This window comes from Pelecanus crispus, chromosome 8 (assembly GCF_030463565.1).
Source record: "Pelecanus crispus isolate bPelCri1 chromosome 8, bPelCri1.pri, whole genome shotgun sequence".
Lineage (NCBI taxonomy): Eukaryota > Metazoa > Chordata > Aves > Pelecaniformes > Pelecanidae > Pelecanus > Pelecanus crispus.
In genome coordinates this window covers 39,494,955-39,567,043 of record NC_134650.1, presented here as the reverse complement: position 1 = coordinate 39,567,043, position 72,089 = coordinate 39,494,955, and positions in this window count along the sequence as shown.

Below are 72,089 nucleotides of genomic sequence, written 5' to 3'. Positions count from 1 at the left end.
CAAATGGCTTTATAACCTATTAAACACAAACCATATTTAATTATTAATTAATATTGCTATATTATAGTGTGCTCTGTCCACCTTCTAGCCTTTGTCATTCCTGCTCCTCCCAAGCCCAGTGGGGCTCTTTGTGGTAGTTTACAAACCCTCATCCCAATGAATAATTGACACTCACTCAATTCGATTTGTTTTTAAAGAGATGACACTGGGAATGTATATGTTGTAAATGGGAACTTCTGCATTTCTTTTCTGACCCAAGTATGGACTTACTGGTTGAATGACTGTCATCTTTCCTTTCATTCATCATCTGTACAGTACAGATGGTAATAGGCCTGTTTTTCAGAGTTGTTTCAATGGACAATTAGTTATAATCTTTTGATTGTAAGCTGCTCTGTTATTAGTCCCTGGGTAAATGCTTCACCTGCTGAATAACATACCTGGCATTCTCAGGAGTAGGTGACAGTAGCCTCAAAATACTATCTGTAAGAATTATAGTATTTTATCAATTGTCATGCCACTGAAGCTGTGCATAAATTCTTCCACAGAGGAAAATTACAGGCATATCAGTCAGTGATCCCATAAAATTGAAATGTGCTACAACTGTCAGAGGATACCCAATAAACAATGAATCACTAAAAAGTAAAACTAAAGAATTTGTAGTGTGTTTTGATAACACTTTAGAGTATTTAAGTCATCTTTCTCAAGATATGGAATGTATTCAGGCCACCTCTAGTGAGTGGAGAGGTAGTTTAGATGTGGGGTTTTTTTTTGCTATATGTGGTTTTAATATTTTTAATTTTACCTGTTCCACAAATATTCCAGTCATAGCAAGTACACTGTCTGATATCTATGACCTGGCGAGATACTATGATAATGAAGTCCAGTAGCTTAATAGTATTGTTTTACACTTTCATATTGCATCATTTGTTACATATTCACATTGCGGCTGATAAAAATATAATTGACAAAAGTTTTAACTTTGGGGCCAAGATTTTTAATATAAGTTATTTAGGTCTGGTAAATGTTGCTTGATATTCTGTACATTACTGTTGTCATTTATTACTAAGGGAAGTGGTTTATCATTCCTACATTGAACATTCATGCTAAGAAATTACAATGCCTAAAATATTCTTTTTATGACTCTCAGCTGTTGGAGGCAGAACTCTTCATCAGGCAGAGCACTGGTAGGAAATGCTGCTTTGCTCCTCTTCTTTAAAGTGAACTTGCCAAAAGCCCAGTATTTAAAATTGGTCTTGGTTAGAATACCAAGACAGTACATTAGGCTAAAATACCTTGGGAAATTCTGGGTAAAACAGAACAACTAAAAGGTTAAAAAATAAATCTCTGCCTTGTCCAAAGCATCCTGACAGAATAACATTTGTTCCAGTCCTGCTGAGCAGTCTGGCAGCTTTGGTTGGGAGAAGGGGCTGCTGAATTATACAAACTCCAAATGGTTTTCTCGGTGTCTTGAGGAATGATTCTTCCTTTCCATCCCTTTTAAAGGTTGGGTTTAGGTCTGTTCCTTGAGATACACAAGCTCTTCACTCTCCTTTGGAAGATGCATCCTCACCCCTCAAGTCATGAGAGAGAGAGAGCCTTTCTCCTTGCTTTCTAACTACAATTTTTTCCCTCAAACATATATAGTAAGTTAATAAATAAATGAAAGAAATGCTTCTCTTTCATAATAGCCTTTTAGATACACATGTAGACTGCCATCATAAACATCCCTCTTTCCTGGTCTTGATTTGGAGAGTAAGTACTTTCAGGTTTACCAAAGAATAGTATGCTATTTGGTTTTGGAGTCCTTCGTTTTTTATACAGTTTTTTTTCTATCATCTGGTTTCATGTTTTTATTTTGGATTTGATCATTCTCTAGGTTTATTGACTTCTATTGATATTTATCCACTTATTATTTATATTAAAAAGAATGTAATTGATATTATTTTTATTATTTTAATTGCTTTCCTTTCTTATTTTTGCCTTCACTTCATTGGAGCCATGGCCAAAGTTACACCTTTTTATAAGGGAAGCATTGATTTTTTGTCATCCAAATTTCCATGAATTGCCAATCATAATTCACCTTTTTTCGTGTTTATATTTCTCTCTGTTGTCAATTTTGCCTATAATTTTCCTTTGCTCTCTCTCATCAGAGGTTTCTACCATGCAGTCAGATTCAGAGTAGCTCAAATTTCTTTTGCTTACTTCTCATCTCTTATTATCTGAAATATCCAGTTTGAAATATTTGGGCTCCCTGAAGATGTGTGTTCAATCCTACCACAACAATAGCAGACAGTTATCCTTCTGAGATTAATAAATTGCATTCTATGAAGTTCACAGACTGTGTTGCAGAGAGGGTTTAGCTGAAACTTTCAAGAATCAAATCCTGTCTGCTCTGTTTAATTACTGGAAATAACATAATCTTTCTGTAGGATTTGAGATTTATTCCTGTGACTTGATTCTTTTCTCCTCAGCATACTGGAGTTTGCTATTCAATTAGTTACTGTGTACCCTTACCAATAATCACCACATTTCAGTAATGTTGTATGTAAAAGAGCAGCTTGTTTGGTGCAGTTTGTAGTAGAAATGTAAGATCATTTGAGTAATTACAAAAATAACTTTCTGATGTGTTGTCCTTAATGACAGTTTTTAATAATTCATGCTTATTGGCAATCTTATTTGTTTTTAACTTCAAATAGAACTAGCAAATTAAAAGTAATATTAGAACAGCCACTACCATTAAATTTCTGTGCTTGTTATGTTGCCTTGCATATTTGAATGTAGAGGGGTTGTATAATACAGCAGGTAATGTTTATGTGGTGCAACTGAGGTCAGTAATTAATCCTACTTTAAACTCTGTCAATATTGCAGTGGCATTTAAATTGTGCTACTAAGAAGTCTTAATAAAGGCTGCACAGAAAAATAGCACGACAGTTAAGCGTTCTAATGATACACACTAAAGCAATGCTACTGATTAGATTCTTTGCTAATTACCTTCTGCTACTTCTGTTGGTTATATTTCAAGAAAATAGACACACTTATTTACAAATAACATTGCTTTTTAAGATGCCCCTCAGTGCTAAATTCCTATAAGCTCAAGACAGAACAAAAGTTTTTGAAACATCATTTTAGACACTTCCAGAAACACAAAGCCAATCATTTTTGTAAGAATATCAGAGGATTTATAATCACTAGAAATTTCCCTTCTCTTTTTCCATAACTTGCTTATACTTTATTGCAAATAATTATACTAAAGTTATGTAAGGAGCACTGTGATATGGTATTGTTTTTACAGAAGCTTAGTAACTGCTGAACTGAAGCTCTCTGAAGGATTTTCATCCTTAAGCCTGCAGCCTGTAAACCTTGACTTATTTAATTTTAAAGTACCCCATGTTGCTTTGACTTGGATTCAGACTGCATTTAGCTTTTCTAGGAGAGAATTTGCATGTCCTTTTAACTGGGATGGAACCGTGGGTATTCTCCCAGTTGATAGAGGTTATTCTGTAGCTCAATGTGTAGGTAATACCCAAATAATTCTGGAAAACCCAGCTGAGAGCAAATCAGATTCTGTAAGAGCAGAGGCACAGGCCTACATGTATGATTATTAGTGGTATAGCTATATAATTTTTATTAGTAAAATACCAACTCTTATACTCATCTGAAAATTTAAAAGTATGAAGATTATTTTTAAAAAAAATTGCAGAGAAATTACTTACTGACAGAGCTGATGCAGTTCTAAGTCATTGAATAGATACAGAAAATCAAGAAACACTTCTCTTGCACGTGTGAGGAGAGAGATATATATTAAAATATATATATATGGTTGCCCTACTTTGCTGCTTTTATCCTCACCCAATTGCTAGGCAAATGTCTTTAACATGATGCACAGTCCTCTTTTCTTAATCTAACTCAATATGCTCCAGTCATGTCTTTCAGATTTCTTCGCTAGCAAAGGCATTGACCCAGAAATTCTCTCCCAAGAGAAAATGATGCTCATATGCTAATTCTCTCACATACTAGATCTCAGCTGGAATAGTTGGGATAGAAATGTCTCACCTGTTATAAGTGCTTCTCTCCGTGGTGTAACAAAAGTGTAGAATAATAAGCTGGTGGGAAGTAATCCAATAATTATGACCACTGGATAATTGCATAACTCATAAAAGACCAAGGAATGTCCACTTCATTAAAAAAAACCCAACAGTCCAGATTGGTAAAACACCCTTTGGGTTTACACCTGCAGGGTTTTGCTGTGTAAATATGTGTGGGAGGTTTATTACTATTTTTCCACTGAATTAGATCCTTCATCATGAATCATTCCTAGTATGATGTTTCTAATAGAACCAAACACCAAAATATAATAAAGCTTTGAACTTTACAAAAGGCACATCTCTCTTCTTTCCAGGGTTTGTTAGTCATGACTAGGAACTGAAGAAATCTCCAGTATCATCTTTCACTATTATTCTCTTCTTTTCTGAGGTTCATAGTCCTCCTACAAGTTGTACAATACTATGTTGATAAAAGATGTTTGTTCTTTAATAACTAGTGGAGTTGGAGATTTTGTGGTGGACAGACAAGATCTTTGTTCAGTAGATGACATCCTAGAAGCATTAAAAATATGATAAGAAAATATATGTCATTTTTGGCAGCTCAGTACTAGTTGTAAGTTAGAAGGGTGAAGAAATTGAAATGAAAAGAATTGCATGATTATAGAGGAGCAGCATTCTGTTCTCTATATGATTACTCTCATTATCTAGTAAAAATATGAACAGGCAAAGGACAGAAATACAAAGATGATACATACTCAGATGATATAGCTTATGGTCACTTTGAACTCAGAGTTAATTTAATCCTGAGGTCTCAGCTTTCATTACAAGTAAGGACCATAGCAGAGACTGTGATACTTTTCTGGAGATCACCACACCTATGGACAGAAAGAACTGGCTATTGGCTCTTTGAGAGTAAGCATTTTTCATGAATACTCAGAAGCTTTTATACCTCAAGACTAACTGAATCTGATTACACGCAAACTTCAAATTGATTAGTTTTTCAATTTATAGTATTACCTTATAATCTGAATTCCAGTGATCTTAATAGAAGATGAGAGAAGATTGCAGAAAACCTAGTATTCAATTTAAAAATAAATCAAAGTACAAGAAAGAGGAGAGAAAATATTTTCTCATGGAAATTCAGCATAAAATGCAATAAAATTACTGTAGTAGATAGCAGCAGAAATCTTTTTCCTTTAGAAAGTGCCCTGTTAATATTTATACATATATAAATACATAGCTATTTCCTGATATTTTAATATAGTGCACATCACATATGATTAGAAACAATATCAATATTGATTTTTTTTTAAAAAAATTTAATTCATTAATCACAAGTTTGGTTGTAAATAGTTTAATTCTCTCTTACTCCCTAGATCAGAGTTTCAAGAAGAAGGGATTAGCACTCCGTGTACTAATTAGAAGACCAGCTGTCTTCAGTACCCTTTGATTTTCCAACTGGATTGATTAGGCACTAGTTAGGCTTGTATCAGCAAATAGTAGCCTTTGCTCTGAGAGTAGAATAGTGATCTGTGTAACATGCTTTTCTAGCAGTTGTGCTGTATCTTTTGTGTTGACCTCTACAACAAGGTAAGAGTAGTGCAAATATAAATTATAAAGTAAATAAATCTAAATGAAAGTGCAGTTACCTGTGAGTTTTCAAACTGAAATTTTATCCAAATTAAAAGTATACATTATAATTTCTTTTTTTGATTTTTCATATCAGAAGTTTCCTAAAGATAGGCTTTTTTATGTCTGAGCACATCTTGAAATGTGAACAATTAAAAAAATTGAAATACTGAGGTTTTTACTAATTCAATTCTTGCATTTCCATCCCCCTGATTATGAAAATTTTCATACATTGATGCAAGAAATGTGGTTTCTTTTCTGACATTCACTTAGGTCTATTTTATTTGCTAGATTTTTGCTTTTGACATCTTGAAATTCATAGGATGACGTCAAGGTATCCTGGATATTAGGAAAAAGACAAGGAACAGGCTAGGAGAAAAGGATAAAGAAAGTATGCATCTCTGAACAAAAGGTTTTTGAATGTTACTGTAATTTTGAACACTAAAGTCATATTAGTTCCTAACTGTGTGTATGAAATGACGGGTGCTGGTATTGCATCCTTCTTTGGTTTTGCTTAGCTTGTGGATGGTGATTCTCAAGATCTCAATAATAGCAAATGTCTTTCTATTGTGACCCGTCTTGGTGGTCTGCCCAATTTCCTGGATGAGTAACAGTCGGAGGAATGTCACTGGGCTGGATCAGACTGTGGTTTTGACTGGGCTGGATCAGACTGTGGTTTTGACTGGGCTGGATCAGACAGTGGTTTTGATGGTCTCAGCATGCTTCATGATGCATCAGTTCCTCCTACTGTAAGGAAAGAGTCACCTTCCCTGCTTTCCCATATACTGAAGTCTTCCTCGAGGACTGCCTGGAGTGATATAAGCATAAGGCATTTTTCCACTTTTTTGTCCCTTCTTGAAAAGTATGGGGGACAAGGTGGACATAATATCTGTTAGTCAAGCAAAATTTTCTGTAATCTGTAGGTGGATAGAAGTGAATAGAGTGTGTGCCAGGATGCATCTTTGTATGTATTTAGTGTTCTTACAGCCTTTTCCTAAGCGCTTCTTACCAGCCACTGTTTGAAAAAGGGTATTCTGATGGAAGGACTGCTGGGCTAACCCAGTATGTTTAAGGTCACTGAAGCCTTTTTGTGAAGAAGATGGTTAAGTGTTTCGTTGAATCAGGGCCCTCTCTGAGCAAAAAAGTGTGTGAGCATTTGGCAAGCATGAGGCACACAGAATAGGTTAAAAAAAAAAAAAAAAAAGTTTCTCACCAAGCTGTCTTGAGTGTATTAATATCAAGTCTTTTATCCTCATTTTCTACACTGATATAGTCATAAACTACAAATGCTGACCTTGACCTGCACATTTGTGACTCTTCTTCTAAATAAAGCTTATGATTCCTTGGATAAATTACCAAAGAATCTAAATTTGTCCATGTGAGAACCTTTTTCCTTCTAGCTCTTTTATAGCTTAGTACAATACATGCTGAACTATAACAGTTTATCAAAGAGCAAACATGTCATGTGGTTGTATATTGATTGACAGACAGGAGTTAGGTTAATTTACTGTAACCTTCCTTGAAAAGTTTTGTTGAGTAAGTAAAAGCCATTATGACACAACTGACCTTTGCCAACAAAATATTAATCTTTCACCAACTCTGTTTTGTTAGTACATGTATATCAAACCAACTGTTCTCAGAAATGTCAGCAATCTAAAATAAGCATGCAACATGCTGCATATCAGAAACACTACCAAGTGACAAGGAGACTGTCTTATCGAAGATGCAAAGGGAACTACAGATTGAAGAAGCATACATATGCAAGCAAATTTAACAAGCATCTATAGAGGTTCCCCTCTGTACCAGCTTGTTAATTCTCAGTTATCTGGTCAATTAAATAGTTCTTACATAAAAATCAATAAGTAGTTGCCACCAAGACAGATGAGGTATTTTAAGATTAACATGAGTCATAAAGAGGGCTGGGTTTACTGAGTTCCACATTCCAGCTAAAGAAATTAAAAGGGGCGGTAAGTTATTTGTTTTGAGCAGAAAGAGTGTGTTGTTTTGTTTGTTGTTTTGGTTTTATTTCTTTTGGCTAGCATCATGGGTGGGATATTGAGCTACTTGGCTATGAGATACTTATTTCAGTATAGTTCTTCAGACTTTTCGTTTCATTCATGTGTCCTTCAGGTGCTAAAATCTCTTTGGACCATTAGAAGATATCCTTCTGCAGAGCTTAGAAACTCTGAAAGAGGATAAGTAACCCCATAAAGGTAATGAATTATTTCTTGGGATGATGGGTCTGATTTGCACATCACCTGACATTGTCTCTTTGCTAATGAAACAATGCAAATGCATTGGCTAAATGCAAAATTTGTCTTTCCATTCAAGCTTTTCTCCACTTGTCTGCCATTATATTTAAAGTTATTTTTAAATTAAACAATAAACACTTCTATGAGCCCAAGAACTGCCTGCATATTTGAAGTCCTAATGATGTAGTTTATCTGAGGATTTTGCCAGCTTTGATGTAGGTGTAGAAGGGGAAGCTAAGCAGGATCATCTTAAATCAATGTAGCAAAAATGTCGGAGCTCAATTGCTCATATTCCTCAACTGACATTTGTAACAAAGCTAAAAGTTCAGGTAACAGAAGGGAAACAGGTAAGAAGTTTTGTGTGATCAGTAGTATAGGCAACCTGAATTTTATTCTGGAGGGCAGATTTTAGTAAGAATAAATTATACTTGCATCAAACATAATCCTCAATATAGACATCTGATAATCAGAAGTTCGCATTGGATTGCCTATGGCTCTCTTCCTTAAACCCTCTGGAAAAGTCAGAGATTACTTAATTATTGAACAGAATTTTCTCTGCTAAGATATAACTAGCAGACATTATATCCTATTTGGGCCAATGAAAACCCTCAAAAGAGTATGAAATGAAGGTTATCTATTGTGAGGGAAATAATAAAGTCCCAGAATTAAATTTTTTTCTTACCAGGAAAAAAAAAATCTGCAGAACTGTAGATAGATTCTGCTCCCACACCCCCACCCCCCACCCTTCCTTTGTGTTAACAGCTAGGTTACAAACATGGTTAAGTTCCTCTGCTGTGTATATGCATATCTACTCATGTTGGCTTGTCAGGTGGGCACGACACACCACCTTGCATGATTCAGGTGGAAAGTTGGTTCTGGATGTGCATACACTGTCATAACTACTGAATCACTTCCCTCTAAAGAATGTGCACACAAACTGAAAACATTGCTGCCAGCCATGCAGGGTGGTATCTGAAAGAACATGAATCTGTTTTAAAGTCATGAAATATACAGCTATTAGGAACATCTTGACATCAAGGCCAATAGAGAGAGATCTTTTGATCCAGGATCAGCAGACCAGATTTAAAACTGCATTAAACTTTTATTATGACATATCCATATTGGAATAGATCAAATAGAATTCTCTACGAGTTACTTCATAAAAAAACAGAATATTTGAAAATGTCATGGCTTGCTATTATTTCAAAGTTACAAGAAGCTGTTCTAGAAGTGTCACTGTGCTGAACATTGTTGTTGGGGGATTTGTGGTTTGGGTTTCGTTGGGGTTTTTTTGGGGGTGGGTGGTGTTTGGTTTTTTTGTTGTTGTTCTTTGGTTTTGTATTTTTTTCCCCAGAATTGTGTTACTTCTCTTTAGAAAAAGAATGAGGTGAGGGGGAGGAGGTTGCTCCTTCTCTACAGAAGCTCTTGAGCACGCTTGCCGTAGCAAATGCTGTACAGATCACATTACAGACTTGGGACACCACCATGAGAAAACAGGGAGCTACAGAGGAGGTGAAAAGACTTTCCTGGGGACCAGAGGACAATGCACAGAGTTTGCTTTTGTTCTTAGTGTTTGAGTGGAACAAAATGAAGCCTGGAAGTGAGAGGTGTGTAAGTTCACAATGGATAGGGAGATTGGTGTATCTTCATACACCTGCTGTTATTCCTTTTGGCATTTCTGTTTGGTCTCATGTTTTTATTATAATAAAAAACTAAAGGCTTTATTTCTTAAGTGGAAGACTCAGAAATTTGAGTCTTCTTTAGTGTACTAATACTTGAAGATAGAGATAGCTTCACTACAGAACTCTGGCCAATTTGGGGTCTTGTCACAGTCACCACTGTATACAAAGACATGCTGTGCAGTGGCCACAAAGGAAGTTTTTTCTGTAAAAGTGATATCTGGAAAGTTAGAAGGAACAGTCTGAATGACTGTCGCTGATAACAAGTTTTCACCAAAAGATGAAACAGATTGGACTATTAATTAATAAGTGTAGCCTATAGGTGAAGTTTAAGAAAGTGAAAATAGTTTCAGTGTTCAAGTGTCTAGTTGCACTTTTCTCTTTCTTCCAATGAGCCACTTCTCATTGTGGTCTCTCATCATTCTCGTACTTCTGGGGTGGAAAGGATTGAAATTAAACAAGTCAACATTTGGGGAAAAAGTTCAGTAAGTATGTGTTTTAGAGTGGTTTTGAGGATTCCCAGGGAAAGAATGGCACCCATACACAGACTATCTAGCAGCACAAAAGACTTTATTAACTACACTACAAGCGTTCAGCAAAGCAATAGTCTTACCAGCCCGAGGACTGTGAGGAAGACAGTCTGTCCGTACAATCTTGTGCTGTCTTGCACTGCGAGCTCAGCCCAGTTGTCGGTAGGTGCCAGCTTTACGTGGGCGTCCCCACAGAGGCAAAGGTGACCTCGCCGTACACCTGCCCACCCCTTTTCAGGAAATCCCAGTATTTATATGGCAGAGGAAACGGGTTTCGACACACGTGGCCAGCGAGTGCCAAAAACACTCTTCGGTTACAACACAGGGAGCCTATGGCGCGTGCGCCCGCTGGCCAGGTGCGCTGCACGTGCCATAGGTATCCCGTCTGTTGGTTCATGGGCTTTGTTCACGTGCCATGTTACCATAATCCAGCAGTCACGTATCGACTATGCTCAAGCCAATAACAGGATGCTTGCAAAGCAAGCAAAATCGTGAACTGTACCTTGTATCTTCACAGCTGCACATCCTCCCTAACATTTCTCAGCTTTCTTATCTCTATGGTCAGCATTTCAAATAATAAATTATCTGCCTCCTGTGCTAACTGCATTCCTCGGCTATCTACTTCTCACTCAGTGTCCATCCACGGACTAAAATTCCTTCTTTTAACCCTTCCGTACACAGTATGTGTCAGTTAAAAATTCTCCAGCAGAATGCAAGAATGCTGACTTTCATTTTAAAAATCACTGCATGTTCTTTTCATAGGCAGTTTGGGGAGAACAGGAATGCCTGTTGTGAAGGCTGTTCTTGGTCCAGGATACATACCCCAGAAAAGCTCTTCCATAAAAACCTTAGACACAGCTACAGCAAAGACAGACATTCATTAATTTCCACAAGTACTTCCACCTGCCCATTCCTTACTTCTTATTCAAAAAAACCCAAATGAAGTGACAAAACAATGCTAAATTTGTACTAGGATTTCAACATTGAATTGGCAGTGGGCATGTATGTATATTTTTTTTTTTTTCCTCTGTGCTTTTCTGGCTGTTTAGAAAAGAGAGAGATCTGTGCAGGTGAAAAGCTATGGTTAGACCTTAAACTTTGTGATTCTACCTGGGCAACCTTAATATAACTTTCATGTGTTTTAATTTATTTTTGGAACAAAATAAGATGCTAAAAAAGACATAAATGAACAGACGGGAATCAGCTAATTTTCCTTTAGATTTAAACTAAATGAACTATGTAAGAACTGTAAAGGCAGAGTGGACCAAGTAATCTGTGTGTTTCCTCAGAAAAGCGGATTAACTCTTCTCTTTTGGTAATCCAACACTTTTTTTGTGTGTGTATGTGGGGGGTATGTGTATGTAGATATTGTAAAGCGTAAAAGAGATTTCTCTTTTTTGAGAACTCGTTTCTTCAAGTTGATCATCACAGCCATGGTTCTATTCTTAATGGAAGACTATGTGAGAACAAATAGCAGGTATCCAAGGTACATTTAATTTATTTGAGTGTAGTACATGATGGAAAATACTGCAACTGCCTGTGTTAGTATAAAGATGAAATTATTTAATGAGTTAAATTCATCTAAACATTTTGTATCCTGCTTGTTCTAACATAATTATTATGTTAATTTTTGTATGCTTTGCATATTAAGCTGAGTACATCCTAAGATGCTAATGACCGCTGTGTCAGATTTTTATTAAAAAGGAAATAAACATGCAAAATACTGCTACAGCAGGTAATTAGTTTGCTATTCATATCAAAGAAAGTGAGACTGTTTCTCTGTTTTATAATGGAATGGATTTGTATTATTTGCCAAATTGCCATTTCTTGAATAAAACAGGTGACTCAGGTTGGGGGAAAAGAGAGAGACTGCAGTTTTATTGGAAAGACTTGTGGCTTATAATATATTGTATTAATATGCAACAGTAATAATCACTAAATAAGGCATTAATATCTTGCCAATACTGGGAAATGTAGTTCAGTTTGGAAGTCTTTCTACTTTGAACTCTGGTCCTAAATCCTTCCTTGTTCCAGTTAATGGTGCTCATAATCTGACAGGTATATTCTTAAATCATGAAGGTTTTTTGGAGACACACTTTGCCCTTGTCCAGTCTTTGCACCCTGCTGTTGCCCTGAGATCACCTATCAACCCACTTACAAACCTGTGAAAGCTTTAAGCTTTATTGTCTTTTAAGCCTTGATATCCTGCAGTTCAAAATCAATTTACTGTCACGAGATAGTAAAAGCTGATAAAATACTACATTTAGCTATTGATGACATCTCATCATTATGCTGTGTGAAGTGAAAGACTGATTCACTACTGTATGTCAGATATTGCACAGAAGTTAAGTAACTGGCGGACACCCTACCTGGGTCAGAGATATTACCCTTGTCTATTTGGTTATACAGGACAGCGGCTGTAAATTAAAAACTACTCCAAAGGATGATCAGAATCAACCAGAGTACTCTAACTGATATGTGAATGATGGTCCTAAAGCTGGGGGGTGGGAGGAAGGTAATAATCTCATTTGGGTGGAAATAAGCTTACTACTATGCCAGTTTGTGATAGTCTCTGTCACAATCCTTGCCAACAAATAATCTCTGGCTGCCCACCTACAGGCTGCAGCCAGTAGACTCAACGACCCCACTCTAAACAAAGACCTTAGTCCTAAGCATCAGTCATTTTAACCTGCACCCATAACTACAAACAGTGGTAACAAGGAACAAGCAAAATCTATAGCAGAGTATAAAGAAAAAAACCTTGAAAATGTTTAGTTTCTTAAATCATATAAAACTTGAAAGGGATTCTGGTGGGAGGGAATGCAGGATGGAATGAAATAGAACTGTGGAAGAAGTTGGAGGGGAGGGTGTTTTGTAATGCAATGAAAGAAAAAGTAATTAAGAAAAGGGAAAGGCTGTAAATAATTGCAGCAGTCCATAGGGGTAAGATCAATACTGAAAGCAGTGCTTCATCCAAAAGCATTCATGATAATAACACCTGATAGCTATTGTTTTGTCCAGAAATCACAAAATCCTTAGAAGAGTGATTTAATTATGACTAGTGTATTAGAATTATGTCTATGTGCATTTTCAGCAACAGTAATGGTATGAGAATGATAAAGTTTAGGTCCCATATTTCATTATATCTATCTACATACCTACAAATAAATCCAAGCAATGTATATTTTTGTAGTTCATCTAAATTTTATTACATAGATGAACTGGTTCTTTGGTATTCAGGGCACTGGGAATCTGTGCTGCAGTTCTATTTCTATCCAGGGCTAAAAGTATTTATAATAGTAAATCTAACAGCATTCATTCATCCATCAGATTAATTTCATCAAGATCAAACAAATTTATGAGCACCATCTCTGAAAATTTTAGAATATCAAAATATGTCAGTATAAAGCATTTTTCTCTGTTTCCAAACAATAACATAAAGACAGGAATTAAATAAAATTACTCACACAACTGACATGAGAGAGTATCGCTGAGGGATATCGAACCAGACTTCTGAGAGACTGATGTCTGAAGAAAAGAATGAAAGCAACACTGAATGCACTGAACACAGCTTGATCTGTTGTTGGTTCTTAGATTGTTTACTTCTGATCATTAGATCCGATCACCAATTCATAAGTCATAGCGGAGAGGCCTTGCCTTACGTTTTGTTAAATATGGTTACTTTCTACTCCATGGTCACCAATTTTAAGGACTTTAAATGTTACCTCGTTGGACTGGAAAAGTTTAATTTTCATAGCACATTACATGCTACACATATCATCAGTTTTCACCTCCTATTAACAGCATTCACATTACTGTCTGCTTCCAGGATCATGAAATGAGTTTTGTCTTGTACAGGATTTTCTTTCAGAATTTCTTTCTCATCCTTATTAACTAATGAAAATCAGAAAAACAAACAAAAAAATACCTATTTGTTTCAATGCTTTTTGTTCTTATTTTTCTTATCATATGTTCTTAGTATGTGATTATATTTATTAAAATCTCTGTTGAGCATAACAGTTATTTAACCACACAGTAGCCTAAATGGAATTTAGGCTACTAAATTATTCCTGGATTTTGTCTTAGTGAGCCTGTATTATCAGGACAAATAGCTACATCCATTAGTTCACAGGTCCCAAAAGACAAGCTGGTGTCTGAAAATGTGGCTCGGTAAATACAAGGTTTCTCTGCCATCAGCCACTAGAAAATAATCCTCAAGGGAATAGATGTTAACTAACATTTTCCAGTGGATCTTTGCAGCTCATTGAGATGGATGACAGAGACTGTCCTTTGGGGAAGGCGGGGGGAGAGGGATCAAAAAAAGACGAAGAGAAGAAAAATGGAATGATTATTCAGTCTTGCTAAATGCTGTATATAAAATAATCTTTATGATTATTCTGTTTCCATGGCCCGTTCAAAGTCATCATGTACAGTTAAATTAAGTAAAATATTGCATTGTCATAGACTCAAACTGATTAAGAAAGAATATGCTTGTTGAGGTTAAAACCTGACCCATGTTGTGATTATGAGAATAACATGATAGTGATATAATAGAAAATTAGTAAGTTTTACAGTCTCAGTCTTGTAAGATCTGGAGCTGTGCCCTGTACCACAACCTCCTGCTGTTAATTCTTTCCTTCCTTTCATCACCAATCCCCATTGGAGCCATAGGCCAATTAGTGGGAGCACTAACAGATATATGAATTTTTTACTGTATTGGATACTCCAAATTAAAAAAACAAAACAAAACAGTGTGGTAGAAGTATACATAAAAGGCTATGAAGCAATATTAGAGTAAATGTATAAAGATTACATTGTATATTAAGTGCACAATGAAAATGCCTAGCAACTCAGAAGGTTAATAGCTTCTTTATTTAGATATGCCATCCTTTATGCTTGGATAGTGCTGAGGAATTTCTCAGTGGAATCATTGGGAATTTTTCCATTGACATTCATAGGAGGTCAATGGGGTCAGTATTATTTAGTGGCCACTACTGGAATCAAATGCTTAACAAATATATTCTTTAGTAAAATACCAGTTTATGAGCTGGGATTTTGCAGGCATAAATAATCACGGAACAAAGTACTGCTCCTGGGACATAAATGCAATGACCTCATCAGCATTCTGTGCCCTTCACTAGGTCTAGGTAACTGCATTCAGCAAAAGGGACTGTGATTCTTTTTCTTTCTCTCTCTCTTTTTTTTTTTTTTTTTTTTTTTAAACTATTCTGGTCTAACCCCCCTTTTTTTTTTTCCTGTGTTCTTTTCAGTGACATTCTACAGATGTTTCACAGAGAGGTATGAATAATATTTGTTCACCTACTTCACAATGTGAGAAAGGTTAGCTTAAAACACCATTTTAGCATGCATACATATGTCTCAGTTGTTCTTCAGCAGGATTGTGAAAGGAACATCAGTTAAGTCAGAGGAAAATTGAGTTTAAATATTCTGTTGTGTGCCATGATTTACAATATACAGCATAAGTGAACTAACTAGTATCTGACAGCCTTCTCAATTTTTATGTTGCTTTCTTGTGTTCCCTGCCTTTTTACAAAAAGCTGCACAGACATTTACAGCTCTGAAGCTAAGTACCTCTTAGAAAGATTTAACAGTTTTATTATAGGCTCATTATTTATTTAAATCATTACTAATGCTTTGTGTAAATATTTTTATTATTGCTTTTTATTTTGCAAATATACTTTGATTTTTTTGTGCGTAAAATCTGAATTCAAGCACATATGCAGATTTTGCAAAGATGTGCAGTAGAACATAGACAATTTTAATGAGGGGTGCATGCTAACATACTGGAGAAACTCTTGTTGCTCACTGTAGATGCTGCTCACTGACACAAATGCATAAGTTTTTCTTCTTGCATTTTCAATTGCTGAAATGAATAGTAAAGTGAAATATTTGCACTACATGCAGCTCTGGCCAAGATTGAGGGATCGGATCCATATTGATAAGTGCTTGAGCATGAGTGAAGACCTGCTGAAATCAGTAACAGCTCTTTGGGATCCACCCACTATAGTAAGTGATTGCCAAATCCAACACTGAAAACGGAAACAAAAAAAGATTTGAAGGTGGAGCTTTCCTACAGGCTTTTACTTATTTAGTTATGACATCACAGGGAGAAATTGCCTTTTTGTGTGTGATGTGTTCAGATCAACTGAATTATGAGTAACATTTTTACATTTTAGACCAATTTATTTTGTGGCTCAGCAGGATCTGTCCAGACCAGGAGCCGGACTCATAAATTAGTTGTTCTAAACATATCGTACAAAAAATAAATAATTTTTTTTCTAACAGAGAAAACCGGGAAAATAGGAGTGGTTATCTATTTATATTTACAGTATGTGGTTGTTTACCTACTTCAACAATTAGAGGTGGGGTTTTTTTTCATTTTATTTCTTGGTTTTCTCAATTTAAAGTAGCAACATAATCCAAAAGCTGTCTGGGATTTTTCTACCACAACCTTATGTTCTCTCTCAGATAGAATTCAGAGGTTTTTTCCCCAGCATTTTATTTTTTAATACTTTTATGCTAAACATAAAATGAAGGGCAATAATTAGTAGTGGGTATGATCAAGGTAGCTATTGCAGTAGATAATTTACAAAGAACTCATTAACTTAAGTAGAACTTGGCCCCAGACCCAATTTTAAAAAGAGCTGAGACACTCAACAAATCACAAGAGTTTTTGGCATCTTTCTGGACACACATTCTAGCAAGAAAAGACACGAAGAAAACCTATCTGGGCTTAGATTTTTTTTTTTTTTTTTCTCCTGTCAGCCAGGTTACCATTCTGGCACTCAATTCTGCTGGTCCCCTCCTCATGTCATTGCAAAGAACAAGAATTAAGTCCCCTAGTAGTATATACATCATGGCCAGCAATGATAGATTGGTAGACACTCAGTCTTAGTTACTGAGGTGATCATAAAGATGTGGGTTTGGTTTTGGTTTGGTTTTTGTTTTTCTTGACAAGTGCTGAATTCATCTAATGGATGTGAGTGACACTTATCTGGGTGATTTTTGCATGGTTAGTAAATCTAAAATCAAAATTTGAAAAAATACCAGTTGGATATTTCCAGCTGACAAGGAAGGAAGTGTAGAAGACAGACTTTCAAAACTCTAAAGAGTGAGAAGCTAAATATGTTTAGCTAGACCTCGCTTATTTAGAAGCAAAGCCTCTCTTATTTAGAGGTTTCTGAAAACTTGGACTCAACCTTGCAAAGCACTCTAATACATCCTGAATATAATGCACACAGTGCTGTAAATGCCATATTTAATTTTCCTTTCCTAGATTGGAGCTAGAGTGGTTAGAATTAGGAAAGCTGAAGCCTTCTTGTTATGTCCTCCACTCCCCTTAGCTCTCTTTCTGTATTTGGGGGTGGTGGGTGGGGAATGCTTCTAATTTTTTATTAGCTTTAGAATAAAGCTAATAATGGATTTAGAAAAAAAGAATCAAAATAAAAACTCACTGTAGAGGAATCAGAAATGTTTTTAGGCTGCATCCTCACCTGGAGTAAGTATTTGTAAGTAACAGCAGTAGGAAGTCTGAGCTGTTAGAATATCTGCATCCTTCATCTTTGCTTAAGGTTAGCCTGTTACATTTACTATTCTGTAATATGCCAAATATAAAACTTTTTATTATACTTTATTGAAATTTCTGGATGTCCTCATAAAAGTCTAAATGTTAAAGGAACAATATTAATAAGTCATCTAGTTCTTTCTGCATTCACACATATTTCTTGGCAGTAAAAGAATATTACATTGCACCAGCTGTGCAGAACAGAATTTTCATTCTTGTTCTGGGTCAGTTAAAATGTGCATATAACAAAATTTCAGTATGGCATATGATGCTGGATCTTAAGTCATCTTATATGCTGTATAGACTTGGGAAGGGTTGTTGTTGGGGATTTTTTTGTTGGTGTGGTTTGGGTTTGGTTTGTTTGGGGTTTGTTTTTTTTTTTTTTAAATCTGTGCCCCTCATTTAGCAAACATAGGATGACTTCAGATAAAAAACTGGTCATATATTCCAATGAGCTTATTTTATATAGCTAATGTTAGTACTATAAAACTTGGTTTCAGCTATATTCTTATAAATACGTGTCCTGGTTTCGGCTGGGATAGAGTTAATTTTCTTCCTAGTAGCTGGCATAGTGCTGTGTTTTGGATTTAGTAGGAGAAGAATGTTGATAACATGCTGAAGTTTTTAGTTGTTGCTGAGTACTGCTTATGCTAGTCAAGGACTTTTTCAGCTTCCCATGCTCTGCCAGGCGCACAAGAAACTGGGAGGGGGCACAGCCAGAATAGTTGATCCAACCTGGCCAAAGGGCTATTCCATACCATATGGCATCATGCTCAGTATAGAAACTGGGGGGGGTTGGCCAGGGAGCAGCGATTGCTGCTCGGGAACTGTCTGGGTATCGGTCGGTGGGTGGTGAGCAATTGCATTGTGCATCACTTGCTTTGTATATTATTACTAGTTATTATTATTATATTGTTATTATTACTACTACTATTTTACTTTATTTCAATTATTAAACTGTTCTTATCTCAACCCAGGAGTGTTTCTCACTCTTACGCCTCCGATTCTCTCCCCCATCCCATCGGGGTAGGGGGAGTGAGCGAGCAGCTGCGTGGTGCTGAGTTGCTGGCTGGGGCTAAACCACGACAATACGTTATATTGTTAAGATAAGTGACGTTTGATAAATAGGTAGTTTGAAATCTTTAGTACTTACTTCACTCACAGACAGAACAAATACTGTCCAGTTTTACAGCACTGCTTAACATTCCATCATCTTCAGTAGTAAACATTTTCAGTGTTATGCAGATACTTATTATAAAATGATTCATAATTTTAATGGTCTTTTGAAACCACATTCAGAAATATTCTCTACATGTATGTGTTTTGTACATTGTTCTCAGGCAGACTGATTCCAGTGTGGATAGATCAGAGGGATTTTCTTTCCTTCTTGAATCAGAACAGAATCGCACTAGTATGTAGGTACACCATACAGATTTGTTTATCTGACACCAGTTTGGTTCATAAACCATCTAATTGCAATAGCAGGAATCAATGTAATGGGAGTGAGGATGAAAAAACCTTCTGTTCTTTGCTTCCAGCTTCCCATACCTTTGATAATTTCATCAAGGTTACAAGTTTTGCTAATTATTAAGGAGAAATGTATTTATGAAAGATCCAACAAAGTAAACACAGGCTCATTTTCAGTGCTGCAAAATCTAACCCCGATGTGGTTGGTCACCAGAGTTTTAAAAATTCGTAAATGGAACTGAGTTTGAACACAGGAACTGAGTTATTAAAGAACTGCAACTTTAATAGTATAGGATGATAATATTTTAAAAATTCTAGTTTTTTGAAATCGGTATTTTCTTCAGTGGTGAGCTTGCTATTGCTTTTTGAGATGTTTCATTGTGGATTCTTGTCTAATCTAAATGCTTATCTGGCCTTATATCCATATTATTCTCTGATATCCTTTAATCTGTTTTGCTTTTCAGACTTCCACTTCACATTGGTTTTTCATCATGCATAGTAAATACTTGATTGATAAGGTGTGGGTCCCTTTTACCAACCTTAAGATGAAACTCTATTTTAAGTGTGTATCCTTTACAGGGGAAGTTTCCTATCAGTGAAACTTCCCTTTACTAAGTTTCATCATTTCAAGAAGACTGTGTCCAAACTGCTGTGTCTGAATTTCCTGATACAACAAAGCAGGTATGAGCAATCCCGCGTCTACTCAGAAAACATTTAGGCATGTACTTCAGCACATTGAAGGCAATGTTGGTCTTCTCTGCTTAACTGCTTTGTTAAATCAGAGTTGTAACATCTTAAAGTTGCTCAAATTCTTGTTGTCTATGAATGTGAATTCTCTGAATCTAGAATACAACTTTGTTTTTCCACATCAAGTGTTCATACTTAAAATCAATTCATGTGCTTAATGCATGGAATGATCTTCCAGATTCTGTTTTAAGGGTGTCATTGTCATCCAATCTGTCACGCTTTCCCAGTATTAAATACATTAAACTCATTATTTTAAATAATTGCTATTAAAAGCAGGTAAGAGACTTAACCATTCAAATGGTCTTAAATTTAGTATGTTCGTATCTTAACAAGGGCATTCTTATAATGTAGCAATCAAAACATTTTTCACAAGCAAATGGATATGAAATTTTTTTTCTCACTTGTGGGAGGCAAGCACATCTTATCTTTCAATTTAATATTTTAATTATTTCACTTGTCTTGATTTTCCATAGGCCTACTCTTAATAAACCGAAAACTACATTCTTTATTCATTTGGGTAAATTTGATCCTACTGTGCTTTTTTTCCTCATACCTTCTTGTTTGTCTTGCCAAATTCCTACATTTACAATAACTATACATTCATTTTTAAAGGTTATGTTACATGTCTAAAATACCAACAACTTTTATGTGTATTTACTCATAAACCACTTCTGAAAAAAGTAAGTTTTAGACAGGTGTGATTTTGGGTGTTTAAAAACTCTTGAAAATCATATTGGTTATCTTCATCTTTAGGCATGTAAATAACTTGGTAATTTTGCCTGTAGGGGATTTGCACGGACAGAACTGAGCAGAGCTGCTGGAGTCCTCCGGGAGCACCTTTACAACTAAACTCCCGTCCCACAGTTGAATTATTATATTGGTAAAAATGCCAGAAGTCATTACTTTCTCTCGGTGAGAGTGTAGGATTTGGGAACATTGTATGGAGTTTGCCTGGTAAGGTGTTGGTGGCAGGGGGAGCTGCAGGGTGGGCTCTGTGAGGAGAGACCAGACGCTGCCCTGTGCCGGACACGGCCAGTTCCGGCCAGTTCCAGCCGGCTCCGGCCAGTTCCAGCCAGTTCCAGCCGGCTCCGGCCAGTTCCAGCCAGTTCCAGCCGGCTCCACAGTGGAGCCACCGCAGGACACAGCTGAGCCTGTCAGCCAAGCTGATAGCTCCCCTGTGAAAACATTTAAGAAAGGGCAAAATGCTGCACAGGCAGTGAGGAGTGAGAAGAAAGGAAGGTGTGAGAAACAACCCTGTGAGCACCAAGGCCAGAGGGAGAGAGAGGAGGTGCTCCAGGTGCTGGAGCAGACATTCCTCTGGAGACATCACGCCAGAGTGGATATCCGGGCCCCACGCGAGAGCAGGTGGATATTTCCTGAAGGAACTGTGGCCTGTGGAGACCCCATGAGGGAGCAGGGGAAAAATGTGAGGAGGAAGGAGTGCAAGAGAGGAACAGTTATGAACTGACCACACCCCCCCCCCCCCCACACACCCCCTGCCTCCCAGTCCCCATCCCCCTTGGGCTGCTCAGCGGGAGAGGAATTGGGAGTGAAGGAATGAATTTGAGTCTGGGGAAAAGGGGCAGGGAATGTTCATTGACACACACATAAACTGCCTACTATTCCAGGTAGCCTAGAACTACAGAATTTTTTGGATTTCTGAAACACTAAAAGTTGTTTTGGTCTTTTGATTAATGACAGTTGTTATTCCAAGACCATAAATCCTTTTACAATAAGAAATGTTGGGTTCCTTGAAAGAGTATTTCAGAACAGTTTCAACCTTGGACTAGATATGGTACATCAGAGATGTCTTCTTTAAATTCACTGCATAAAAAATATTTTTTGTAATGTCACCTCTTTCCACATGACAGATCCTTTGCTGACCTTTGGTTTTGTCACTAGAACCCAGTGCAACTCTTGAGGGATCTGAGGCTCTTTAACAGTATTTAAATAAATGCTTCGATAAAAATGGTTAAATTCTGATTTATCATCTGGATAATCTACCATCAATAGATCAGCAAGTGTGATAAATCTAGATCAGTGGATAATAAGTGACCAAATGTCTCATACAAGAACAACTAATCATAAATTTATCTTATTGTAGATAAATACCTTTTCTAATTAATGTCAAGGCTGTGATTCTTAATCCCTTCTTGAGTCCAGAAGTTCAAGTGGTGGATTTTACTGGTTTGTGGTTTGTTGTTTGTTTGGTTGTTTTTTTTATGAAGTAAGTAATTTCCATTCATGTCATGAAGTTGTCCCACCTTTTGGAGAACAGGAGGGAAATGCTGGAGGAGGATTAGACTCTTCAGTAGCTGTGCCTGTCACGAATGCAGATTTATGAATCCTGCTGATTATGTTAATTTATCATGAATGAGTGACTTTACACAGTTTGATTTAGTAACAGTTTAGAATTTACTTGTGGCGAATCGCAGGATTTGATTGTGATATTTTAATAGCACTCAATCATCAGTGATTAACAAAGTGCTTAGACAAAATTGATCACAACAGTGACTTAGTTACAGATTCAAAGATGGCAAGGTTCACTCTATTACTACATGGAAGGGCATAAAGGGAAATTAAGTTACACTGAGTTGGAATGATTCACAGAGAGATCATGTGTGCAGGGGATCAGGGGGACCCTCCCGTTGAGTCACGAGGTTCCAAACAGACCCCCTTGCTTTCTAAACTCCTTTTCAGAGAGGACTCTAGGTGCGGCTGGGTCCTGTCTTAGTCTCAGACCTGGTCAACGGTTTATGCGAATAAGGATAATGCAGCAGTATAAAACTCACTTTGTAATTAAATCACACATCTACAGACTACTTAAATTGATTCACACATGCATACATACACAGACATGAATACATATATATAAAAGAAGGTATACCTGTTAAAAATTCCCCTCTAGTTCAGTGAAATATTCACGTCAAATATCTTGGCATTTCTCAATGGGCAAGGGTTAAGCCTTGAGGAGTGAAGGTTTCAGGCCAGGCTCCACCATAAGTCTTTGGGGATGGATGTCCAATTTTAGGAAACTTTGAGAGTTTCCTAGCTCTGAGAAGCGTCCCGCTCAGATGGAGATGCTGGTACAGCCCGCTGCAGTCCAGGAGAGTTTAAAAGGCCTCACTTAGGACTGCTGTTTATAGGATTGTGAGATGATTGGGTTTAGTCACCAGTACATTTCCATCGGAGCCACAATCTGGGTTGGTAATTACTGGAATTCCAGTAGCGATGATACTGCTCCATTTCAAGGCTGTCAGGGGTAGCTGATTGTTCTTTCTCCCCTCGTTAGCCATAATACAGAGTTTCTGATAAGGACAGGGCTGCTCTCTGCTTCAACCATGTAGGAGCTTCTGGTACAATTAAGGGGCACCCGCCTAACTGACCAACTCACTACCCAAGGCTGCGGTCTGGCAGGAATTCCTAAAATCACAAAGTGGTCGAAAAGAGGAAAGGTGTGGCGGGGGGATGCACCACCACAGTGCCTCATAGAGATCAAATGAACAACCCTTACTGGCCTATGTAGGCCCTTGATTAATAGGAGATAGTAAGGATCAACATCCAGTGCCTTGCAGAATGTATATTGGCTGCCTATCCTGACATGTGACTTACCTGTGAATATGCAGATGAGTAGTTCTTTTCTCTAGATACAGACTCTCTTTTTGAAAGAATTTTCAGACTTTGTACACTACCTTGTGTATGGCTGATTTTAAGACAATTTTAGTACAGTATCACATTGCTAATTTATCCCTTGCTGTTTTGTACATTGACTATTTGAACATGAACTCTTAAACGGTTTAGGGTAGAAAAGAAGAAAGGAGAACTTTTTTTTTCCTTAAAAATCCTTATTTGGCAAGTAAGGCTATGCAACTCAGGGTTTTTACTCATTATATTTAATGGCAATAACATTCATCACTTCATGTTAATCAGATTAGATAGGTGTGGTGATAAGTGGAGATCTGAGTATAATCAAAATGAATGAACTGCTCTGCTTAAAGACAAATATTTGCAGAGATGATAGGGAAAACACATGCCACGTACTATGAATGAAAAGAGTCTGTAAGTGAAATATAAATGAAAATCTCATTTTGACTGTTTATTCAAAGCAGGTTTATTGTACTTGTTTTTGAAAATTACATAATACAGAATATACAATATCATGGTAATTTTCAGAGGAGGGTGGCTGAACTAGCATTTTCCAATATTGAAATGTCTGTGCAGTTGCACCTCTTCCAAGTAGCTAGGTAAATGTTGAAGCTTAAGCCTATGAGATTCTCAGGCATCCACACTTCCTCTGTTGAGCGTGCCTGTGACTGCCTCCCATAACTGAACGGCTTGGTGCCTGCATAGCTGAACCAGGCACAGATCCTTATTATTTCTCCTGAAGTGGTCCAGTGCCACAATGCCTAGCTCACACAGAGCTTGATTTATACAAATTAACTCAACACAAAAACCAACTATGGAACATTTGCACCTTTTACGTCTTTGGAGGAAATGCATACATTCAGGGATCAGGGAAAATAATCCACAATCAGTGCCCTTTCAAAGCAGGCACTGTAATAGCTATGGTAGCAAGACTGAGTAGTTCTGCTTTCCTCTCTGGCAGACACTCGCTTCTATTCAATATACCTTGTTAGCTGATTTACCTGCTAGTATGGTGTTTTAAATCCTTTCTTACATCTTCTGTGAAAGATCCAAAATTACTCACTCCAGGCTATGGGTTTCACTGCCTAAATTACCAGTTTGTATGGATACAATACTGCACTTTCTGTTGTTTAATGCTGATCTCCTCCTCATAGCTCACTTTAGGATTTCAAGACTTCATACATTACTAGTTGGTTGTTTTCCAGATAAAATACTGTGATCTTCAACATACGCTTAATATGTAACATTTGTTGATTCAGAAGATGTTACTGAATTTTGATAATTTCTAGGCATATACCTAAGTAATTGTAGCTTTGAGCTACGATGAAGAAAGTCAGAAGTAGAACATACACACACATGCCTTAGAGACAGCTGAAGAAATGAATCTGTAGAGCATAACAAAAGTTTTGTCTCAGGAATTGGAAATGTTTTTCAGACTATATGCATGCAGTTATTATACAGTGTGTATATTTCTGACGATGGGTAGATTAAGACAATTATTCTTTCAGTTGTCACCAGTACTAACAGAGCGATAATCTACATTGCTTTCTACACAGCTTTGTTGCCTATTGCAATGATCATGGCTACAACACCTAGTCAGAGAGAAGAAACAATAACAATATAATTCTCATAGCAGTGCGTCTGCAGGGCTTGGAAGACATACTGTGGAAATGGACCTCAGCATAGATAAACTCCATGGCTTCTGATTTTCCTTCTCTTCAGTATATTTGAAGCTAATGTTTTGTAATATATATTGTATCAGTAGACAGGAAAGGAGGCAGAGAGGAAATAAAGACTGACTGGTAGAAGAACAAAGTTTTGACCATCCTCAGAGAGGAGCAATGACTCAAGTGAGAAAAGTCCTGGCTAGGATTACACAGTATTTGCCTGTTATAGAAGCTCTAGAAAAAAGGCAAAGTTAAATCCAGCTCTACAAAAGAGGTAGAAGCAGAATAATGCTGCTTCTCTTACATCCTCTTCAGCATTTAAACAGGATTTCAGCTTCTGCGCTTCCTGAAGCCAAGAAGCATGTAGACCTACTACTGCTGTATGATAATCAAGAACAATTGTCAGACGTGTTGCAAGGTCCTCTCCAAATGGGCACAGAAATTCCACTATGCAGTGGATAGCTGCATGTAAATTTATTTTTGAAAGATGAAGAATTCTTTCTAACATAGCCGCACTTGGAATATTTATACCATGCAGCAAAAATACAGAGATGCAAAAAGTTCTCCCTTAGTGGCTCCCCCTCTACCTTTTTATTTTTAAGGGAAAGAATTGGTAAGTAATCATTCCAAACTCGCTGGTGGCCATGACGTGTTCATCTAAGGCACTGGAAAAACATGCAGTAGATTAAAATTGGATGCCAAAATAGGCTAGAATTGGATGGCTGCAGTTGTGCCCAGCTCAGCTGTCTGCCTTGCTCTCCTGATGAATGATCAGTTTCCCTCCTCAGACGGGTGAGATTATTTCATGAACCAGCTCTTGAACTAGCATAGATGTTATCCTTTTATATTAGGTGAGTAGAAAGGAGTCTTACAATTACCATTACCTTTTAATTTGGGGTTTAAACTAGAGGGGAGTGAAGATGGGAAAAATTTGTTTAAAAGTTCATTCCGGAGTAGGTGAAAGGTGGGGAAATATACAGTATGTGCAAGATTCCTTAGGAGAAACAAGCAGCCATCTATTTTCATAGTTTCAGTATTTGTTGTTTGAGGAAATAGAGGCTGTATTTGCTCCCAGGTAAGGAATAATTAAAAAGAAATCATACGCACAGGTGTTCTTGGAACGGTGGTTCAGGAACAGAAAGGGAGGTTCCTTTAGGATAAGCTGGTAAAAGTCACTATTCCACTTAGGGCCAAGATGAGAATGTTTGCAAAGATGCCCGTTTCACAGGTATGCTTTCTGGGGATTTCTTTATTGTGTACAAGAGAGATTCACATGTTATGTCCCGGCATGCCTTTAGTATTCTACACAAAGAGGATGCAGAGCAAGATAAATTCACTTTTGCAAACAAGGAACAGACATGTGAATTGCTCTCTCTTTATGCTGAATCACTTCACTGGCAACCATTGTGTATCAGCTACAAGAGAGGTGCAGTGCAGTTAGCAAATGCTTCTTCTGTTCAATGGAACATTATCAGCTAGTATTTAAGAAAGTTTCAGCAATTACATAGAAAGTAGCGAAACTCTGTATTACCAGTAACTTCCCCACCACCACCAAACTGAGTGTAGGCAAGCCAGGAACAACAGTTGCCACTTACTCCTGGTAAGTCTTAGATAAAATGTGGTTGATTATATTTCTTTTTTTTTTTTTTTTTTTTTTCCCAATAATGCCATTGACTCCTAATTTACTATTTTTTTTATTCAAGAAATATCAGCCAGCCTAACAAAGAAAACATTTTGTTTTCAACATGGTTTTCTTGGTTTCTCAACTAACAAGGAGAAAAGAGAAAATTGCAATCAACTTTGAAATAGATCAATGTTTGCTTGTAAGTACTGCACACAATTCTATATCAGTAAATATTTGTCATTGGTCAAGTAAGATTCTGGTAGAGTAAAAACAGAGATTTTTATTCATGTGAGCCTCTAGTAACAGACTGAAGTGATTTGTTAGTCAGGTCAGCAAAAGGAACACCTGGAAGAGGACAGTAATGAGATTTGTGTAGAAAACAAATATGAGATAGTTTTGGTCCCTCATATAGTCCTGCATCTGTGCTTTTTTCTTTTATTGAATGCTTTGTGTATTTTCTGGATGAGTTATTGCACCTCTAATCGACAGAGCAGTTAGTTGCCAATGATCTTGGAACTAACTAGTTGCATTAGGCTGCTGCTGTATTTGGCCAAAGAACCTGATGTTTGTTCCAGGAGGGCTCTGTATGGCCTTAAGAGAAAATGGGAAATGTGCAGCTTCTAGTATTTTCTTTCTTTCCTCCTCCTTTCCCCTTCCTTCCTTTCCCCTTCCTTCCTTCCCTCCCTGCCCCCGCCAAGGCATAAGGGTCTAACATATATGGTTTAAGGAGACAGTGAAAAAAATAAAACACTGGCTTCTTGTTTCTTACATTAAAAAAAACCCCAAAGCTAGTACTGCCACTTATTATAAAATTTACTTATCAGCAAATAAAGGAGGAATATATCAGAAATTATTTTCTGACTACATCACAGTACATTCTTATTTTTGCCCTGGTTACTTGTGTTGGCTTTTTTGGTGACTTTTTTTCCATGACTATTTCTTGTACTAGATATAGGCTTGCAAACTGCTTTAATCTTTCCTTCAGGAATAATTTAATCTTGGGGAATATGTTCTCCAACATCATTCATGACTTTTTAATGTTCTTGGTCAGCCCATGAAATAGCTTTGGCATTTAGAATATCTTTAAGTTGTTAATTATTGTGTTTCCAGATTCCTCCATGAATGTAATCTGTATAATATATCACATACCATAAAAACGCAGAAAACTTATTGTCAAATTAGAACTTTTAATATACCAGTAAATTTTGATGACAATGCTGTAAAAAGCAAAACTTTCCTTTGCAATAACTTCTTTCACATGTGCCTTACTGAGCTGCTTATGGTACAGCTTCAAAAGAATAATGATAGTATATCAGATTTAAGTAGCCTAGAATACTCCTTAACAAAGGATTCTTTCAGCTACTGTATCTTGACTGTTTGTAATCATGTTCTGTGCACAAAAATGTAATGGGCATTAAAAGTATTAATGATGATATGCTATGTTTCTGGATGTTCAAATAGTATCAACATCTGGAGAATGCTGTTTGGTTTTGTTTTTCCTAGTAAAGAAACATCTTTCTGGTTTTATTATTGTTACTTTATACATTTACAGTATTAATTAGTGCATCATGCTGGCAGAAAAAAGAGCTCAAATACTGTAATGCATTTATATCTGCAATCAAAAGACATATTAAAGAATATGCATAGCTACAGACTCACTCTTCTGTACAACTATAAAGTGCTTCAGTCTTCAAATTGTTAACAGTCCAATGCCTTTCTCTGAAAGGTAAAAATTATTGATCTGGATCACAAGAAGATTTTGATTTTTTTTGGAACTGGAGTAATCTCATGTAACTGGAGATGTTCATAAAGTAGATGTCACTTGAGAAATATGAGTCATTTGAACTAGTCCTTTAGGCTACCTTTATAGTTGAGAACTAGGAACTTTTGCAGCATGATTTGTCTTGGCCTAAGATACTCACTTCAGGATGAAATGAATCATGCAGTAGAAGGTGCCTATTTATCTTCTTTGACTTTAAAGCAATTGAGGAGACTAGCTGAGCCATAGACGTGTATATCTTAACAGTTAAATCCCAGCTGTAGTGTTTTGGTAGTTTATAGAATTTAACTTTTCTATTTAAGTTGCCTGTGTGAAGATTAAAATCTCTTGGAATGTAGAGTTATGTTGTTCCTCCAGTCCAGAGTTTCCCTGGCTCTCTGGCAGCCTGACTCCATCTAGGATGCAACAGGAGCACAGGAAGAGTAGAAGTGGGGAAAAAGGAATTTCAGAACAGGAAACTAGCTTGTGGGTGGTTGTATTGATCCTGGCTGCAGAATACCAGTTCACTGAAGAGGCTTTGCAGGAATGGGAGAGCAAGATATGAGCATAGTTAAAGAACAGGAGACCTGAACAGATATCTTCAGATACAATAAGCATAGGTACTTCAATAGAACTGATGTCCAGGCTTCTCTCTATATAATAGGATTAAATAATGAAAGGGATAATGGCTGCTCATGAATTTACATCCTCAAAACACTCATTAAGGTGTTTGAGCTCCATCTAGAAATGATTGCAGTGGCTCTGTTTCACAACCTCAGCTTATCTGAGTAGCACAAAGCCACCGTAATTGCAACTCTTTAAATTTTCAGCACCATGATTTGTTTTAGTTAGGGCTCTCTCTTGAGTACTTAAGCCTTGCATATACATTTTTAATTTCAATTGCTTCAGTGAATTGTATTATATACCTCCTGAAGATGCAATATAACAAAGTATCTCAGTTTTGTGCATCAGTTACAGATGCACAAAATGTAATTACACATTACCTAGCACTTTCTTTTACTATAAAACTACTGAACTTGGAGAAAACAGTGTTAGCAGCAACAGAAAGAAATTTTATGAGGACTTATTTTACCTTTTTCTGTGCATGTTTTGGTTGTACTTTCTATTGACTGTAAGTTAATTGCTGTTAACCACTGATGTTCTCATACTGCATTTTAGCTTGGGATAAACAGAATTTATTTTATCCTGAGGTCCAATTCTGATTTTGTATTCATGAAGTAATAATAAACAAAATGTAGGTGCTTCTCAGGAGGAACACTGAGTGTGACAGAGATTAAAATTTATCCAGAACTGTAAAGTTTAAAACCTCTTTCAAAATATTTTCTATAATGAACATTGATCTTCACTTCTAAAGTCAAATATTAGCTAGTTGGCATTGCAGACTATTCACAGAGAACAAATTACACCATATCAGTTTATTCAGGATATGCAGTACTTTCCTTTGAAACACCTGTTTTCATTTCCTCTGGGATATAATACCAGAACAAATACAAGGTGGACTTGATTCAATGTGTTGATTCTTTAAATAGTCAAAACTAATACATTTCCTACAAACAGTACCATGAAGTAAATTATATGGGTCTGACATACATGGATAATGATGTAAAATTACTGAATATTTAGTGTATTTAAAGTGCTGAGACATACACAGGTGCTTTATGTGTGGAACAGAATCAAATCCTTGCTGTTTCTGATTTTGCAATATCTGAATGAAAGTCCTTTTTTGTATTTAAAAAAGATTTTAAAAAAATATTTTGGCTAATGTTTACTGAGCATCAGCAGCAAAATAGGATAGGTGTAGTTGTTTTCAAAAACAGTAAAAATATACAAATAATGAGAGAGAAAGCAGTTAAAGAGACAAAACATCACAATGTGAACTTCTGACAGCTCACTGACTTCATAAATTTAACCTTGAGTTAAATAACTTCAGAATACTGAAATAAAATATTCCCAAGCATACTGATAAGATCTATTCTAGTAAGAGAATGATAGGTCGGAGTTGGTATACTGTAAATAAGACTCAAATGCACTTCCATGTTCTTCCTGACAGGTGAATAAAATTCTGAAGAACTGAAAGAGTTAAATTCTGCAAAAAGCCATAGCTGTATAAGGCAATGTACTTGCAAAATCAGCACATACTTTGTATGTGTTTCGTGTTACAGAAAAATCTGAATTTTCACACTTCTTGTCATGAGAAAGAAGAAATGAAAATTAAATGAGAATTCTAACATTAAAAAATGTATCAGTTTATAATTGCAGGTTCTTCATAGCAGTATGTCCTGGTTTTGGCTGGGATAGAGTTAATTTTCTTCCTGGTAGCTGGCATAGTGCTGTGTTTTGGATTTAGTATGAGAATAATGCTGATAACACACTGATGGTTTAGTTGTTGCTAACTAGTGCTGGCACCAGTCAAGGACTCTTCAGCTTCCCACACTCTGCCAGGTGCACAAGAAGCTGGGAGGGGGCACAGCCAGGCCAGCTATTCCATTCCATACCATTCCATACCATAGCCATATGGCTATTCCATACCATATGGCGTCATGCCCAGTATAGAAACTGGGGGGGGTTGGCTGGGGGGACAGCGATGGCTGCTTGGGGACTGGCTGGGCATCGGTTGGCGGGTGGTGAGCATTTGCATCACTTCTTTTCTTTTCTTTTCTTCCCTGGGTTTTGTTTCTCCCTCTCTTTTGTTGTTCTCCTTTTAATTAAAATTTTTATTACTATTATTATTTTATTTCAATTATTAAACTGTTCTTATCTCAGCCGACGAGTTTTCTTACTTTTGCCCTTCCGACTCTCTCCCCATCCCACCGGGGCGGGGGGGGAGAGTGAACAAGCAGCTGCGTGGTGCTTGGTTGCCGACAGAGGCTAAACCACAACACAGTACAAAAATACGAGACTATCCAGGTTATGCTTTTGTTTGATATATGCTCCCTGATATTTGAGACATTCAATTCTTAAAGTCAAGAATTCTGACCTGCTCTTTGGAGTAGGACAATGCATTGTTATAAAAAATTTCATTTGAATATGTAGAGATCTAAGATTTATTTTAAACGTAGCTGTATACAGCTTCAAATAAAATCTTTCTTTCTTCTCCCAGATCTGGTCAATAATGAATGAGTTTCAGAATTTAAATCAAGACACAGTGGAGTTCTTGTGGTACATTATTGATAAACCACTCTTATTGTAATAACATTTTCCAAGGGAAAATACATTATTTGTTGGCTATGTTAATGCAAACTCTAACATAAGTCTATATTAAGCTTTTAAAAATAACTTTGAGTAGTTGGAGGAAGTTTTGTAAGGAGCCTTTTAAATAATTAGATGAAAAAAATGCAACTTATTACCTTAATGAATAAAATATTATTCTTACAGTAGGTCTTCAAATTCACTTTCCCACATGGCTCAAAAAATCCATAATGATAATGATGTATTTCAGAGTATAAAAATCAGAAATATTTCACTGAAATTTTAGAAAATGTTTTCTTTCTTTCCTAACAGCTTATTGAAAATATGCATACAGGAAATAAGAACCTCCAGCTAGAAAAACATAAAGGAGTTTCTTGTAATTTCCCAAAGTTCCACAACAATTGATAATTCTGAAGATTTTAATCTACTGCTCAGGTCAACTTAACTGTCTTCCTATTTCTATTACTATTGAAATTCAAAAGCGCTTTCAAAAAACTCCCACTCTAGATATCTGAATGTCAGCAGATACATGTTCTTGTGGGGATCCCATATTCTTATAACCTGCACCACTTGTATTTTGAAACATTACAGTCCATTACTTCCAGATAATTTCCGCTTGTAATTTATCCAAGGGAATGTGATAATATATAATTCATGAATAGTGCAATAATCATGATCTATCCATGCTGTGGAGCTTTGACAAGGATGATAGGAGCTTGAGTTTAGAGGTATGATAGCACCAAAATTCTAAAGTGGTACTATCTCAGCAAGTAACTACATCTATTTTCTCCTGAATGTTTTGCCCTTTTAATCTTAAACCACTTCTTGCTTAAGAATGTATATATTTTTAAAATATACAAACCATAATGTTGTTTGGGAAATATAGTTTGGTAACACAGCCCTTCAGGAATAACAGTATTCTAGTTTACTAAGTTTTAACATAATGTTACTTTGGGAGTAGTTATTACTGTGTTAACAGATTTGTGTTTTTCAATTTGTTTTGGCTTGGGTAATGCTGACAATCTAAACTCTTAACTGAGAGTACTGTTTGAAATTGTAAGTTCATATCTTTGAGAGAAAATCAGGAACAAGATGCAAATATATTAATTGAATATACCTGGTTCTTGAAGGTTAAGTCAAGAGGAAAAATATAAATGGAAGAGCATGAACCAAGACATGTTTGCTTTTCTTGAACAGTTTGAAAATAGGGAAGACAACTAATATTTCAGACCCAGTTCAGGAAAAAAGTATATTTAATTATGTTATGACAGGCTGTGGGCATTGGCATTCACAATTCTGATTATGTGTAAATTTAAGTAAATGAGTAACCCAAAGAAATGGAGAAAATAATTCAAAACAAAACAGTACTTGTAGGTATAGGATCAGGCACTAAAAATTCTGTCTAGCTGGTAGGAACAATGAAATTTCTTTCTTTTCTTTTTTTTTTTTTTTTTTCTCCTTTCCTCCCCCTTTAAATAGGTCTTTATTTTCTGCCTTTGTGGACAACCAATTAATTTTTTAATCTTTTTAATAGTAAGTTTGGTTGGGTAACTTGCAACATAACCTTTTCCTGTGTGGTGACTGATTAGTTTAATAGTGTACCTGTGCACAGAGAGAGCTGTAGAGGATCTTCAGGTTGGGTGAACTGGGAGCTCCATTGAGGGGTCCAGTAGAGCTGTACCGATTAATACCATTTGGCTTGCTTCACCAGCCAGACTTTTTCTATGGTTTGGATTTTATATGCATGTGTAACTATAAAATGAATGTGTCTCTTAAAAAAAAAAAATATTGCTGGGACTGCTCTATTAGTCTAGCAATCTGATGCTACATAGGCAGGACTGTACATGGAGTAGGGAAAATCACAGGATGTCACTTATTGGCCTTAGAATTTTTAAACATTGACAGTAATTTAAATGTGCTTGGAAAGAAGTCTCCTTGCCTGTTAATTTTAAATGGACTTTTTAAACCCACTTACTTATATTGATAGAAGGCTTAATTCTTTATGGCTGTATGTGTGAGGAACATTGCTAGCAGGAAGAAGCAATGTTTTCAGTATTAATCAAAACACTTAAGTGTTTTTGAATGTCATGTTTTTAAGTCATGAAGTTATCTTTAAAATACCCATGTTCCTCTTATTTACATCAGTGCAACCTTATTGAAGTAAATCGGCATGTTTCCAGCTAGTTGGTATTGCAGCAAGAGTTGCATTTCCAATGTAAATAGATAAATCTGTGGCTGTTAATATCAAATCATATCTTATTATATTTACAGGAATAATAAGACGTGGATGGATGGCTAGTACAGCCTAAGAAGTGTGTTAGCTTTCAGCATGCTTGGTGGTGGTTAAAATGTTAATGAACAGCATTAGAAAGGGAATTTTACACTACTCAGGAAATCTTCCTGACATGAAGAAAAAAGTTAATTTCAGCCCTGCCTCATTAATCAGATCTGCCTACAGCTAAGAAGGTGTCACCTAAGTATGTTTTGCTTTCTGCTGTGTGTTGCTGATGAAGATACTGACATACAAAACAGAAGTAATTGGATTTGTGCTAGAAGGCAATGGCAAAAGTAAAAAGCAATGAATTGGAATGTGCTTTATGACTGACCTTTGTAAAGAATGCCTTAGGCACCTCCATGTGGTGGCTGTCATTGTTAATGGTGACTATAGATTCAAGTTTGTTTAAGCAGTCATACACATGCATTGTTTTGCATGTGTCTTATCTGCCATAGATCATACATATAATCTTTGCATGACGGCAGGGAGCAATAGCCTTCAGGTTCAGAGAACTATCCAAGGGGACATCTGGCCTCTGTGTGTTCATCATTGCTGTGGTATTTCCTGGAGGTGCAAAATAAAAGAAACTTCTTACTGTGCTGTCCCAAGACTAGGCAATGAACTGAGATTAACTCTTCCCACAGGAGGGAATGAACTACACTTTGGCCATTTCTTTTGTTGCGTGCTAGGATTGTTCTGTAACTCCACAAGGAAAAGCTCTCCTAGGAACTGGCTTCCCTAGGAGACAGTCCATGGGCAACCCAAAGTTCGTCTGGCTTTTCTTATACTGTGTAACTTAAAAAAGCTTGAGCAAAGCAGACATTAAAGTTTTGGGTAATCAGTAAAGCTAGAGTTTATGGTAAGCTCTACTATGACAATGGGATGGGAAAGCATATTCATATCCATGTTACTGCATTAAGTACCAAATAAAGCAGAATAGGCTCATTATAATGTTATGTAAGACCGAAAAGTATTTGTCTGTGTTAGTTCCTACTTACAGATCACTGAAACCTCCAAGAGTCCCTGGACTTGGACTAACTCTTTTCAGGTCGTTCCCTATAGTACATGACTATTCTGGAAAAAAGTATATATCTTTCTAGTCTTTCACTGAAGAAATTTAGTTGTTTTATGTAAAATCCTTATAAGCCCATTGATTTTTATAATGACCCTGCTGTCTTTGGCAGACAATTGTGATAGTACCATATAAGCACATAAAACTCTTTTAAAGAGACAAAAGTTCAAACATTTAGCGTCATGTTCTGAGCTCACTGGGAAATGTGGCTCTAAAGGAGATCTCAGTCCTTAGAAAATCTGTGGTATGCCTGGTGTCATATAGGAAGTCCCTGTTTACTTCCACTTTCTTTAGAAATCCACAGAGATATTTATAACAGAGAATTCCTTCGGTGTTCCTGCAGTTCGTAAAAAGAACAGCATTGTTCAACTGAATTTCATCACTGACAGCATTATTTCTGGCAAAATATATAAACAGTGATTTATAGATGGCAACGCCTTCTCTTACTTTTCAATATTAGGTTATATCTAATAAATGTCTCCAAATAAAAATGAAGTCCTGACTAACCAAGTGTATGTTTGGCCATAGCAGTTCACACTAAGAGCAGAAATTGATAAGAATCACAGTTCTTACGAACAGGAACTTGCAGAAAGGGGTGGAAGTGTACATATAGAACCAATGCACACACCAAACCACGCCATCTTGCAGGGAACTAAAAACAAACCCCAAAAGGAAAAGTTGTATCTTATTTTCTTTTAGAATCAAATATTCTTGAAGAAGTTGAATACTCGACTAGTGTAGATGTAGTTGGCCAAACCTCAGTGTAACACGAGCTTTTCAGCAAATAGAGAAAGAATGAGACACAAGTTATTATGTACTGGTAAAAGCAATGCCTGGTGGTTTGGATAAACAAAAGTTAGAAGGACTGTTAATAACCAAGGCAGCAAATGTAATTTAGACTGAAAAGATGATGAATCAGAGGAAATTTATTTTAAAAAAACCAAACAAGCCCAAAACCCAAACAAAACTGGTAACAGAATGCCTGAGTAGTAGTTCAAACCGTGTATCACTCAACTGTGCAGAATAGATGTCTAATCTCTCTCACTGCCACAGCTGAAGATTTAGAGGATTTTGCACAAACCTTTTCTGTCTTTAAATACATCTCCTTTAGTGAATGCTAAACTGTTTGTGGCAGGAGGAAAGTAAATCTTTTTAACCAAGTTTACCAAATCAGGGGCAATGGTTCATACACTGCAGGACAGGACTGTTGGAACAGGTCTTGCTTCCCCTCTTCACCCCAATCCCTTCATTCAAGGCCTAATGAAGTTTAACAAAGACAAATGCTACGGGTTGGTTTGATCATTTTCTCTCAGCAGATAGACATCTAAGTTTATGGTAAATCTCCTCATTTAAATTATGAGTTGCATATACCTCAACATGGTACATGCTGTTAAATCTAATTAGCGTAATTTTAATGGGAAGTTTTAAGAGAGTATGGCAAATGAGATTTTTTTTTCAAATGCCCTCTAGAAATCTCACGTTTCTTTCCACCAAGTTGTAGGTCATAAAAAGCAACAGGTACTGAAAGCAAAGTAAGCATTGCATTTATTTTTCAGTGCATCAGCTGATTCAGGCTAATGAGCTGTTAAGGCTTATTTGTGGTTTGCTATAGTTTTATTATCATTGTTCACCTTTTTTGAAATCTCCCCATGAGCTTGTATCCAGGGCTGCTTTTTCTCTTCCCTATGACTCTGTAAAACTGTCTTTACCTCTGTCTATTCATGTTGTTGTTGTTTTGACAGCTTTAGGCATGCCTGATCTTTTCCCTATTTTTTTTCAGAATCGTCAGCACTATTTTATTTATCTACTTTGGAGGTACTGGGAATGTCAGTTTTCCCTTAAATTCTTTATTTTTCCTCCTCCATAGATGGATATTCTTCTTGTAATTCAGCCTGTAATACTGCTTATGTACTGTTCAGTTCCTCCAAGGTTCACTTGCAAGATCAACAAATTCAAGCTTTCTAAATGAGGTCAAGATTTTAATTTCTGCCATCTTCCTATAAATTTTCTGTTTTATATTGCAATAAGTAAAGATGAAAGTTCATGACAGGATTTTAATCCACATGCATACTCTACAAATATGAATGTACTTGAAAACATTATCTCTGTAACACTAATATCTGATGTTCCCTGTCCTCTTTCCCCTTTCCTCAGTAAAACAGAGCCCATACATAAACAATGAATCCAGTGGAAATTTTTTTGGTTTATATATTTTGTTACTCTTTGCTTCCTAATACTGTCATGTTTCTGTCACTCTCATTATTCTATGTGTGTGCACCATAATTTGTAGCATTATTTCATACGTCTCTTAAAATTTATTCACAAAATGAAGTACAGCCAGTCATTTGTAAGAATAAAAAAGATTGCTATAATTGTAGTCCTCTCTGGTTTAGGTTTTAGTTGTAGATTGTTGTAGTCCTCTCTGTGCTCATGCCAAAGAAGCTGTTTAGATGGACTTCTAAGGAACATTTATGAAGCAGGTAGCAATTATTTGAATTTTCTTGAATGATGCCAATACTAGCATGTTTTGCCTGTGCTATGATAGAAGTCTAAGCAACCATAGTAATGTTTCTTTTGTGCTCAGCTGCTGCTTTTTTGTTGTTTTTTTTTTTTTCTCCCACTGACAATTTTAAAATGTGGAACCAACAGAGTCATGTTCTTATAACTGCATTAAGTAGGTGCAATGCCCAATGGATACTGAAATGAAGTAGTCCACAATAAGAGAAAAACATTCCCTTTTTTGGTCACAGCTCATATTTCTCATTAATATTCTACTGCTATCTCTGTAAATTATTCCAGCTCAGTGTCCAAATGCCAGTCATTCTGTTTAGTTCATTTTGAACAAGCTAGCAGGTAAACTTTGCTTATATAACTCGTGGTGAGAAGAAAAGGAGAGTTCTATCTATGAATCAGTTCCAGAGACAATGGCCCCTTAATACTACTGGTCTAACATTAGAGAAGATCTGGTAAATTCTGGTAAATTCTTACTTTTTTCAGTCATTGTGAGCACTTGTATTATGGTTCAGAAGAGCAACTGTTTCTGTTGATATTGTACAAAAAATTGTATTTGTTTTCTATATTCAAAATGTGAAGGTGATCCTTCTCTTGCTGTGTTTGATGTGAATGTGTATTTTAGCCAGACATTTTTGAAGAAAGGTAGAATAATACAGTTGCAAGAGAAGCTCCTTTCCTTACTGCATTAAAAAAAAAACCAAAACAATATCTAATTTCAAGACTTGTGACTAGAATCAAGCTTAACTTACATTATTGTGATCTCTATCAAAATAAATATTTAATAAGTAAAGCTAAGTCAAGCATTTCTAAATATATCTTTGAGCTTTTTACTTCCTCTTGGAAAAGAGAAAAGTGTTCAGCAAGAGTTCTCAAAAGGATAACTAGCAGTTTCTTGCTTTAGTGCCAAAAGCACCCTAAAGGTCCTGACGAGAATGATTGAAGCGGATCTTTGGGGGAGCAAGAGGACAGGTCATATCTTCTTACCCCATGCTCTTAAGTGGGAGTTTTCCTTCACAACTGGGAGGAAAACTAACAGTGATGAAAACGCTGGTGGTGGTTTTCCTCTGCACCCCCCGCACCCCGCCCCCAATGTTCCACTTGCTGGAATTCACAAAGTGCATATGAAACTCCACTTGCACTGGGGGAGGCAGGGCACGGCGCGGGGAGAGAGAAAGGAGAAAAAATAAAATTATGTGTTTGAAACATTTTTACTTTTTTTAAACAAAAGGAAACCCCAGTATTTCCTTTTTACATTTCAAGTTTAATTCCAGTGTGATGGTGAGGGTGGAGATGAATTTACATTGTTTGAATTCATAGAATTCATGATAGTAAAAGGGATCATAACTCCATTGTCTTGAATGACACCACTTGTGTGGGAGGTCATTGCCTGGTTACATCATCGGTGGTCAAAAGCAAGTACCACATTCTTTAGAGTAAGCTTTACAAAGTTCACAATGAAAACCCCTTTAAAAAACACACGGTTCTGTATACTAAAGTGTTTGCTACTTCTTTCCTGTAAGTTTTTCATCTGAGAGATAGGCAGTATTTATAAATCAATGTAAAAGTAAGGATTTTTGTGAGGCTATGATTTAATAGTAGGCTTTTGCATGAAGGTGGAGGACTGTGTGAAGAGATTGTATAAGTCCTTAGAGTTCAGCTATCTTACAGAACGCAGTTGCTAATAGCCAAATGGTCGTCTTGAAACACTTTAACTGATGAAGAACTGTTTTATTTGTGTTCAAATTTTAGCTAGGTTTCTATCTGTGCAACAGAAATACTATAAGACATGTTGTGGAGGAAGATATGTTGAAACACTGGGAAGTCAGAACAGCACGGAATGTAGCTGTTGTTTTTTGGCAGGATGCACCTTCACTTTCTTTTATTTCTTCCCTGTTGGTAATAAACAGAAAAGAAAAAAACCATTTAAGAGTGACAAGACTGCATGGAAATTAGGATTAATATAGTTGATTTACATAATGTTAACTTTTTAAAGCAAATGTGGGCTGTGTATTCCTCTGCTAGAAAGCAGCCAAAAATAGAAGCCTTTTTATTGTACCTTTCTTACTAAGTTAACTATGTGGCTACTTTGAAATAATTGCTTATCCCACTATTTAATATGTTCAGGAATATTTATATCTGAAATCCCTTACTGTATCTTTGCAGTTAAGAAGTCCCTATTTGGAAGAAAAGAAAAAAAAATAGTATTATTTACTAAATTTGATTTGGGATCATTTACTGTGCTGCTTACACCCCTAAAATCTTTCAGTGTAGATTCTTTTGTCTAGACTTAGATGTAAAGAGAAACTTGAAGTAGTTTGGATGTAAAAAGCTCTTTGCCTAGTCATAGAATCATAGAATGCTTTGGGTTGGAAGGGACCTTTAGAGGTCATCTAGCCCAACCCCCCTGCACTGAGCAGGGACAGCTTTAACTGGATTGGGTTGCTCAGAGCCCCGTCCAACCTGACCTGGAATGTTTCTAGGGGTGGGGCCTCCACTGCCTCTCTGGGCAACCTGTTCCAGTGCCTCACCACCCTCACTGTAAAAAATTTCTTTCTTATGTCTAGTCTAAATCTCTTCTTACAGTCATCCTATATGGTATGACAGGAGGGAGCCATTGTTCTGATACTCTTCTATTTTCTTTAGATTTACTTCTACTTGGGGAAAGTATTCCTTAGTCCACAGAATAAATCAAGGATAGAAGAGTATTACAGCACCTTTTCTTTAGCAGTTGTCTCTTACACATTTAACCCAAAAGTTCATCTCAACTGGTTTCTCAAAGGCTTATCCATCAGCACAATGCTAATCTATAATTTCAAGGTTAAAACAAGGAGGAAGTCTTTTGTTTTAAATTTTAATATTCATCTAAGTGAAGAACTAATGACACTGAAGACATATATAATGCAGAGAGAAATTGGAAAAGCTTCCTTGCACATGTCCATTAATGCACTACTTTATGACTGTGGAAGAAATTTGTCACAGAAACATTGCTATAGAGACAAAAACCTTCACCATCCTTTTATTCTTGTTTCAAAGACCATGGTTCCTTATCTCAGTAAATAATAATCCCTGGCAATTTTTATATGGTGGATGAACATGTTTAACACATGAGTAATCTTAGAATGATTACAAATCTTGCAGAACAAATACTGCATGGTTTTTTTGGGTTTTGTTTTTGGTTTTTTTTTTCACCCGTCCACTCAGACTTGTCCAAGGAATTTCTTTGGCTGTTTTAAAAATTCATTTGTGTTGAACTCCTGTAGACTTTTGGACACAAGCCAAGAATGTTTGCAAGAACAGTAGTTTTAGGTAAAAACTGAGAATATAAGCAGAATACAAATTCTAAGTTGTAGCGAGCAGAGGGGAAAATTAGATATCCTCAGCAGAAACAAGATTCTTATTGATACAGAGATAGAAATATAACGTGAACAAATGCTTAATCAAATTAGCTCACATTTGTAACTTCAGATATAAAACAATAAAAAAGATTCTCTAAATAACACTGGCTTAAGGACCACAAATTTTCTGCAGAAGGAAGGCAGATTAAGAGAAAATAAATTAAAGAATACTGTGATCTAATCATGTGTATTCTGCAAGCGTGGTGCAATTTGTCACCTAAACTTTCTTTAAAACTAATTCATTTGTGCATACTTATGATAAGACTGCAGGGAACAGTAAGGAAAAATGTATGTGGGTTTGTTTGCATTCACTTAAGGTAATGAAAGATTTTAATTTTTTATCAATCATACTTATAGAAAACAACATAACTGATAGAATGATTGGGTTTAGTTGACTCCAATCAAGAATAGGAAGTTGATCTGTGTGAGGCTATTCAATTTTGCTTTCAATTTGGACTTGAAGCCAAGGTTTGTAGCTTGGGGGTTTACCCTGTCAGAAAATAAAAGCAGTATGATCACGAAAAGTAGAAAAGGGAAGATCAAGTTACTTAAATTATCTAAAGTCTTTCCTGTTGCTATATTATTTTTCCAATCAATTTAATAAAGACAGAAATTTTAAGAATTTTTGAATAAGTATCTTATTTAGCTAACCACAACAAAAACATGTCCACAATATCTACCTTACTATAAAATTAGAAGCCACCTACTGAAGTGACAATGTCTTTTTTCATTTAACTCTCCTACTGATATTGATTGCAATGTTAACTGTTTGCATGAAAAAAAAACAAAACCAGTCTTCTAGCCCCAGGTGAGGCTAAGCAATCGGTTTATTGCTTGTCTGTTTAACTGTTAGGGCTGTATTAATTAATATTCTATGAACTTCTTTATGAAATTTGTCTAATTTTTAGATTTACTGCAGAACTGAGCATCATATAAATAATTTATTAATATGAAAGCACAGGAAAACTCATTTTGTCCAAACTCACAGTGCCTAAGTTCTTGCTGTTGGCAGCAGAAAATAGAAGGAAAGAAACAATTCAGTGTCTTTTTAAGACTACTTATTATATTACATTTTATCTTACAAGTTAGAATTAGAAAGCAAAGCATTTCTGTAACCCTACTTTTTGTATATAAAATCTATAGTATCTATTTGTCTACATGTATGTGTATGTATATTATTTTATATATATAGCAGTATATAAATATAAGGTGACGGATTCCCTTGGAGTACATTAAGTTTATAACATTTCACATTCTCATTACAATTACTGTCAAAATAATAGGTTCACATTTCTGTTATGTTCTCATTACAACCTTCCGTGAGATATTGGAATTTTAAAGCCTCATATATTCAAAAAATTAGGGGAATATATTATATTGCTGTGACCTTTTCAATATTCTATAAACGGATTGCTGAAAATTTTACTTTTCTTCCTTGTTTACTGCTCTTCTTTTTTTCTCATTGTTAATTGTGTGGGGAAGAGTTGAAATCGATGACCTTTCCAGTGTTTTGTATTTTGAATGGCCAAAAGATGTATCAAACTTGCATAGTACTGTATACTTAACAACATAGTTATATTATGCCCTTTTATTAAGCCGTATAATACATATAATTTTTGCAGTTATGTGAAACTGAAGTAATATCTGAGGCATGCACAGAATGTAATTTCGTTTCAAAAATGTTCCCATTGATGATGCTTTCCAATTCTAACTTGTAAGATAAAATGTAATATAATAAGTAGTCTTAAAAAGACACTGAATTATTTCTTTCCTTCTATTTTCTGTAATACATAATTTTCAGAAGGTCCAACTTCCTGAAATCATAGGTATTTATAGACATTTCTGACACTTAAGTTGGACGTTTTCAGACACCAAACCTCTTTTGTATTTATGTGTATATTGCTGCCTGGATAACACTTCTATTTAGTTGTACTTGTTGTAAAGTCTCTTCTTTTTTTTTTAACATTGAAATGAGAATGGAGAACCGTCTTCAATACATGTCTCTTATTCAGCAAGTCAGTACTGAGAGCAGAAGCATGATATTTTCCATTCCAGTAATCCTTTAGCGTTAGTGACTTGGAAGCATTCTGTAAATGCTAAAGGTCTGTTAGCCTTACACCTGTGAAAGAATTGCATTTAATCTACTTTTTCTTTCTAGTGCTGTGCACACTAACAGCGACTTAGTATGTGAAACTTCAGTCCAGACTGGTGGGGTTTGTGTGTGTTTGTTTTTTTATTTTAATTTTTCAGTGTTAGAAGAGGGAGTGAGAAAGGTATGGAGGTAAAAGACTTTCAGAAAAGGGGTGAGGGGAGGACATAGAATGTCTGCATAGTCTTGAAAGGGAGCAGGGAATGCTTCAGTCTAAGTCTACACAAGTAATAGCAAACTAAGCATGCTTCCTTGAACCACCACTTCTGGTAACCTTACATGGTGGCATATAACTAGTGTAAAGAAATTATATAGTTATGATATCATTATTGGTGTGTTTCACTGCCCCCAAAAAAACTCATTTTATTTCTAATTTATGGCCGGCTTCTAACACTAGTATATTGGTGCAAAAGCATAAAAGTGTAATTTAATTCAAAGGCATTAGTTTCAAGTCATGAGAAGTACAGACATTAAGAATTTGTCTTATACTTTGGATCCTTTCTTATTGACATTCTATATGTAAATAATGCTAAAGAATCATGAATTCCAAATTATATTACTGCATTGTTACCATACAGGTCATGCCACACTATTTGTCAGGTGCATTTTATGCAGCAGCAAGGGGGCTACTGGTAAAGTGGGAAAGATAAGCTAAAGCTGACATGGCAGTGAGTTGCCTTTTTTCCTAATGACAACATGGCTACTCTGTTCATTTACTAGAAGAACGGGAATGGGTTGTTACAGGTAAACAACCATGCTGTCAAGTCTGGTTTTTATCAAAAGTTCTTTTGTCATTGTCTTTGCCAACTAGAAGCTTAGCATTTTAGATGTGATTTTTAAATGGTTTCTATGTGATTCATAACAGTTCAAAAGATATGTATTTTTTTAAAAAATAAACTCAGATAATGGAAAAAATGTTTGCCACCTATACAGTATAGCTAGGAAAAATTAATGAACTCTAGATAATAGGCTTGCTTCTTACAAGCTGTTCTTGCTTCAGTTGTACAGCCTTGCTCTCAGTGACTATGCCTATATCATTCCTGGAGCTGCCATCAAAGTAACTGCAATGTGAAATGCCTCATGATCTGTCTGCCACCCATCCATATAGCCTGCGTTTCCAGGCTGTTTCAGACACTTTTTATGCATACTCAGGGCAGCACCTGCAGCCTTTGTGTGTGTAAAGACAATAAATGGGGTATTTAGAATGGGCAGCAGTTCTGGGAATCCATCAAGATGAGAGATTCTGTAATCTCTCCAATTGCCAATGGTGAAAATTGTATTTGAACTTTTGAAAGTCATTCTCTAGAGCCAAACTGTAGCAGTTCCTTTTGTTAGTACTTTGATACATTTATTTCCAAGCATCACCTGGGATACACATATGTATATACTACAAAAAGTTAAACAGATTCCATATTTTAATACTGATTTTAAAAGACTATAATTTCATGCATCTTCTTTGTGATTTTTTGAGGGCCTAATTGCTATGTCATGGTAATGCTTATCACAAAGCACTGAAAAGTGTTAATTACTTTGTACTTTGGTTAGTTATGAATGCATGCAAAATTTAACTATTTCCCCAGAAGCAAATAAAGTCCACATTTATTATGTTACATAAAAGTTATGGAATGATTTAGAATAATTAATCTAAAGGCTGTCTTACTTGGGATTTAGCTCATCTAAATGATGCATAAAATTAATCTCAGAAAATTATTTCATATTAAACTACTACATGAGAAAGAAGCATTAGGATCTCGGAAAGTTTTGTTATAGGAAATGCATCTTATGGCAATAAACAAGATGTATATTATGTAAAGCCACAGAGTTGTAGTGTCGTCTTTAATTTCTCAAATGAAGCTAATCAAATAAAACCATCAGGGAAAAGAAAGAGAAATTAAGAAGTGTAAAAGAAGACAAAATTTAAGAGCAATAAACCAGAAGAGGAGAGAGTGATGGAAATATTAGGCCATTTGAATACAAAGTTGGGAAAGTGGAGAGATGAAGGTAGTAAGAAAGGGCTAGAGGAAAAATCAAAAAGAATCAACAAGTTCTCAAAGTTAGCCTTGGTATATTTACAATCAAGTTTTACTATTGCAACCATATTTAATATCTATTGCCTGTTAAAAGCAACTGAGGTTCCTTCTGACCTGTGTTAGTATTGTAACATTGACTGTCAGGATCAAATACTGCCTACTTTTCTCAAGAGAACTGATTTATTATCAACAGTGAGAATTGCTTACATGAGTGACGTGAGGTTAGAGGAATTATTCTACATGACAAAGCTACATTAGGAATTCCACAGCTTAACAGTCAAAACAAAGCCACACTCTGTGATCAGTTTTATAGACAAGAACACGGAAGTTGATGAGTGGGGAATACAGGAAATGAACGGGTTCAAAGTAGGTTCAGGATTATGTGGTATGAATGAATGGCTGGTAAGTTTAGGCATGTTAGTGTCTTAGTGATTCTGTGTAAATTTCGGCTTTTTATATATTCAAATAATATAAGATATGGCCATTAAGGATATCTCACAGCAGTGGTTTTCCAGGAGTGGTCAGGTGTCAATGACAGGCATACTGAAAGCTGTCACAGTTGTTAATATTTTATAGAGCCCCAGGAGTGTGATTGTGCCAAGGAATAGATGGATTTTCTATATGTAAGGAATAGATTTGTATTCCAAGTTTTTCTCAAGAAAGGTTTAGGTGCAGGATGCTGGAAAAACTTTCTAATGGAACTGCAGGTTTTGGTCTAAAATACAGCTCAGGATTATGAAGTAGTTGGGGAGACTATCAAAACAAAAAAAGAGGGAAAAAAACAGAAAAAGGGAAGGGAGTCATGAAGAAGCAGAACAGCTGCTCCTGTGAGGACTGGTCTTTCTGACACTATTTGACAGTTAGAAAACAGTTTCTAACCTAAAGTGGACACTCTTCTCTCAATTACTAGAAGGAATGAGCCTTGCAACCCACAAAACAGCTTCCTATAAATTGCAAATGTGTATAGATGCAAAACTTCCATCTAGCACATTCCCAGTCATTCTAATGCCAAGGTAAGTCAATCAAGTTATAATTGGCTCTAACTGACTTGGCACTCTTACAAGCTGCTTCATTCTTCATCTGAAGCTGGAATGCAAATTTCATTCTTGCTTTTGAAAATGCTAAATAGAGAACCTGCTACCAGTTCTGATGGAAGAAAGACTGTCTGACAGCATAAAACATAGGAAACAATTAACTATATCAGAAAAAATACGCATATATAAGTGATCAAGACAGACTCTATGCAGGACTCGCTGTTGAATTGAGAGGGATGAAGCTCTATGAAGTTTCACAAACTAACATCTGAAGGGTTGATAAACTACATAAAGCAAAAGGTTCCTTAAAATATGCAATTCCATGGCCACAAGAGAGAACAGTTGCCATCTATTCTTGGCCAAGAATCCTCCTCTGTTTATCTGAGTGTTGTACCTGCCATGATGCAAAAGTGATCAATAGGGAGTGCTCTTTCAGTCTGTGAAAACCTCCTTTTAGTTTCTCCATGCATTCACTTTGTCCCTGCAGGAAAAAGGGTGAGTTTGAGCAAATCTAGCGTGGTGGTGTTTTTTTAAAGAAAAGGAAAAAAAAAGGGGGGAAAAGCTGCATGCGTTACACTGTATCAGAACAACATTGCATTAAGAGCACAAAAAAGAGTTCTTGGTAAACCAAGATAATTCACTGATGATGCTAAAGCTTTAGTTGAGATTACATTCTGCTGCACTGTGCTAACTGGAAGACAGTACCTCATTATAATATCCCATTAGCTTCCTGAGTTCCTTTTTCTCAATCTAGCATGATTTCTTTGGCATGTAAGAGACAAAAGTCTACCACACTCTAGAAAGGGTAAGTTTCCAGTCATCGTTTCTATGTAAGGGAAAATGATACCTTGAGTCACAATACCTACTAGTGCAGGAAGTAAAACTTATTTTCAGTTTTCTCTCTCCATTCTGTTAAAGGAGATGACACATCTTCATTTCTGTTCAAAATACAAACTACAAAGTTTTAAGCCCAGGCCCCATGAATACACCTTCCCTTGATGGCAAATGGAGAAGGGTCGGATTTTAAGAAAATTGCAGTTTCAGAATTCTGCCTGAAATTTGGACAGTGTTTTCAGAAATGCCTTCTTATGTCCCACTGTAACAGATTTTGAAGGCTTGGGAGAAATCCTGAGCTTTTTATTTAAAGCTTAAGTGTCAACTGGCCAACTCTGAAAATTTGCTCCATTGTGTGATATAAAAATTAATTTTTGAAAGTTCAGAGAATTTCTTGGAGGAAATCATTAGTAACACAGTATGTGCTCTTACTTCATATAAATGACAATGCTGTATGAAAACCAAGCAAATATTAGTATACTGGGCCATTCTGATTTTATGCAAGTTCCATTACTATTTACAAAAAGGCAATATTAAATGATAACATTATTTAGTTAATGAAAGCTCCACAAATAAACTGTAAAATTTTCTATTGTAACATCAATATAATGGCAGTAAGGAAACCTCTGCTTTCTCAGCTGGATGTTAGTAATTAATATCTTGCTGTCTAATTAGATTCTTTCCTTCTCATCTGAATGTTGATTTCTGAAGTAAAAGTCCATGTTGCCAGCATGTGCTGTGTTCTACTAGAACAGAACATCTGGCTGCCCACCCATTAATGTAATACAGGAAGGCAGGCCTTTCTAGGGAGAAACTCTGCTGAGTTTATTATGAACAGAAACTCTATGAGATACAAGCATTAAATAGGTGTTCATATATCATTATTTTCAAAATGCAAAGAGATCAAGGTTGCTGTCTCTGAAATTTCTGTAGACCTCAGGGGGACAATGGCTTATTTCAACATTTTTTAAAAATTGTAATAATGTTAAACTTACATTTTCTAGGAAACTTTAAAGTAAAAATATTTTCATCTAAGAAACTGGGCTATATCTACAATCAAAAGAAAATTCTTAAGAACACACAATAAAAGTAATGCTTTGCTGGAATATAGTTAAGTTTGAGGAGACTTTTTTTCTTATGGGGCACATGTAACCCCAAACCATCTTCGAATAAGTTGGGACACATTTGAGGAAAGGGGGTCTAGGGTTCATATAAGTACTGCGATTCTTTAGAAATTACTGCAGTTTTTAAAGTATCTCTTTGTGCACTTTGCTTCTTCCAGTCCTCCAAGTAACTGTGTCTCAGAGCACACTCTCTGTTCCCATAGTCCTCTCTCCTTGGTCCACACAGGAGTGGAGATGGGCGAAGAAACACCAACTTTGTGTATATGGTAATCAGTTTTACCAACTTTTCTATCTAGTTTTTCCCCCTTTTAATATAGCTATCTTGAATGGATATAGTCGGAAGGCAACCAGTTAATCTGTGGAAGTCATCCTTAGTTGCAACGAGTATAGGTATGAGTGCAATTTCTAGCTCTGAAGATTTTCAGTGGTTGTGAGTATTGCTCATCTCAGTATTTGGGAAACAGTAACAATGCTGAGCAACCTTTTTTTATAAGCAGAAACAAATAATAAGCCCCTTAAAAATCCTGAAATCACTTGTTTCAGTAATGCCAAGATAGTCTCATATGTTAGGATTGTCTCATATGTTAGATTCTGTCCATTCTGAGAAGCCAGCAATGGAAAACTTCAGTTTGATCTAAAGGCGAAGGGTTGTTCTGTAAGAAAGCTTCATCTTCATGCCTGAGGAACTGATCTTAGATGAAGCTTGCCAGTGCTTCTGAGGATAATGTGCAGAACACAAAAGTGCAGTGTACTAAAAGTTATTAAAACTGCGGGGTTGTTTTTTGTTTCTTGGTTGTTTCTTTTTTTTTCCACAGAAATTGCCTGGTTCTCAAAATGCTGTTGTAAATATCACTTTACATAAGCACATTAATGATCAAATATTAGATTACCCTTTTGTGATATTTTCTCAGCTTTAATTTTTATTTAATTGAAACTATTAGTAGTGCTGTAACATTTAGAAGAATGGCTGCTGTAAGGTCAGGTGCTGTTTATCCAAAAGTACATATTTGTGCAGCAAGTTAATATTTTTAAGGCATTGTAATATTAGCTATATTATATACATTTTCTCAGAGATTGTGCTGGGGGGGGCTGTAAGGTTTTAAAAAATATTGCCATGAATGGTCACAAATGCTTCTTTTAATAATGAAATTTGCACTGCAAATGTTTTCTGATATAATTTTGTCAGCTTTCCAGCTGGTAGACAAGACTTGAATAATATTTCATATGAAGTTAGTGAGTTTTCCTGTAAATATGCTGTGCATCATTTTTCTTTTCTTCATCAAATGTGCAGCTCTTATGTAGTTAGTTACTTTCTTTGCTTTCTCTTCTTCTGACTACAGACCTTTTTATTAAAATTTAAAAAGTGCTGAGTTAATTTCAAAATATTTAAAAGTCATTCTAAAAACTATCAGTCTTTAATGATATACAGTGCTGTTAAAGCATTTTGTGCAAATCCTCCACATGTAAGCATGTCTGTTATAAGAAAAGATATATGTGAAATGCAGTTTTGAATTGTTTATCTTAAAGTATTCTACAGAGGATAGGCTTTATAAGTGTGTGGGGTTTTTGGGTTGGTTTTTTTTTTGGCAATACATATAGAATCCAGCCATGTTTTTCACTCTATAAGGTAGAAAACCATTCTTAGCTTTGTAGAATCTGCCAAATCGGAAGAATTAATAAAAAATTGGCTATTTTTTTTTCTTTTTAATGTCAGATATTTCAAATCCTGTTTATTTTTCTGTTGCTCATAAACCATTATCCTCAGAGGTTTATAAAGAGTACATTAGATGATACCAATAGGGAAACTATTCCTTATGAATGAGTATAGTAAGATTCATCTAAATGTGAAAGATGCTCTCAGCATTTTTTCCATTGTTTGTAATATTAAGTGAACTATGAACATGTCTTCTATCTTCCTTTTTTTCATCTAGTGCAGGAATTCAGAGCATCTTCTGCCCATACAGTGATTCAGAAATTCATTGTTGATATAAGCAGCCTCTGAGATCCTGTTCTGAAGACTCAGTCTGAACTGTTTTACTAAAAAAAGGGGTGGTTCTCTTTTTCCAGCCTTCTCAATTAAAACTGTTCAGTGGCACTCCTGCAGTAAACATCTCTGTGGGTTTTCTTCCCTTTCCTAGACTTTCCCCAGACAGTGGAACAGTGCCTGGATTACACGGTATGCTGATCCAGTGGTGTGTACATGGCACCTTTTGAATAAGAAGACCCTGAGGGTAATCTTGGAGATTTTCACTTAGACCTTATCTTTGGCTGTAATGTTCCATAAAAGCGCCTGATTCACCCTCACTCTACCATCACTCTGTGAAGAAGCTTTTTCCCCATTTTATTAATCTCCTCCGTAATCACCTCTCTGTCACTTCTCACTTGAAGACATTTCATGCCATCTCACTTTCCTCTTCCTTCTGAATCAGATAGACCTCTTTTCAATACGTATGCAGGAACATGTTGTCTGCATACGTATATAGATATATTTGTAATTTTACTCTGTGTAATTGCTGGCATTACAGTGGAAAAAGCCTGTTGCTTCCAAAAGTAACAGACTTGTGAAACAATATAAATTCAGTTAAAACAGATAAAATTTATCAGACATTTAAAAGTCCCTTCCAAATACTTTTTTATTCCATTTTGTCTCTTCGGTTATTCAGGGAATCTTGAAGATATTACTTTGCTAGAGCTCCATTAGCTGTAAGTTGTCTGCTTTTGGTCTCTCTCCCTTGTGGGATATTTTGCTCTGGGATTTCAGTGGAGAATCTATGATAAATGTAGCTTTTAGAAGGATTGTCTTACATATATTTTTCCTTAATTTAAATAATTCCTTTCCTAAGAAGATTGGTCTCTTGAGTAAAGTGTACATACTTCCAGTACTAGATATTTCTGCTTCCTGCTGAAATGAGCTGTTGCATTTGCTTTTAAGCATGTACGAATAATTTGAGTAGAATTAGCGCCTACAGGCACATACTTTACATATCATAATAAGATTTCCTCTGCCTCTCGATTCATTTATGCAAAATGAGTTGGAAGATTTTTTTCCTTTTACTTCTTTATGCTGTCTACCAGATTACTTATCCCAAGATAAGTCTTTAAAGACTGGGAAAAACATGGAAACAACCATTCATTTATCTTCTTTGTAATGCTCCTCTAAAACAATTAATTTCTCTTTTTAGTTGGAGTGCTTTGAATCTAAGCAGGTACTGAGATTTATGTGTAACTTTGATACTGTAATCAAAATTATTCTCTAAAGGCTGATTTTCATGATTATAAAATTTCTAGATTGTATTCATTCTTGTAAAACCATGAAAACCTTGAACTACAAGATGTACTTTTGTGTTGAAAAGTACTTGTTATGTTGTAAGTAATTGTTGAAGATATGTCTGTTAATATTGTTAAAAATGAAAGAAATTGGAAAGAAAACTTTTTTTTTTCCCAAGAGGCAGTTTTACATTTCTTTTTATGTAGAAGAGAAAGTATTGATAAACAGCAATGATGACTAGAAATAATCTTCACAACTGGTCATCTGAAATGTCATGGATACAGTCAGGTTAATTATAGTTCTAAATGAGTAAGATGAAACCAAGAGATTTTATTTCGGGGTTTGGGGAGCAGAGGGGATAGCTAGTGAAATTCAGGACCTTTAATTGACATACTAAACAAGAAATCACTGGTTACTGCGTTCAAAATTCTTTCATCTGACCCTATAGACCCTGGTTGATTGGTGGAAGTTCTTTTATTCGCTTAAAGGTCTTCTCAGACTGTCACAAAAGCGAGAGCCTACTGATAGTTGTTTTATACTGATTTTTTGAAAGCCACTTTGATTTTTTTTTTTTTTTTTTTTTTTTTTTTTTGACCTTAAACAGTCAACATTGCAGCAAGCAATAGTTTGGGTTTGGGTTTTTTTCCCCCTCAATTTGCAGTACTTCTGATGTAATTAGAAGCAAAATAAAATTATGTAGATATGTTGTAAGGACTTTATAGCTTAATTTTTTAGGCTTCAATAAAACAATTCCATGTATGCTCATAGGTTCTCACATGTGATGTCCCAGCCCTTAGCACACTGGGTTGTGCCTTTGAGCCTTCTGATCTATGGAAGTCTGAACTTCATTTTTTGTGCTCAGCAACCTCTATAGCTCAGCCAGCACTATGGGAGTAAGTATATGCATGTTTCAATTTTCAACAGAAGAGGCAGCAAAGAGGGGTTGCAATAAAATGGGCGTTTGTGCACATGCATGTTTAGTTGAGAGAATATGATAGTGGCTGATATTGTCATGTAACTTCTTGCTTAAGATCTGCTTAATTACTTGAGAAATGAAGGGTGGTAAATGTGATGCTAATTTTTTAAAAGGTGAGATCTGGGGAACTTTGAACTTCTAAATCTGATATTTATGCCAGGCAAATTAATATAAGCCCAAGTAAAGGACAGAAGTAGTGGACACATGCGTTAAGTATGAAATACCTTGGAAGAACAAGCATAGAGCTGTAAAGAAAGTTTCTGCCCCATAAGTTAGTCAAGATGTTAAAGATATTAAAAATCAAGGCCAGACCTTGATGAGACCAAACAACTATGCCATAAAATTCAGCATAGATGAATGTAAAGTTTTGCGTACAGGGAGCAGTGAAAAAGTCCTAATTTTGTACATTTACCTGTTACATGTTACCTGTTAGCCTTCCTTTGTCATTTCCTCCTTCATTTAGCATGTGAGTTTGCTTGCATGAGAGGAGACATTCTAGTCAGAGAGGTATGTCTATGCAGGGTAAGAATAGATTTAACTCAAAATAAATAAATAAAAAAGAAATTAAATCAGGTTTTGTTCTGGGTAGGGGAACTCTAGAGGCCACTTCCACTTCTGATGTTTATGATTCTGGGACTATTTCCTTTAATTTGTATGTATTTTACACAAAAGCTTTAGATCAGAAAAGGGACCATATTTTCTGGAGAAAAAAGCAACCAAAGTTTTAACGCAAAGTATGTTGATACTTGTAGTTACTTTATCTTTACTAATAAATACCAATCATTTAAAATGTTTTGGTGTTGGTTATTAATTAATTGGCATATAAGCAACACAGAAATTGCCAGGTACCAATTTGTTGAGTGTTGTTTTGATGCAAAGAGTGGAATATGGGAGAATTCCAGCTGGTTTTGCTGCTTTTTGTTTATGACTTCAGTCATTTTCAAGCACTAATTGTCATTAATATCATCATCTGGAAATTTTTAAGAACATGCAGCAGTAAATTTGTTGATAGAAGTAACGTACAGTTTTATAAGTTACTTTTTAAGGGACAGGTTTTGAGTGAGTTAGTCCATATAATCCTGTTGTATTTGTAACATGTTCCTTAATCATTACTGACATGGAAGAAATTAGAATATGGATTTGTATTTGTACTTTTTGACTTGTGGGAAATCAGGAACTGGTAGTACCCAGATAGAGATGACAAAACAAAACCATGTGCCCTAATTTGAAGTTCACTAGTGCAATTTTTTACCAGTTTCTGTGCTATGAGGTTTATGTTCAGCTAACAGGGTAAATGGATACAATCTCCATTAAAGCTAAATAGCATTCACACTCACTTTTAGTGACTTTTAGTTCATTGCTTTTATATTTCATTTAACAGTCATGTTATTTTTGCTATTATTACTCCTTTGCTCTGTGTGTTTGCTGTTCTTATTCCTTTGCTCTGTGTGTGTGTGTGTGTGTATGTGTATGTATAAAGAGAAATATTTTGTTCTTTCTGGTGGGGTCTAACTCCTTTTACTACTAGAAAAACATTAAAGATTAAACTAAATGATAATTTGCTGGGATGGCTTAAATGTATAGGCAGGATGAGATTTACAAGCAGAGCTAATATTAAGCTGATACAACCAGAAAAACAACAGAGTGATTGTTCTCAATTTCTATTTAGCTATGAAATACTCTGTTACCATTCCAGAAGACTTGGTGTGCATTAAGTTCTAACTACTCCAGAGAATCTAATAATCTGTTGTATCTCTCAACATATTTGTTGTGACTGGGAAGTATTTGTGTACTAGGAGCCAAACTGCACATGGTTTTCTTAAATCAGCCTGGTTTTTTTGACCAGCCTTAATGTCTTTCTGTTAAGACCAATGGAATTGCTCCTAATTTATAAGAAGCAATGGCAAGAAGATCAGATCAAATTATGATGGATAGCATGTGTTCAAGTTTCGTTTGATGGTTTATTATGTAATGTAGTTTTCTTATGTAATGTATTATCTATTAGTTTAGTATGTAATGTATTATGAAAAGGAACATGCTTATTTTCCTTTAAAAAAAAATGTCTGTGGCTGAGAAGCAAGGAAGAAGGCAACGTTTTGCCTTCAGAGGAAATCGATCCTTTATTTTTACCTTGTAGTCATGTTAAAAAGTCTTATTTTCTCATCAGCTGTAATAAGAGCAAGAGAAATTAATTCATCTTGCATATAACTGTACAAGGTGCTGAGTCTGTTATGTGGCTCCTTACAGAAAGGGCTCAGATGAATTACAGTGGGTGAGCTAGGGAGAGATCTCATTCTACATCAGCTGCTTGGCAGTAACTACGTGTTTTTTCCCTGCAGTCAGTGTTGAGTAATTTATGATAGTTTATCCCCTTGGTAAAAGCAGGATGGCTCAACTCCTGTATTTACCACTCCTCTCACATACAAGGAACATGTTTGCAAGTTTGTGACATGTTGAGTTACTGGTGGAGTTGGAGAGAGCCCTCTGGCTGGTGCTGGTCCATCTCCTGACCCTTTAAATCAGTTCTGCTTCCAGGTACATTGATGTCTGCCCATTGATCTTCCCCTCAGCTTCCTCCTGCACTACACAAAACTCCTTTTGGAGTTCTTACAGGTAAATATTGATCATGCCTTTTCCTCCAAGGTGGTAAATTTAAGATGCTTCAGGCAAAAACAAAATACACTTTATGTGTTCAAGACTTATGAAATTCTATTAGTTTTTGTTTTACTGTGGATGCTTCATAATGCAGGGCACAGAGCAAACTTGTCCCTTAACAGAACATTCCCAAATTAATTCTGTGTGATTGCAGTAAACTGGAGATTTGCTGGTTTTGTTTTAAATACCACAGTTCTTTACCGGTGGGAATGTACATATGGATCTCTGCCTAAACCACATATATCAATGCGTGTAAAAGTAACTTCCCAAATTTTTAAGTTGTACTGCAGAACTGAAGGGACTCTTTGCAGCATATAATTTTTTTTGGAGTTGACTTTCTCTCACTATTTTGTAAAGTATTTTAGAGGAATTTAGGCTTGATAATTTCAGTTGTAGTTTCTAAAATACTTATTTCCCAGGGTTAAGGGTTTCATCCCTGCAAATTTACTCAATCATTTGGTGGGAAACAGCAATGTACCTTGAGTTGTTCTTTTCAGACACGTGCATTCTTATCAGCTCTTGAGAAAAATTAAGCAGCACAGGAAGAAAATATAGAATGAAAATGTTAAGATTTGTTATAGGAATTATCTTGGGTAAGAATACAGTTTTAATTGAAATGGTTGTAAAATATATGGTTCTGATTTAAAAAGAAAAGAAAAGAAAATTTTCATTTTACAGCTTATCTTTATGGTATAGGACAGTCACTTTTTTGTTTATAAAGTAGCTTTTTTCATAGGTCAGAGCTTTCTAAAAAGTTATAAATATATTGCTAAGCCTTTACCTTTTTTTTTTCTTTTTTTAAGAAATATATCACCTGTTTTCTTCTGACAGACTACAATGAAGTTTAAAAATTAGACTATATTATTCTTCCATTTAATGTTACAGATAATTTAAATCTACTGTTTTCAGCCCATTTAAGATACACAATTATGTATATTATCGAAACCACAACTTTCACTAGACATTGTCATATCTGTTTGAAATACAATAGAGAAAAATCTTGCAGAGAGAAAATTAGAACAAAAGAGAAATTCTAAAGGACATTTTTTGGTATCTGGAAATACGGTGGACAGTTTTATAGCTAAAACATGTGTGTTCTTTTAAAAGCTCACTCATGCCTACATGATATTGCACAAAACTAACCTGGAATTTATTAGCTTGAACATCCAATTTAATAAAATAAATAATAATTAAAAATTCTGTTATATTCTCCAAGCAGCCTAATTATGAAAAAAAAAAATCTTAAATTTTAATTAAGATTAAGGCAAGTTTGCAATAACAAAATAGTGCAAGAATACATTATGATATTGTTAATAAAAATGTTTGCATGAGTATTGAGACTGTCTCATATGGACTTTGAGAGAAAATTTGTTTACCTGATTAAAAAGCCAAGAAATGTACATGTGTTAATCTATCTCCTGCCCCTTGTGAATGTGCATCTTTAATTTCCTCCTCTTCCTTCTCTGCCTATCATTTTTTAATAAGCACTGGTTGTTGTGTCTTAGCAGAATTCAATAGTGTCTGTGTGCATGAGGCGTAAAGTTGAATGTGCTTATTGAATTTGGCATGTGAGATGGGTTCCAAGGAACTTTAAGAAATCTAAGTCGGGATTGCCGTGGTCCTATCCTCTGGATGGCCTTATGTTTCTTTACTCTCCCTTGAACCAGCCTGAATGCTTACACCATCATGCTGGTTCAAGGCATTAGCGTAAAACTAATCACTTATTCTGTTGGATTAGTTTTGAAAGGGATCAGCTTCCTGAGTCAGCTCAGGAGCACCGAGACCCTTAGCCCTGGGAAGCTGGCAGTAAGCTTGAGTATGGGCAGATGCAGCACAGTGGGGCACCCTGAACCCTTACTGCTGTAAATCACACTGTTAGACTCACAAACCATCAGAATCTTGCCATAGGGGTCTTAGTCCTCTCACCGACCTGGGACCAAGTTAAGATATTGCAGCCAAAGAGATACAGAACTTGAGAAGCTACAACCAGATTAGGTACAAAACAATGATATGAATATTCCTCTGCTGAACGACAGATGAACTTTAGATTGATTAAGTTTATCTAATCAAGTTTCTGAGAATGAAATACCATGAAGGCAAATTAGTGGAGAATGTCTACCATGAAAATGCTGTCTGGATTTCTCAAATATTTCTTTGGTTTCCATCATCTATTATATTTCTCTTTCCTCCTTTTTCCTGAAAAAGCATTTTTCTTCTCCATCTTTATTAAAAAACCAGAATATTAAAGTGCAGTTCAGAAATGTATTGATAGAACTATATAATTAATTTCCAGTTTTCTCTATAATGCAGTTACATTTTCATTTTGCCTTTCCTTTATCCAAGACATGTTACAAAGCATGCAGCATGCATATGCTTTCCAGCCATTTGTTTAAATGACAATAAATACTCTGGAATTCTTCCAGAAAAAGCATTATAAACCTTACAACTGTATTACAATTGTAATGTTTATCTATACTTAGTTAATCAAATACATCTACCACTGTAATAAGTAATCACTTTAAGATTAATATTCCACAGTATATATGTAATTAGTACATGAAGTATTAATCTTCTGAATTGAACATGTGTGTATATACCTATATTTTATTTATATCATCTGTATATATTTTATTTATATACATGTAAAATGTATGTGTGTATTACTTTACAAGTTTACTTCAGCTTCATATATGATCAGTGATGACATACTTGACACACCCTGGAGAGCTAAGGTGCGGGAGTGATTCAGGAGGGAGTTCTATGGAAAGATGACAATAGTATGACAGGTTTCCTGTCTATACACTCTCGGATGGTGGGGTATGAGCATGCAACTGAGCCAGTGGGTTATACTATCTTCAGCAATTCCAAGTTTGTTGTCTCTCACAGATGAGTATTCAAATTACTTGACTATCCCTGTACCAACCCAATTTTGCTGCAATGTAGCTGCAAGCACTGGAAGCTACACACCTTGTGAACTTTAACAGATTCAGTTGCCTGCCTGTGGGAGACAATATTCACAGCAGGAGTGGTTCAATATACCTAGCTTATAGCTAGATGAAATAGACTATTTATGCCACTTCAAAGATGGACTGCTTTACTCTGGGCTGTGTATGCCTAAGCTCTCCTCACATTTTATATGTGTAAATCGGAACAAATTTTATATTGAACAAATCACACCTACACTTTTCCATTTTTTTCCCCTCCTACGCAGAATGCCTTGTTTTCCCAAGTTTTTTCTAGGTATTTTTAGTCAACATTGCAGCAGAGTGATTGTTCAGTAAATAACAGTGTGTGTCAGTTTTTGCTGGCATTCTTTTATGTGCATACACCCATAAAGATCCCTTGCTAGAATATCTCACATTTTACAAAAGGTATGGTCCAGCAAGGTTGATTTATCAACCCTGATAAATTCATCTCGGTTGAGAGTCTAAAATTTTAATACAGTAGTTCATAATGTTCTCAGAATGAAACTAAGAAATAGAAAACAGTGCTTATGGCACAAATCTTCAGCAGACTTTTCATCTTTTTAAACAACTTTTTCATAGTCTACTATTGCATTCTGCTCAGTTTCCAAGCATTTGGACCCCTACCGAATTAAGTATTCAACCATTTTAGAGACTGCAAAGTTCCATCAACCACAAATGCCTATGACTGGAATGTCTGATTATCTTCTTTCTTAGCCTTAGCTGCCCATAAATCTATTTAACACAAACTATTTTTAATCCATCCTGAATACAGCTAACAGTTCTTTATCTAAAGTAGAATCCTGTAGCATTTCTTTCAATTTACCTTTTAATGTTCCCTCTGTGACAATAGATATTGGTAATAACCATGAAAACTATATTCAGACTGAAAGAAATGTATATTGTCTTCACAAATGTTGTACCCTGGTTGTGTTCATACTTCAAGAGGTATGCTGTAGCTCTCATGGGGAAAACTATGATTTGTACCTATTCTGTATTACTTTAAATACACTGCTTCTCTGCAGTCTTGAAGGTTAAGACTTCAGCTTTCCTTCACCTTCTGGATTTTGTTTTTTAAAAGTTGCTGTTGGGCTGAGATCTAGTATGCCAAGTTTTGGCCTGAAGCAAAATTTTATGTCTGAGTTAAAAATACACAGATAAATCCAACTGGAATTGTCTCACATATTAGAATATGCAAAAAAGGATCTTTGTCATAAATAGAGAGAGTCTTCTTAAGGTGAGCTTAAAGTCAGCCAGCTTTTACTTTTTATTTTTGTGCTGCTATGTACTTTTCCCTGAAGGAGCAGGAGTGATGCCTTAAGGTCAAACAGGTGTAGCACAGATCTATACTCTTTATATTTTCGTTTATCTTTCCAATTCCCTTCTATTAAAGGTTTCAGCTCTATTGCTTAGATTTTTGGGGTTTATAAGGGTAGTTGTTTGCTGTATTTTTAGTTTAGGGAAGGTCTTGTACTAATTCTGATATTTATGAGCAATGTGCAGGATACATGCTGATTGTGCAGAAGTATTTTCTGTCTCTGGCTCATTCATGGAATCATAGAATCATTTAGGTTGGAACAGACCTTTAAGATCATCCAGTCCAACCATTAACCTAACACTATGAAGTCTACCATGAAACCAATTAAGGGTAGAGTAGTAATTTCATGTTTCCTGGCTTGGTGGCTGGATTATTTTTTAATGAAAGTAAAAACTAGGAATCATTAAGATTGGAAAGGACCTCTAAGATCATCAGTCCAACCATCAACCCAACACCACCATGCCCACTAAACCATGTCCCAAAGTGCCACATCTACATGTTTTTTGAACACTTCCAGGGATGGTGACTCCACCACCTCTCTGGGCAGCCTGTTCCAATGCTTGACTACTCTTTCCATGAAGAAATTTTTCCTAATATCCAATCTAAACCTCCCCTGACTCAGCTTGAGGCCATTTCCTCTTGTCCTATCGCTAACTATTTGGGAGAAGAGACCAACACCCACCTCACTACAACCTCCTTTCAGGTAGCTGTAGAGAGTGATAAGGTCTCCCTTCAGCCTCCTCTTCTCTAGGCTAAACAATCTCAGTTCCCTCAGTCGCTCCTCATAAGACTTGCTCTCTAGGCCCTTCACCAGCTTTGTTGCCCTTCTCTGGACACGCTCCAGCACCTCACTGTCTTTCTTGTATTGAGGGGCCCAAAACTGGACACAGTATTCCAGGTGTGGCGGGTTATTCCCCGGATCCTCTTTCCGGCCCTTCTTGTAGATGGGCATCACATTGGCAAGCCTCCAGACGTCAGGGACCTCCCCTGTTAACCAGGACTGCTGATAGATGATGGAAAGTGGCTTGGCAAGCTCCTCTGCCAGCTCCCTCAGTACTCTCGGGTGGATCCCATCTGGCCCCATAGACTTGTGAGTGTCCAGGTGGTGTAGCAGGTCATTAACTGCTTCCTCCTGGATGATGGGGGCTCCATTCTGCTCCCTGTCCCTGTCTTCCAGCTGAGGGGGCTGAATACCCTGGGGATAACTGGTCTGGCTATTAAAGACAGAGGCAAAGAAGGCATTAAGTACCTCAGCCTTTTCCTCATCCTTGGTGGCAACGTTCCCCCTCACATCCAGCAAAGGATGGAGATTCTCCTTGGCTCTCTTTTTGTTGTTAATCTATTTGTAGAAACATATTTTATTCTCTCTTACAACAGTGTCCAGACTGAGTTCTAGCTGGGCTTTTGCCTTTCTAATTTCCTCTCTGCATGACCTAACAAGATCCCTGTACTCTTCTTGAGTTGCCTGCCCCACCTTCCAAAGGTCATAAACTCTCCTTTTTTTCCTGAGTCCCAGCAAAAGCTCCCTGTTCAGCCAGGCAGGTCTCCTTCCCTGACAGTTTGTCTTATGGCACATGGGGACAGCCTGCTCCTGGGCCTTTAAGACTTCCTCCTTGAAGAAGGCCCAGCCTTCCTGGACCCCTTTGCCCTTCAGGACTGCCTCCCATGGGACTTTCCCAACCACTGTCCTGAACAGGCCAAAGTCTGCCCTCCAGAAGTGCATGGTAGCAGTTTTGCTGGTCCTCCTCCTTACTTCACCAAGAATCGAAAACTCTATCGTATCATGGTCACTAAGCCCAAGATGGCCCCTGACCACGACATCTGCTTCTCTGTAAACAGCCGGTCAAGTGAGGCACCTCTCCTGGTAGGCTCACTTACCAGCTGTGTCAGGAAGTTATCATCCACACACTCCAGGAACCTCCTAGACTGTCACCTCTCTGCTGTGTTGTATTTCCAGCAGATGTCCGGCAAGTTGAAGTCCCCCATGAGAACAAGGGCTAGCGATTGCGAGACTTCTGCCAGCTGCTTATAGAATGCTTTATCTACCTCTTCATCCTGGTTGGGTGGCCTACAAGAGACTCCCAGCAGGACATCTGCCTTGTTGGCCTTCCCCCTCCCCCTCACCCATAAGTACTCGACCTTATCATCATTCAGGAGGAACACTTACTTTTTCCAGTGTGTTATCATTACCCTCAGTCATTGTGTAAACTTATGGATATATCATAGAATCATAGAATGCTTTGGGTTGGAAGGGACCTTGAGAGATCATCGAGCCCAACCCCCCTGCAGTAAGCAGGGACTGAACCTGTGAACTTGGCGTTATTAGCACCATGCTCTAACCAACTGAGCTAAGCCGGCTGGTCAATACAGAAGTCATTGCACCAGAATGACTTGGAACCATTGAAATACTGTAGAGTACTCTCTCTTCCCTGCCTCCCCACTTTTTTTCTTTTTTTTGTCTCCCCCCTCTTAGAATTTGCAGACAGCCAGTACCACCATTGTAATTACCAGTAGAGATATCAGTGTTCCAAGCATTATAGAAATGAGTGTCCAGTCTTCTAGACTATGCTTGACATACATTCCTGAAATGGTAATTGGACAAATGGTAAATAGTATTAAAATTCAGGATCATTTATCCACAGAAATGTATGAAGTCCATGTTCAGAGTTTTTAGTAAGGTGGTAAGACTGTGGTAAATCAGGGCTTTCAGAAGAACTCTTAGTTAATATATACAGTGTTTCTGAGCCGAGAGTGGAAAAGCTGTTTGTTAGTCGTTGTCCTAACAAGGGGCTGGTGGGGTCAGTCCCCAACAAAAATTTTTAACTTATTTGTGAGTTATAAGCCTTGCACAGTGTATGGAGACAGTGTACCCCCAAACCTGGCACCAACACACACCAGATGAGGAGGTATAAACTGGAAGGTGAAGCACGCTACACTTGTGCATTAGCCTTCAGTGGAAGCAGAGATCTCCACTTAAAGACATTAAAGTTGCCACTAGTTTTAACTACTGGAGGAAGAGATTTTAGATATCTGACCAACTTGCACTGCCTTTCAGCAGAAGTTGTGCAATTAGACATGAAATTATCTCGTATATGAATCTTAGTGTCTTGAAAAGGTTTAGCCTGGTATCACATTGTTTCACTGTGTCAAAGCTGGTCAATAGCACATAGTCACAACATAGCAGCATAGTAATCTCTGGAGAATTCCAGCACTGCTGTCATTGAACTAGAGGGCAAAACTCTTACGGATGATAGCAGGAGTAGGTACAGACCCACAATCTGTCTAAAATGAACTTGCATTCGCCTTGGAGAACTATGATCTAACCAATTTCTGTGGCTTCAAAATACCTAGAGAGATGACTGCAGAAAATTATTTTACTAATGAATTCACTTTGTGCAGTACTTCTAACAATTTTCTATTAATTGAAGTCCATTATCTGATCAAAACCCACATAGTTTTGGGGTCAAATAATTCTAATTAGCCCATGCAAAGTGAGACTGGGGGAATAACGTGTTTTCATAACTTTGCACTGCACTTGCTAATTCTAAAATGCTAGAGGACTTGATGGTTCATGGGATTGGCAAGGAAAAAAAAAAAAGACGATTTCTTCCTGACAGTGCTTAAGATGTGGCTCAAAAAAAATTCTTACTGGTCCAAAACTTATTACTGCCATCTGGTCACGGTTGATGAATTATCAGCACAGTAAGGCAATGGTTTCAGTCCTATTCCTCCTAAGTCAGCATTTATATCACCAAATGTACGGCTGGAGGCACCTGGCACTATTTCTGGTTGTTTATTTAGGGAGATTGGGAACTGAACTGGCAAAAGAATGAAGTTGAGCTCTGTCTCCACTCTCATAGTGTGAAGGATTTGGGCACATTTGACAAAGTTGGCACTGCTCTTTTCCATGTTACAGTGTTCTAAGCATTAAAATTGCAATTCTGTAGCTCTTCCCATCTAATGAATTCAAGATACTTTGGAGATGTGAACAAACTGTGCCTTGCAGTCTGCCTTGGAGAAAGAATGGATGGTTTTTATCTTGAATTTCAAAAGATAAGGGAAAAAGCAGCACAGTAGTTCAAATTCTCAAAACTGCTGAGTGCCTAACTTTCATTTAATTAATTAAAGTTCGGCAGCTGAGTATCACTGACTTGGAACGTTTTTCTTTGCAATGATCTAGTAGATTTGGGAGGTTTTCCTGAGCTTTCATTATAAGAATCCTTTCTATATTAGCTCAACAACCATGAAGCTGGTACTATTTGTAAAAAAGAAATAATGTAAAATAGCTTTGAACACAGAAAAATATTTCAGTTCAGAAATAGTAGAAGTGGAGAAAATATGGAAAAAGTATAATTCAGAGATAAGAATGCTGCATTCCAATTAGTGCAGGTTTGCAATTAATAAGCCAAGATACCGGAGTATGAGACATTTTTACGAACAGCATCTGGCATGTTGCATTGCAAAGAAATTAGTGTATAAAAATAAATAGGAAAATAGGAAGAGTTTGTCCATCCCTATCAAATCATACTTTGATAAGATGTAAAAATTGTTGCTATTTACATAAACTTACCATAAAAGCTTATGCTTGCATGAAGAGTCTTAATTACTCATAGTATTATCTTCTGATAATTAATTAAAAATATGTGTTCCAGGAAATTTTTGCCAAAGTTGGTTAATGTATTTTTTATAAAGGTCAATTGGCCCTATTAGCATTCAGAATATAATACACCTTTAGTATCTGTAGGTCTGAGCACACTTTTCAAGTGTGAGTGCACCTTACACACTGAGTTGTCAGATCGTAAGAGCTCTTGTTGCTCTGCTTCACCAGATTATTATATGTTCAAGGCTCCGTATATAGATCTGAAGAATGTAGACATCTTTAATCCAAAAAGTGGGAGACAGACTGGAGAAAAAAAGTAGTAGTAAAAAGGAGAATGATAATACTGTTGTTGAGCTATCTCATCTTCAAAATATTGGGGAAATATTTTTCTTCACCATCTCTTCTGCACCTTGATGAAGTAAAGAGTGTCTTCTGTCCTTGAAGATTTTCTCTGCTGTTAGAAAGGAGCTTTAAGCTTATAACTAGGGATTTTTTTTTTATTCATTATTTTTTGTCTTCTGATCCTTCACATAACCTGCTTTCTTCTGAAAAATCTTGGATTGTTTGCCATACATTTTTGTGAACTGTCCCTTTTGCCTAATACTGTGATGTTGATTAATGGACTGAACTTAATCCATTAAGTTCAAAATGTACTGGAAGCAGAAGGTGAAAAGGACAGTTTTACACAAATTAATCCCAGAATGATTATTGATTATAAATGTTCTTCACTATTTGCTTTATCATTTTATATTCATAAGAAGTTGGTTATTCTTTCTGTTGTTCACAAATAAATATTCATGTTCACAGTTTTGCTAAATGTAACATAGCTTTTGACTGTCCTAAGACAATGTTTTCACAGTCATTCCATTAGCTATGTAAATCTTTCATATTTAAAATGCATAATACTTATTTACATTACAAATGAATCACTAATTTGATAATGCTTGATAACCGAAGTTATACTATATGATAATCACGTTTATCTTATATTAGCAAATATAGAATACCATTAGGAAAATCCAAAGTATACCCATTAAAATCCCTTTTTGTGTTTCCTGTACTGAATGGGAGTTCTCCCACTAAGAAGGATCTTTGTGTCATTGTAAAAAATTTATGGGATTTGTCTTTTTGGTACCTTCAATTTTAGTTATTTCAAGTTGTTGTATACAGCATAAGGGCCAAGTTTGAGAACGCTGTTCTATATACAAACCCTCCATTGAGATCTTTGCTATGTATACATCATTGTCAGCAGTGAATGTTCCATAAACTAAGTTCTGTTTACAGTCATGAAGATTCAAACATATAGTTCCTGTTACACAGGTATTGACTCACAGGCAGCTCAGTCCTTTTCTTGGTTCTGCATAGATATAACTAAGTTTCTGACATCCTAGACCTGGAACATTCCTGTTGATGATACATAAATGAAAAAGGGACTTGAGTTCTCTCACTGACTGCTTCATGAATTCTGCTCCATTCCTTGGAGTGAAAGGCAGTAAAAAATATTGTAGTCACTAAGGTTATTGGATTTGATTTTGAATGTGCTCATAGAGTAGTTTTATTTAAAATAAATAATTAAGTCACTTTTAACGTAGTCACTCTTCAGAAGAGGATAGTATATTACAGCCTCAACAATAACTTTCCATGGGGTGTTCTGGTCAACCAGACTTCAACAAGTCTACTACGATAAATGAGTCTTACCGATTTTTAGGGCTTGGACAAGCTGCAAAATTGACAAATCCAGAAATCACACTGTTTTATGAACCCTTGTTGGTATAAATATGGAGTAACACAATAAAGATAATGATATTTAAACCAAAATTTGTACTTAAAAGTAGTAAGTTGCAGAGCATGAAATGTCTCAGTGTATATTCATAGATACTGTTTTTTTCAGCCATCATCCTGGCTTCTTAGGAGAAGATCCAATAACTGAGCTGTGGCAAACTCTGAGCATTTTCAGCTCTGTTATCTCAGTTTACAGGCCCCCTTGATCCTGTCCGTGCCTATGAGGCTTGCAGCATGTCCCAGAGCACATCTGGATCCCAGGTAATTGTCTTGTTGCTCCTTGAAACTTTTGGTGATTTCCATGTGCTTCCACTTTTCATCAGGGTAAACCTTACTTCTCATTATTCTGCATTTTCTAAGTAAGAGAAAGTTTCAGTTTCAATGCTTGCCTGATTCTGCTCAGCATAATTTAGAAATAGGATACATCTCCAATCCTCCAATATCAGAGACTTTATTGGCTATTTGCATAGCTCCTTTTCTTTCCTCTTGTTTCCTTATTGCACCACAATTAGTCAAATCTTCTTAAGCTTCTATGAAATCTTGTTCTAAAACATGAGTTTTAGTCTCCCCTTTTTCTTTTCTTTTTTTTTCAAGACAATAGGAAACTCTTTCAATTTGAATTAAAAGAAAGATGAAATGAATATTTGGCAAGTGTTCTGGGACTTTTTAAAATAAATTGCATGTATCAAACATTTTGATATTTTGACATGTACTCATATTGCCCACATATATTTTTAATGACAAGTTGTGTCAAGCTGCATCTGCTTTAATCTCATGTATTTTGGCAGTTCCTTAACTGGAAGACTCTTACTACACCAGGTTGCCACAAAGGCATTTCCTTTCATTTTCTTCCTCAACTGACAAAAACATAAGGGTCTTTACATTTTTAATGACAAACAGGGCTTCTGTATTCAGAAAAAAGAAAAAAAAAACTTTTTGAAAAATGAGATGGTGCAGTACACATTTGTACACTCCTTCTGTCATAACTAAAGAAAAATTGTACAGACAAGAAATCACTGTAGCTCCTTGAAGGTTTGCTACCCATCACATAGTTTTGAAAACCTTGTCACAATAAACTTGCATGTACTTGACATTAATGGTTGTTCCTCCATGAGAAGAATATCCTTTTACATGAAAGGGATTATTCCAAAAAGCAAATGAAAAATTTATGCTCTGAGAAAGAGGTAAGTATCAGCTATGAAACTTGCTTTGCTTGTTGCCTCCTGTCAAGGGAGTGTACATTGGCCGTACAACTCATTTTGATTAGTAACAAAAAACAAATTTAAAGTGTACAAAAGGAAGGCTGGATAAGTTCTTAAAGCTAGAAAACATTGTTTTAAATGGTTCTTTCTAACTACAGCTCCCGTGCTTCCCTGTATTAATAAGGAAACCCAGAAATTTAAGCCTGTAGTTGTTAAAAATATTTCAAGTTTGCTTTCCTTTTGCAAAGCATAACAGCTTGTGTGGAAAATAATTGAAATATAGATTATAGCTACACAAACTATTTAATTTAACATTTATTAAGAGAGCATGCAATATAAAATGCTTTGTGAATTAATGAAAACTATTCTATTTTCTGAAAATAAATCCTGTCAAAGACCTTCTGTTTTGATATTTATTATGATGAAAGGTTTTTCATTCTTTTTCCTTGGAAAATTCTTTGCTATATATTTGTTTTATAATAAAGAAGTAATTTTGAATTTAGATTTGCAGAATGATTCCAGGAAGCAGACCTCTGCATTTCTTTAACTTTTTTTAATGAAACTGTGAGAAAACAAGCTAAATCATTTCACTCTTTCAAACCTGCCACTGTGCGTCTACTCTGTTGAAATATTTACTAGCAAGATCTCTCACTCTCCTTTCCAAAACATTTTTAGCATTTGGAAAAAAAACCCTACAACCTAGTATAGAATCACGTATGTGACAGTCATAATCTCTAGTCATGCAGATAAGCATGCAAGTTTGTCCCAAAATGCTTTTTGTGAATGCACTGATGAACAGAGTTATATTTCTGCGGCAAGTTACTTTCCTCACTGCTAAGACATTCTTGACCTCAAACTTACAGTCTAATTGAATGCACCAAGCTTGAGTGATTTTTGAACCTGCTCCATTCCCTACTGAATTTGACAAGAATCTGTCCCAGCTGTGGACCCAATAATGACTTTTTCTTTAATTAGTCTCACATTGTAGAGGATACATCTTATCACACTCTACCTTTGCAGCTGGTACCCAGCCTTTTTCTGGGACCATATTAGTTTCCGGTTATATCACTGGGAAAAAATGTTCTATCTGCTTCCATAGCTATCAGGTTGCCTGATAAAACATTTTAGATGCTTGGTATCTGGAACAGCAGCAATTATGGCTACTGCCATAAGCATCAGGTAGATGCTGGAATAATGAATTGACTATTGTCTCCAAGCTGCTATTGAGAGTGACTCCATTTCCACTTGCAGAAATATAGTGTCTTGTCTCCTAGTACATCCAGAAGCTGCCAGATCCAAAAATAATTTTTCATTGAAATACAAACATTATTAAGATGCACATTTCTTGGCCTTCAAAGAGTACAAACCCAGTATTTGCTGTCCCTGGCAGGCTTTCTGTCACAGTTCAGAATCTCCACCTACTCACTCGTGCATCCCAAGGGAAATTCTCAAGGGACTTCTTCCATGGAGACAAACACAATATTGTGTCCTTGTATTCAAGCTCCAGTTTATAAAACTTGCTTTTTGTTCCTGGAAACTGAATAAACCCAAAAATTAACAGGTTCCTGCTTTGCTCAATAGAGGCCAGCATGCATCTGAATGCCAGTAGCTGACTGTCCTGTTTTGCTGGAATTTTATTCATTCTTACTATACGCCCTCCTATCTTCACAGCACCAGTAGATTGCTTTCCTGTGGCTGCAGGCTGATCTTCTGATCCTGTCATGTTGCCTCCTCTACTCATCCCAACTTGCCACTCACTAGCCCAAAATATGCGCAGAATGCATGTTGACGATGAAGTGTCTTTTCCATAACTGCCAGTCTGAAATCTCTAAATGGTTGTCTCCCTGCAGAAAAGATGCTTGTGGGAGGCTCTGATCATCCGCCCACCAATGTGTGGCATTAAGGCTGCTCATTCATTCCATTAACCTTGTAATCCAGAAACTGATTCCAAAGAAGGTAAGAACTGTGTGAATGAGATATGTAGTGTAAATGTGAGTACACTACTGTGTCTTTTTGGTTATACAAAGGGGATTGGTCTTGGGGTACAGAGCTCATATATATTCTACATGGACTCTAAAGACTTATGTGGTCCCCACTAGCCTGGCAGCCCACTCCAGTGATTGTCTTCCTAATAATTTTTGAGCTGAAAGAGAAAAGAAAACAGAGAAGAGCTATTAAATGAGCCATGATCTGTTTAAGCTGCAGAGGCCTTTGGTTACCTTTTGTTCAAGTGTATCTGTTTTCAAGAAAAATAATATTGAAGAGGTCTAATCATATTTTAACACGTTATTTATGAAACCAAAGACTAAGATATAAAAGAGGCAATGACATTATTTTCAAATGAACTAGACAGCTGCTTGTATTACTATAACCAATATGAGGTCAAGAACCAAACAAGCCAGTCTGTTCCCTTCACCCATGCTGCATTAAGCATGCCAGGGCAAATCCTCCAGTTCTAGACACAGCTTTCAGCTTCTGCATCTTTTCTTATTCACTATTTCCCTAGAATCCTTAACTTGATATAATACTTCTGTATGTATTATACATGTACTTTGTCTCGCTTCTTATCTTGCTGTTGGTGTTCAGTTCTTCCTTGTGAGTTGTGATAACCCATATTAAACTGCCTTGACAACTAACTACAGCAGTCAATCAAATTTGCCATCTGCCCATCTGGGAATGTCCATGTCAACTCATGGTTGACCTTCAGCTGAGTGTGGTGGTTATTATAAATTACTCTTTGTAGTCCAATTTCATTGTTTCATTTCGTAGCAATCTCAGCTTCACTTCTGTATCACCTTTCTCCACACAGTGACAATATTCCTTGCGTCCATTAAATTAGTTTCTCCTCTGAATGCTGAATTCATTGTTTTGTCAGTAACTGAAAATAAACTAGCTCCTTTTTTTGGATCCTCTGAAAATTTAGTGCAAGGATAAACATGCATTTTTGCAAACCAGAAGAGACTGCAGAAAGGAGAACTGTAGATGAGCCATAATATATAAAATCTATCTTGTAGTTCTTATTCTCTTGTTAGTAGACAGGAAACCACAGCAAAGAAAAAAGCAATGTGGCATTATTTGCATCAAAATATCATCACTAATTTTACAGTGATACAAGTAAATATATCTATCAAAATGTCTGTTTCTTTAGCACTGCAATTTATTGTAACACATTTCTTAAGAAAGGAACTGCATGGGGAATTGCAGATATACTAGAATACAAGGCCTTGCATGTAGATACAGCAGTACATATACAGGTTTAATCTAATGTAGTAGTATACATCTACTCTTTTTTAAATGTAGTCCTGACAGTTTGTTGAGCTCTGCGCAGTTCTCTGATCATGACAACAGACCACTTCCCAAGAGCTTTTACATTCAGGTTATAGCGAATACACTGTCAATTCAGTGTGTTATATACATATATAAAAATCAATACTGTAGACAAGCTATATTTTTCTTTTTTTTTTCTTTCTTCAAAGACTAGGGTTGAAAAAAATAAATATTGTGAGGGCTTTTTTTCCCTCCCATTCCTTTTGGGGAAAAAAAAAAAAAAAAGCAATGTTTAAATTTTCCAGCTGATGCTTTATACCGTGATACTTTATGTTAGGTTGCCTCAGCCATGTCAAATGATATGAAGTTACATGATGTAATTATGTGACTTGCATTGAGTTATCTCAATATGACATACCAGGCAGGCAACCTGCTTTAAAAGACACACTTTCCTGGAAACTGCAGATAATTATCTGAGGGTGGAAAGCAGGTGGAAAGCAGTTAGTAGTGGCTGCCCTAGGTAACAACACCAGGCCTGACATTCTTCAGTATATTTATTATTGGGTTGGTGAATGTTGCTGATAACAGAAAATTATTTAGACTAAAGAAATAGCAAAGTTTCCTGAAGGATCAAGTCAAACTGGGTGACTGAATAACATGGTGATAACATGATGGTGATAATATTTTGATAAAATGAAATGTATAAACTTAATACTTTAATGTAGAAGGTAAATAATCTCTTCCAACATGGCTTAACTTTTTAATACATCACTGGTTTCAGAATTGAACAATACTGCTGAGATCTTACTGAAGGTGTATCTAACTTTCCCTACGGGTCATGCTTCTGTTCCCACTGAAACTGGTGAATCATCAATGATGGCTCAAAATTAACAAAAACTGGAATATTGTAAATAAAAAATCTTAGGGCATGCTGAGCATTCTCTACAAAGCTTCTGCATTTTTTGTCCAGCTCCAATTGATATAATTTTGCTATGCGGTTCTGTGTCACTTGCTTCCATGTCATTAGCATTATCAACAGAAAGGCTTTATACTCTGCTGCCATATCATCACTATTCTGGAAAACAAAAGTAATGAACTCAGACAAGAGGAACACTAGCAAAAATGAATAAAGATTTGTAACCTACAGTCTGTTAACTATGTTGTCACATTCAACATCCATTGGAATGCAGAATGGTTTCTTCTTTGAGAAACGCTGTCCTCCAAATACATTCTTCTATATCATCCTGATGAAAAAAGTATCCTCTCCCCAATTTGTTTGTTTGGTGTGCCCAATGTGGATGGGGGTTTGTTTGTTTTGTCATAAAGTGCAGACCACAAGATATTTTTTTCTATTTATTCTCAGTAGGAGAATAGAACAGACAAATAAGTGATGGGTCGTAGCACAGCCGCAGTAACCTCCTTAAAAAATCCTGAATAATAGCAAATGTTTACACCCACTCTTATGCGCGATCTTTTAATAGTTCATTTTCAGTCTTTCTCCCGGCCCTAGTTTGCTGTTGAACATCTATTTCAGCTGATTGTTTCTTTTATTTATTTCTTGTTCCAGCTACCTGCACTCACACGGCTCCAGCTGCTTCAGTTTCTCTATTAGTTTCCAAGACTCAGTGGAGAAAGATATTGCTCTCGTACCATTAAAGGAGAAACCTCAGACCCTCTGCTTCCTGCCATGCTTCCCAAGCAATAGTGGAAAAAAGTACAAAAGGAGTAGCAGAAGGAATATACTGATGACGTAGACCAGGTCCTCCTTTTTTGAAACATGAAATGAAATTGGTC